This window comes from Molothrus aeneus, chromosome Z (genome assembly GCF_037042795.1).
Source record: "Molothrus aeneus isolate 106 chromosome Z, BPBGC_Maene_1.0, whole genome shotgun sequence".
In the NCBI taxonomy this organism is placed as follows: domain Eukaryota; kingdom Metazoa; phylum Chordata; class Aves; order Passeriformes; family Icteridae; genus Molothrus; species Molothrus aeneus.
The window spans coordinates 29,011,538-29,072,485 of record NC_089680.1 but is presented as its reverse complement, the minus strand read 5'-3'; the positions used below and the strand labels follow the sequence as shown (position 1 = coordinate 29,072,485).

The 60,948-nt window shown below is 42.8% G+C and overlaps 1 protein-coding gene across 1 annotated transcript; it reads left to right on the top strand.

Annotated features, from left to right (window-relative positions):
- Positions 1-15,905: 15,905 nt before the first annotated feature.
- DMRT2 (doublesex and mab-3 related transcription factor 2) lies at positions 15,906-19,041 on the top strand. Its single transcript, XM_066569694.1, has 3 exons — positions 15,906-16,250; positions 16,339-16,441; positions 17,984-19,041. The coding sequence occupies exons 1-3, from the start codon at positions 15,906-15,908 to the stop codon at positions 19,039-19,041; spliced, it is 1,506 nt and encodes a 501-aa protein (XP_066425791.1).
- The last annotated feature ends 41,907 nt before the right edge of the window (positions 19,042-60,948 follow it).

Here is a 60,948-nt window from a genome sequence, read left to right as displayed (position 1 = left end):
GGCACGGAGCAGGCACAGAGCGGGCACAGAGCGGGCACAGAGCGGGCACAGAACAGGCACGGAGCGGGCACGGAGCAGGCACAGAGCGGGCACAGAGCGGGCACAGAGCGGGCACGGCGCTGGGGGCCCGCGGGCGCCACCCGGCCCGAGCCGCGCCGCTTCTGTGTGACGTTGTGGCCGGGTGATGACGTTGTGGCTGGGTGATGACGTTGTGGCCGGGTGATGACGTTGTGGCCGGGTGATGTTATAATGAGGAGGGGCGGGTCTGTCCCTCCCTGATTCCGCGCGGCTCTGGCAGCTTGGCCAGGGCTCGGTTTGCCGTCTGCTCTGGGGCTCAGCTCAGCGGGTGGCAGGGCTGGTGCCTCCAGGACTCCTGCCCCCCCGGACCTGTCTTTTCAAACAGGAGGCAGGCACCACGGCAGGCATCGGCTTCACTGCAGCCTCTGCCGGCTCCTGGGCGGCATGGAGCCCCAGGGCAGAGTGGGAGAGCCGGCAACTTCCCATTTGCCTTGCATGCATGTGCATGCATGCAAACAGCTTCTCTCTGAAGCCCTCTCTCACAAAAAGTCAAAGATGTCAAAGGTATTTCTGATATCCTATTTGACTGTGGAGGTGGGCCCAACAAATAAAGAAGGAATGCTTTAGGAAGCCTGTTGTGGTTTAACCCCAACAGTCAATTAAGAGCATACAGGCACTTGGTCAGCCACCAGACCCCAGATAGAAGGGAGAACAAGACAAAAAAGGAACCTTAAACATTGAGATAAGAACAGCTCAAAAATTCAAACTAAACTAAACTAAACTGAACTAAACTAAACTACTATCACTGCTAACAATGATAAAAACACTAATAACACTTGTAATGGAAAGGATAGGGGGAGAGAGAAATGAAACCAAAGAGAAAAAGTTGCTGAGCACACACTGACCAATACCCAACCTGTCCCCCAGCAGCAGTCAGCTCCTCTTGGACAACTACTCCCCATTTATATATTGAGAGTGAAGTTGCTCTGTGATCCAGAGTATCCCCTTGGCCAATTTTGCGCACCTGTCCTAGCTATGCTTCCTCCCATATTCTTGTGTCCCTGCTCCATGGCAGAGCATAGCAATTTGAAAAGTCCCTCACTTAACACTAAGCACTCCTGAGCAATGACTAAAACATCAGTATGTTATCATTATTCTCCTATTAAATCCAAACCAGAGCACTGTATCAGCTCCTGAGAAGAAAATTAACTCTATCCCAGCTGAAACTAGGACAAAGCCATATGACAAACCTTTGGTTCATCTAGTGTATCAGTGTTTCAAGGTATTTCATATTTCCTTTCTCCTTTATCATTCTAGAGACTTATTCTTTTCCTCACTATGTAAACAAAATTTTACATTTTCCTTGCTTCTTCTAGGCAGTTAAACAATGTCAGTGGGATAAAGCTAATTAGTGTCTGGTCAGTCCAGAGATGTCTGGCAATGTTAATATATATGTGGATGATGTGTATGCCCTTTCAACCGAGGCTGTCTGTTCTGCACCACTAGCTGCTAGCTGCTTTTTGATATGAAGATGTAAACCAGTTACCTTTCTCTTGAGCATCTCAAGTCTCTTTTTTGCTACTTATTATCTTGATCTGTCTTGGTTATAGCTCCTACTAGATTATTTCAGTGTGCTGTATCACAATACGAACTGTAAGTCTGCCTGGAAAGTAGGACTAATTGCCAGATGCAGCAGTTTGTTTCACATTCTCAAATGAAAAACATTTTGTAGTCAAAACAAAGCGCCTGTGGTAATGCCTTGTGTATCTACTGGAAGTAGGATTTACTTAGACTATCTTTCTTTTCATGCCAAACAGTCCCTATTACGTCCCGTCTGTGAAGTAGTCCTCCTGATAGGCTTGAATTTACCTTTAAAATATCCTAACTGCCTTGCTATTTGACAGTGCTAAGGTCTCAATTCAGAATGAGGGACAGGTGGCATGGGTTTGGTTTGCTGTACTTTTAACTGTCTCTGTGTCTGGAATAAATGTAGGGAGGCAGGGAGCTGTGAAAACAGCAGGTCACCAACATTTCTTCTACATCTCTCTGCAGCTAAGCTCTCCACCTCAACAGCATAGGAATTTCCCATTGCCACTACTTTTCTGCTAATTCCTACTGTAATTTCAGATGCTGAGGAAAAAAAAAAGAAACAATCCAGCCAGTTCAGTAGCATTTCTGCAATATGAGAAGAATATGCATTGGGATATTTTCCTTGCATTGACACAATTACTATCATGTACTTTAACAAGTCTTTAGTGTTGGGAGAGATGGGAGTAATGTTGAGTAGTTTTCACCTAATTTGCTCTGGGTCTTGTGCTTTATGCTTAGGAAATAAGAAGTACACAGACACAGTGCCTCACTGCCTTTGTAAATCTCTTTTTGTGTGGATGCTCGGGCCACAAGTGTTTTATGAGACATTTTCTGTGGAAAAGCTGGTTTCCTGTCTCCAATGTGCAAGATTTTGCAAAGTTGCTAGTTGTGTAAATTCTAAACTCACATGTCTCCTTCTCAGCAGAGTCAGCTAGTGGTTTTTTTTTTTTTTTTTTGCATAGAGATATCTTGGTCTGGTTTGTTTTGAGTTTGACTAGGATGTTCATTTTACTTGATGACTGCTTTGCTTTTAGTTTGCATCATTCCAAGGTCTTTGGCTGACCCAAAGACCCATCAAGGGAATATTAATAAAAAAGCATTTCATTACAGTGAAGTGAGTTCACTATGTAACACTTTTCAATGGTGCACATGAAATAAAGACTAAGCCAAGGATAGTAATACCTTGGATGTGGCCTCAAGTGAATTTCCTTATGGACTTCACTGCTGATTGTGGTGTTTTCTGATTTTCCCATTAACAATAACATTTTTGGAACACATCCTCTTTCTTGTTCAGTAGTGATATTGAGCTAATGTACAACACAGAGTAAAGTTTATGTTACCAAAATTCATTCCTTGAGATGAGTGTCAGTAGGCTAATATCATTGTAGGGATTTTGTGAAGAACTCCAGTGTAAATTGTTTTACCACAAGAATCTTTTCTCAAGATTCCCCTTCATGCTGCCTAAAGTATCTGTGTTCACACAAAACAAATCCCCTTACCTGTGAGTAAAATACTTTCTTAATAAAATGTGGCCTGTTCTCTAACTGTCTTTCCTGTGTCCTGATTTCTGACTCTCTGTGATTTGCTTATAATAAAGCTGTTGCTTTATAATGCTCAAGTTATATCTCAAAAGGATAGTGCTGTGTTTATGACTGAGCATGGTTTGTGCTGGTAAAAGTTCTGATTCTTTGTCATGGGCAACTGAAAATAAAACACAGGAAAATGTAATAAACAGATGTTCCTCTTGCCATTCCAAAGTGCTGCAATATTTATATCCCAGAACTGTCCCTTTCTTTGTATGACCAAGGCTCTTGTTTTATTAGAGATGTGCCAAGCCATAAAGCCCATTTCAGCCTCCTTAGCTGTGTCTGTTACCTTTACATGTTAGAAGCAGGAAATGACTGCAGAGCACAACATCCTGCGAAGGATTATGATTGCACTTGCCTGTTTGTGTTTTGGCATTGCTCGGAGGCTGCTGTGAAGTTTTAGGATTACAGTGTGCAAGGTTTGATGCAGAATGCAAGTTACTAAGTTTGCACTCCTAATATTACAGAGCTGAAGGGTCATTGCCCAACTGCAAGAATGGCTTTGCCCGAGAGCAATCTGTGAGAGGTGATCGTCCTACTCCTGATTTTGATCATTCTTATGTACTAAGAGGTGGCAAAGTTATCTCAGTGCTCACGTGCCTTGCCACATGGTGATCGGGCTTCTCTGTAACAATAATGAATTGGTCATTTATACCAGCATATCTGGCTTGTCCTGGGCGTGTTATTTATGGCTCAGATGCTGACACGGTCTGATAGCTGAGTGGTAGACAAGCTGTGATGGCATACTGGATACTGTAGGGTGTGACACAGATCTGAAAAATACCTTTTTAGGTGCTGTTGTTTTTTGTTTATTTGAATTGCCTTATAGCTTTGTTGTTGTTGACAGCAGCACCGCTAACCCTTCTTTCATGCTCAAAAAACCCCCCAAAAACAACAAAAACAACAAAAAAACCCCCAAAAAACAACAACAAAAAATCACAGAAGTCCTTAGAGGATGAGGATGATTGCACCAAAAACAGGTTAAAATAATATATTGAATATGTTTTTGCATCCACCAAGATGCAGAGTGGCCAACTTTAGCTTTCAAGTTTAAAGAAACTTCTCATTTTTGACTGCCAATATGGCAAGATCACCAAGGCCATGACAATTTCACATGATAATTGTAAATGTGCTGGCCTCACTAGGCCACATATTCTGACCTACAGACAATTGAACATAGGAGAAAGTGGCTTTTTCTATAGATAAGAATATGTGTCTGGGAAGACACAAATGCAATTCATGGGTGTGAATATTTAACTTGTCTCTGTCACATTACACAGACACAACTGACTATAAAATCATGGTCTATAGAGTGAAAACAGTTCAATGACAATCTGGAAGTGATTTTGTTGCTCCTTTTCTGATTGAAATGAACCACTTGGGTTAACGCTTCTGGGGTTGCAACACCTGCTTTGACGCACAAAGCTATCTCAGCTCATTACAACTACAATTACTACTACTTGAAGGCTGGGCTGCACAAGTCATTGGTTTCTAGCTACTGTCAGCCATGCTCAAAGACCAATGAGAAATATCAGGTCAGCCTCAGTTCCATTACTCTACCATAGCCCACTCTGCTAATTAGTAATTGCTGTCCACTCTAACAGGGATGATGAAAGATAATCCCATGCATACATTGAGAACACAAAGTTGTTTTAGGACATTTGCCAAAATCAGCACTACAGAATGGCAGAATTGGTGACTATTGACTGATTCACTAAAAGGTAAAGATGTCTTTTTTTTTTGGTTTATGTTGCCATACTTGCAGATTTCTGTGGTGGAGTTTTTAATATTAATGTTAAGAAAACAAATATTAGCCTGCCAGTCCAGGTTAGAGGTGAGGGAGATTGGGATGGGGAATAAAGAGGAAGAAAGACTGCATGACAAGAGATAGAGTGGCTGTTCGCTTTTAGAGGTACCAGTGCTTCTTTGGAAGAATTATGTCAGACAAGTGACCTCCCCCATACTACTGAAGGATAGGAAACTTCACAGAATTTTTCTAGTGAGGCACATCATCAGGGACCAGAGCTGAAGGTTTTATGTTATTTGGTGCATGGAAAGATCATTTTGTTGGATTTGGCTATGGAAAAATTGTATTCAGCATCTCTTGCTACCATTTCTCCTTGGCTCTTTTGAAATTTTGTCCCCTCGATGCTGATTTGCACCTCCAGATTGCAGAGAGGAAATTTCTCTTGCTGACTGGTATACTGGTATGGCAGCATTTCTTGGGGAGAGAGGGCTGCCATTGCCGGGGGAATGCAACAGCCCTGTCTATTCCTCTGATTTCTCTTCTGTGGAGCAATTGCACTGAGAGATGTGTCTTACATACCTCTCACCAAACTCTCAGCTCTTTTCTCCAGGGCTTATCTTCTCTGGCAGATAAGCCGTGGAGAAAAAACTTCTGCTTGTCCAGGCTGGTGTTTCTCCATCTGTCACTCCCTTGGGAGATGTTTCAGAGAAAGTTTTGATGTGGGATTCCCAGGGTGACCCTGGACAGGGCTGGTGCACGGTCCTGCAGAACCTGTATCTTGGGCGGGTGTTCCCCGCAGCCCCTATCAGGAATGAATTAGAGTGTTTCATTCTTGTAAGTGATACTTTTTTAAGTAAACATCCCTGAGTTCCTGTGATGTGTAACTAATGGAGTGCTAAACTCTCAGGGCTGGTTTAAGACTCAGAAAATACATGTGTTGCCAATCCATCATGTTCCTAATACTAATTAACATAGCAGGGACACAATAAAGCCCCAGAACCTGCGCACATTACCCAGCTCACATTACCACTCTATAACAGTCCCTCTATTGACCTAACAAAAGTACACATTGGAAAAATGAGACACGGTCGTTTCTGACTCAGCTAGACCTATTAAGCCAAAGAAGAGAGCTGAGGACTCTCATTTATTATTGTCCATTATTATTCTGGTATATCATGGGACAGAGTTCTCAAATAGTGTACAATGAGTTTGCTGCCTTTGCTAGCATCTGTGTGTGTTACCTGCTGCTAGGCAGGCAGTCCTAACAGAGGCAGAGCAGCCCCTGACTTGTGGAGTGATGTCTGTTGGGGGGACATTCTGCTTCTGCACAAATGAAAGTAAGACCTTATTTGTTAATTTGCATCCTTTCTTTATTTTTTTTTTTTTTAGTTAATTGAAATGAAAAGCTTATTGTAAAGCTTTACTAATAGGATTGTCCCAGGCTCAAAGTAGTTCCTCAGCAGAAAAGGCTGGAAAAAGAGTAATAAAAATTTAATTGTAATTAATTCTTGACTATATGAACATTTGTTTTTTATGTCCTAGGAATTTTTTTTCTTATACTGAAAGACAGTGACATCCCCGCAATTCCCTTTTTAATGTATGGTAATTCCACTGATTTTAAAGATGAATGATGTATAGCCAAAGATAATCTGAAAGGAATCTGGACAGCAAGAGATTATCACATTTATGCGGCAGTTGTCCCTAAGTGGATGGAGTCTGGCTTTGTGGAAGTCATGGGCAAGCTGCCGTTTACTTCCACAGTTTCATGGTTGGGATTTTATGGTTCTGAACTCAGTAGAGTTCACTCACTAGCACTTGAAGCCTAGGTGTATCTCCTGCTGTTGCACATCATTTGGTGTGCTGGTTACAGACAGCATTAGTTTGATCATTATGGCATGAAAATCTGGTATGGTGTTGGAGTGATGCCAAGTTTTGCAGGTAAGTACACCACAACATATTACTTGGGCCTTGGGTATATCCTCATGGGTTCTTACTTCTTGGTAAAAATTTTAGATGATTGATTTTTTTCCTGAACTAGTTATTTGTGAGTACCTTGCTATCATAAATGTATTTGAAAGAGTTTTCTCATCGCTATTTAGAAGAGGGAGCTAGTAATTTATAGCTATATATCATCCTCCAGTTGTGTGTCATCCAGGTCTCTAGTATGTGGTTAAACCAGATGGGTTCAACTGGATGGACATTCTGTCTGACATGCTAGTGTTTCTGTGCTGCAGACTGCTACAGGATGGAAATTGTCCCTACACACTAGGAAAGTGTCCCTAAAGAAAATATCCCTTGGGTGGAAGTCACAGAGGAGATGGAGATGTGCAGAACAAAGACGACAGCAAGGCAGTTTAGCCCCAGCTCTGTGGAACAGCAGCTCCTCCCACCTCCTTTATGAGCTGAATAGCCAAAGAAGACCTGGAAAGAAACTCTCAAAGCCCAGGGTTTTGTGGATCATACTGCCAGTGAAACGGTCATGCAGTACAGGCAAAATTTCTGATCAGCATGTTGTCTTCTCTTTTAAGGCAAAATTAATTAAATATGGACCTTATCCAATTTCCCTGGCAGCTGGCACAGGAGGTTTTCTACTGACTTCAGCAGAGCTGGTTAAAAACCTTTACTCCTAGAACTGGTTCATTTTATGCACTGAGTGGTTTGACACTTTGCATGGTTGATATGATCTTGGATGTGTAGAGACCATGAATTACCTAAGTGTCACAGATATTAAATCATGAAGTAGATGACAGTGTCCTCTCTATGTCATATGATCTTAGTGCACTTTGTGGGATAGTCTCTTTTATTATTGCCAGTAATCATAAGTGTTGAAAAAATACCTTAAGTAAAAGAGCATTTTAGAGTACAATGCATCCAATGTTCTTAATATGTATATACACATCTGCAATATGTTAGACTCATGCCCGTTTAATCTCAATGATTTCAATGTGGTGTCTGTATGGAATGAAGGGAAAAGTTTGATCCCAGAATACTCAATGGCCGCACCTTTCGGGAACACTTTATGCCTTGGATTTTCACCTAGATTTGTGTTTATAATAATAAACATGTAATTTATTAAATATATATTTATAATAAATTCCATGCTATCAATGGTCTGTCTACTGTATGAATAATTTAATGTACTACTTGGTTTCTCTTTCATAATTTCAGAAAACTGTGCATCCAGATTAATCTGACGTGGTTTTGAGCCACAGTGATAAATGCCTGGTAAGGGTGCTCTCTGCCCAGAGATATGATCAGGATCTATTCCAATAATCCAATTAAAGCCTGTCAATGAACAGGTTCCCTTGTGAGAAGAAATGGGTTTGAAGCAGTTACAGGTCCTGTATTCCTCTTCATGGATATAAGTCAGAACAAGAATGGACACTTTGGTTCAGCTCCCTTCTGCCATGGGACAAATTCACAAAATCAGGAATATGTACCTCTGCCAGTGTGTGCAAAACCAATTAGCCACTGCAACCTAGAGTGCACCAATAGCAGGCCAAGAGGAGCAGCAAATGAGATTGTCCTAAATGTCCCTTAGCAGTAGGTGCTGTGTCCAGCTAGCACCAACTTCTCCTCCTGTCACGGCAATACCACCCCTTCAGAAGCTGATGTTGGTGTCAGGCCCCCATTTGTATTGACTCTGGGAAGAGCCAGAGTGTTGTGGATAGGTAAAACTTTACAGAAGGAAGCCTTGTGAAATCATGGCTCACTCCTGTTACTTTGGATAAGTAGAAAAGGCTGCTGGGAGCGACTCAACTGAATTAGAGATAGAAAAAGAAGTTGTATAACCATTGTGTGTTCACATCGTTGTATTTGGTGGTTGGTTGGATAATGTTTGCTGTATTTTAGAAGTATGTAACTGATAAAAACCTAACCACTTAAAAAGACCTGGGTTTTGCAATAAAGGAGTTCTCTTTTGCACCTGCCTGGGGACTCTGCGTCTCTCTGCCTCCTCACACCAGAGGTCCCAGTGATGGCAGCAGAGACAAAGGCTGGAAGGAGTCATATTCATCCCCTCTCTAAATTACTTAGTAGGAATGTTGTAGAGGCCAAGTGTGCCAGTCTGTTTGGGGTACTTAAAACACCTCCAATGAAAGAGTTCTATTTACAGAATTCTAAAGATACACGTTTCTATCACTGTCCTCTGTATGCTTACTGATTCTCTCAGATTCTCCCCTTGCTGAATCTAGCCTCAAATAACTAAGCAGAAGATGTGCAGAAGTACTAGACAAAGAAGAAGAAAATAAAAAGTAATTTTAAAAGGGCTCTGATTTTATTTGTATAGTAGCAGAAATCTCTTCTACCTCAAACATCACCTAAAATCTTGTGGGAGGGGACTCTGCACCCCTAAATGCTTTCTTTTAATTGTGAGAGGAGTTTGAGACACATCAGCATCATGTTTGCTGTACTAGGAGTACATCTCTTGCTGTTTTCCCAACTGATGCCAAAGAATCACAGGAGTGAGAGTTCTCAGTACCTCCCACATATGTGCCACATAGACTGAGCTCCTTGGTTGTGGACTTACAGCACAAGCTTGTCTGATTTTCAGGATTTGTTCTCCAAAAGATAGATGGTAAAATCATTCTGAGAGCTTTGGTGGAAAAGTCACAGGTGGTGATATAGCCCAGTGCGTTTTCTGTCAATTTTCAGAGAGCCCAATTGTCTTGCATTCACTCTGCCATGCTGTGAGTAATGAGATTCAAGTCGTCTCCCCCTACCACCTCAGGCATCTGTGTGCTCCATAGTGTATCCACACTGAGCCAGAGTCTGATACTTGTATTAGTATGGTACAATAGCCCAATCTAAAAATGTTTCTACAAGCTTTCTTGCTAGTTAGAGTGTAATAAGTGTGGCCTAGATACCCACATGGATCATTTGGCCTGAGTCTGGCTGGCTGGCTGGCTTGTTTTAACTGATATATTGCCAGATTTTGATGCTGTTTTTCATGCTGACCTCTACCTCAGGTCATCCTAATAATTTCAGTAAGGCTGTTCAGAGACTGCAATGCTACAATCTGGCTAGTTGCAATTATATGATGGAATTTTTACTGCTAAGCACATCATAGCCTACCCAACTTATTTGATTTAGCAGGTGTCTTATTGGCATTTAAAATATTTTGCATACGATTATATTGCATCCTGAAAAAAGAAAAACAAAACAAAACACCACAAACCAGTTTATTAGTAAGAATTTTTGCTGTTCTGTTAAAATATGGCAATCAAAAAGACAATTTATATTGCAGAGACTTGACCTTTACTTTCCAGGACTGTAAAATAAAACCCCAAGTTCTACATTTTCTGCATCTGGTTGACATTTGAATAAAACTGCCAGAGTGCAAACAAATTTTGTGAAAACATCTCCAGCAAATTTTGCATTGACTCTAAAAATAGTCTTGGCTAAGTTACTTTTTAAGGCCATATGTTGAAAAAAGAAGAAACCCCAAAACTTCACTAGAATTTATTGCAACAAGAGATTTGCCAAACTACTTAAGACATTTGGGAAGATTATAGTGAAGTATATTAGTTGCTGACTTGACAATTTGCTGTGCTCACTGCTTGCATAGTGGATTCTTGATATTCATGCTGAGAGCTGATCCAAATTTGTAGTACATTTTAGCAAGAGACCTGCCAAATGTCTGCTGGCCTGTTAAATGCTAGCAAACCAAACGTCAGCCTTGTTTATGAGCCACAGCAATATACTCCTCGTGCCTTTTTTTTTTTTTTTTAAGGTCAAAATTTTAGCATAGAATTGGATGGGAATGGGTTTGGACTAGTTTTGACTTAAATTCTACCTAGGTCTGCCCTCATAACCCCTGGCCATGAATCTGGAGGCTGCAGAAGAGGCAGCTCTGTTTTACTGAGGTATGTTTCTTCTTGCTTCAACGAATGACTACCAGGACTGTGTGGTCCTGTTTGCAGAGGCCAAATTGTGCCCCCTTGGTACACCCCCAATGAGCGGGCAGAGTCTCCAACCACAGAGGGCTAAACTTCCCTGCTTTTATAGTTTATTCCTCTCCCTTCATGGGAGCTCATCCCTTCAGCTGCTGGGGTGAGAAGGATTGTAAATGGGAAACTCTACTGCACCCTGTGCTGAATCCAAAGCTCTCTGTGTCCGTGTGAATCCTCCCGTTGAAGACTCTGGACTGCCTGTCAGACTTTGACCAGCTGTGTCAGAAGTGGCAGTTCTGCTCTGTTCACCTGTACTGCTTTTGAAATCATTCCAGTTTAGTAGGACAGAAGATTATCCTGGTACATTAAGCAAGTCTTCCTATAAAAAGGCTAACCCTTGCCCACCTTGCCAAAGCAAACATTCTTACAAAGGCAGAGATATTACTGTCACGTTCAATAAAATTTTATTCCATATCTGTCGTAGACATCTTTTTGTGAAAATCCTTTCTTAGGATTTTTTCTCTTCTGAGAAGCTGAGGCCTCAGAAACAAAATGTAAACAATGGATATCTACTGCTGTGGAATGCAACAGGTAGATCTATGATTGGTCTTGTGTAGATGTTTAGATTTAGCGACCACTCATGGCAGAGCTGGCTCTCTCTCTCTCTGTCCGAGCCACAGACCTTTGTTTTTCATTCCTTTCTATTCTTAGCTAGCCTTCTGAGAGGAAACCTTTCCTTCTATTCTTTTTGTACAGTTATAATGTAATATATATATCATAAAATAATAAATCAAGCCTTCTAAACATAGAGTCAACATTTACGTCTCTTCCCTCATCCAAGAACCCGTGTGAACACCGTCATACATAGCATGCTAAAGTGAATAAATTACCTCAACATTTCTTACCTCCTTATAGTATGTGTTTATTATATTTATTTGAATGACATGTCGGAATAACAGGAAATCCCTCCTCTGACTCTGTACCTACACATCTGTTAGACAGAAATTAAACGGTCATTTAAAACAGAACAAAAAACACACAAAGCCCCATAAAACCCAAATCCAAACTGAAAAACTTGCTTATTTAAAACGTTCAATCAGTTAAACTTATTTAAAACGTACAATCAGTTTAGAAAGGTATGTGTCATGAACGAAAATATTAAAATCTAAAAATCTAGGTTTATTTTAGTGATAGGGTTTACTTAAATGCTATTTACAAGAGACAGATTGAGTCTTATATACATATATATAAAACCCACATTTTAATGAAAAAAAAAACCTGAAAAAATTGGCTGTTTGCACTGATTAGATAAAACGGGAAAAGGTGATATCTTTGTGGGTTTGGTTTTTTTAAAAATATTTTTCCCTATGCCATTCCCCTACTTCCCGCATTTGAGATCACCCGCGAAATGTCAGCATCTTCGCTGTAGCAAATACACGGTAACTCGCGGCGGAGAGCGCCTCGGGTCCGGGCCGGTTCTGGGCTGGCTCGGGGCGCGGCCTGCGCAGGCACGGCGGGAGCGCCGCCCGCGCACCGGGACCCGGAGAGGGCGAGGAAGGGGCCGGCGGGCGGGGCGCGGGCAGGGGCAGTTTGTTTCAGATTAAACGGTAACATCTCTGACCTAACAAGCGGCTGGGATCGCCCGCGTTTGTCATTGCAATCTGCCCTCGACGGCGCGGAGAGAGGGCAGGATCAAAGCATTCCTCCGGGGAAATTGCGCCCGGAGTTGCCGTTTGGTTAGCCTGCCCTAACCTCGCTAATAAATTTCCCCGGGGGAAGGGAGGGCTAGGGGGGCCAGGCGCGGGGGACTGCGGCACTTGCACCTGCACCTGCCCGCAGAGCCGTGATGCAAAGCAGGACCGAGCGCTGGGCGCTCCGGGGCCGCGGGCTCGGGCGGGGCGGGTGTGCAGTGCCTCGGGGCTGCTCCTCCGCCCCTCGGGAAAGGGCGCTGCCGCAAGGGGCACAGCCTGAGGACCCATCCCCGGCCCGCGACCCCCGGGGGACCCCCCGGCAAGGCACGGAGCAGCCCTGGCCGCGCGTCTCGGCCCCGGGCCCCGCAGGCACCGGGGCTGGCGCAGCGGCGGGGATTGTGCTGGGAAGGCTGTGCGGGGCAGGTAGATGCACGGCTGCCCATCGCGGGCTTCAAAGGCTCCCGTGGCGCGGAAATCTGCACCTTTCCCAGCACGGCACGGAGCCACGTCTGCCCATGTCAGCTCACACCGGGCACGGCTGACAGCACGGGCCAAATCGGAGGACTGAGTAGGAGAGGCAGTGCCTTAGGTCGCTTTCCGCCTTCTCCCGCGGGTGCGACCCGCCGGAGGACGGCAGAGACGCCTCTTCTTCCAGACGGGAGAGAGAGGAGTGGCTGGAGGGGAGCTCAAAAGCGCTGCGGAGCCGAGCGCAAACAACAGGAGCAGAAGAAAGTTATACAAACACGCTTTAAAATCGTGGCTGGGTTTCACAGCTCCCTGTGGATAAAGTAAACAGGAGGCGAACTGTTTTGTAATTTACTCCAGCGGACCGCAGAATCGTACTTTGTAATTTGGTGTCGGTTTACAGACAAAGGCGACTTCTGTTTCCTAACCTAGCAGGTCCTTTGTCATGCTTGTGCCTTTTAAGAGGGACCCCAAGGGGGAAAGTGGAATTCCTTGGGTATTTGCCTTTTAGTCATGCTTGTAAGTCAAACAGTAGCCGGGCTTTCTTTTGAGATGAATAATACCTGCCGTCGGGGGATGCGCTTCCTTCTCCCCGCTCTCCCGACGGTGCCGCTCGGGGAGGACAAACCTCCACGGGAACAAACCCTGCCTCCTTCCTGGCGGGTGCCCGCAGCCCGCGGGGCGAAGCGGAGGGTTGGTGCCCTGTCCGGGCGGCAGCGGAGCTCCGGGCGCGGCTCACGCAGCTGCCCGCCCGAGCTGCCCGCCTGCGCCACTCGCCCGGTGGCCTTTGTCCCGCCGGCCTGCAAGGGCAGGGTTTGTCCGTGCCGAACCGGTGGCCGGCAGCTGGTCCGTGTGCTTACCGTTAGTAGATGCCCGTGTTTATTATATACGTGAATACTGTCAGTATTTATTACACACACGCGCTTCTCAGGGAAAGAGCAAAATATTTTCCCTTTTTAGGAAACTAGTTTCGGCTATGTGTTCTGCATATAGTTAGATTTCGATCAGTACACACCAGTGGGAAACTAATGTTCTCCCACATACCTTTATTATTTTTCTTCCTTGGCAAAATCCGTTTAATTTTTAAATAAACCAGTATTTCCCCTGCCCGGTGCTGAACGCGACCGAGGTGTATTCTGTCCATTTCTGCCTCTTGGGAATTCCCGTTTTCATTGGCGGAAGCACAGAGCTTCAGCCTCCCCGCTTCGCGACTGAGATTTTGTGGGTCACAATTTCGATCGCTCTCTGATTGGGGAGACAAAGGACATTACCCAGTTCTCAAAGATCAGCCTCCGTTAGGGAGGGGCGAGAATAAAGTTACTTATGGGAAATAAAGATATTTAGGAGAAGAACCTTAGTGATCGGTGGCAAACGTTCCTTCTGAAGGGAGAGAGCGGTAGAAAATAGAGTAATTTTCCTCGCCTTAATTCCCGAAGGGAAAGGATCCTGCCCCATTTTCAGACTTGGAAAAAAGACCATTGCCATGTGTACCTTTCACTAGCGGGTCAAGCAACGGGAACGACCGCAAACGAAAAAAGCGGCGGCTGTTTGAGCCTTTTAAACCCTCGCCCCCGACCCGCTCCTCGGGTAGAGGGACGCCGCTCGCCTGCCGAGCGGGTTTCTTAGCTGTCACCATCACGAGCGCTAGGGTCTTTTCTCCCTTCCTTTCCTCTCGCACTCCTTTTCCACCCCGCAATGAAAGTTCGCCACTCACCGCCCTCATCCCTCCCGCTGCGCTCCGCGCCCGCCCGCACCCACGAGCGGGCGGCGGGCACGGCGGGGGCGGGGCTGCGGCCGCGCGAGCCAATCGGGGCGGCGGCTGCGGGCGGGCGCCCAATGGGCGGCGCGGGCGGCGCGGCGGGCGCTGATATCGGCGCGGGCGCGGCCCGGCGGCCTCAGCTCGGTGCCATCCCCGGAGCGGCGGCCTCAGCTCGGTGCCATCCTCGGCCGACTCAGCTAGGTGCCATCCTCGGGCGCGGCAGGCTCAGCTCGGTGCCATCCCTGGCCCCGGCAGGCTCAGCTCGGTGCCATCCTCGGGCGCGGCAGGCTCAGCTCGGTGCCGTCTCCGGGCCCGGCCCCGGCAGGTTTACCTCGGTGCCATCCCCGGGCCCGGCGCGGCCAGGGCGCACCCACAGCCACGCACCGCACCGCACCCGCAGAGCCGCGCCGCACCGCAGGCATCGCCCCGACGGCGCAACGTCCCTGCTGTCGGGGAGCCTTAAGCCCCAGGTGCTGGGATCGGGAGCTCCTTGTCTCGACTGGTCTGGGGCAGCGGCCCTTGCGAACTGTGAGGAGCTGAGGGACGCGTTCTTCTCGCACCACCTGCCTTTGGTAAGTGCAGGGTGCAGAAGCAAGGACAGGGAGGTCGTGTGGGAGCTGCTGGGGGTCGGAAGATGCAGCTTCCGCAGAGAGCTCTAGGAGTTCATACTACCTTTGCGATGTGTGAAGTCCAGCGGTTCTCTGCCTGTCTCCCAAGTCTGAACGCAGCTGGCAGGAGGGTTCTCGGGATCCTGTAATCAGCAGGACCCTGTCGAGGCCGGACAGAGCCGTAGCGCTGCAGCGCGGGGCATTGCCCTGGGAAGGTTCCTCCCGCATCCTTGGCTGCAGGCGACGCGCTCCTGCCTGCGGCGGGCTATCACAGCTCTCCGCAAGCCGCGCCAGCAGGGAGGGAGGGAGGGACAGAGGGAGGTGTCCGTCGTGGCTAAATTGAGCCCCGCGCGGGTCGTGCGCAGGAGACCGGAGCTGACGGTAAGGGGAAAGATCACATCCCAGGCGGGCTCTGCCGTGACTTCCCGACGGGGGCGCATCTCGGCGGGGCTGCAGGCGGGCACCTCGGAAGCCGGGCGTGCTCCGGCTGCCGTTCCACCGCGGGGCCGGAGGCCTGACCCCTCTCTTGCAGCTGCGCCGCCGAGGAGCTATGGCAGAGGAACGCGCCGACTGGGAGATCGACGTGGAGAGCCTGGAAGGGGAGCCGGACGAGGCACCCGGCGCTCCGCGAGGCAGCACCGGCCCGGAGGAGGGAGAGGAGGAGGAGGAGGAAGGCGAGGAGGCGGCGGCAGGTCCGCGGCGTGGCGAGCCGCGGAAGCTGAGCCGCACGCCCAAGTGCGCCCGGTGCCGCAACCACGGCGTGGTGTCGTGCCTGAAGGGACACAAGCGGTTCTGCCGCTGGCGCGACTGCCAGTGCGCCAATTGCCTGCTGGTGGTGGAGCGGCAGCGCGTCATGGCCGCCCAGGTGGCGCTCCGACGGCAGCAGGCCACCGAGGTGAGGGGACACGGGACGCGGCGGGACGGGACGGGACGGGACGGACGGCCCCGATCTGATGGAGCCATCCGTCCGATTGCTCTCTTAGGACAAGAAGGGGCTGACGGGGAAGCAGGCAAGTCTGGAGCGCAAAGCCGTCTACCAGAGGCACGTCCGAACGCCCAGCCTCTTGGCCAAGAGCATCCTGGAAGGTAAGAGCATCCCCTGTCCCTCCACGGCTTCCCGCAGCACCGCTGGTAGGGGGAATCCCCGCTCTGCCCCAGGAAGACCCGCACGTCCCGTCCAAGGCGTGAAAGGCAGCGTCCTTTCCCAAAACAGGCGTTAAAGCGCGGCCCGCTCCCAGCGCCGGGCGACGGAGGCTCCGGCCCTTCGAGGCTGGAATCGATGCGACAGAATTTCAGATCCTTGTCCCCTCCGCCCAAAATAATGCCTGAAATGCTGGCAACGGTAGTTTGAAATTTGAGAGTTACTGTTACAAGCTGGCAGTCTTTTTACATGGCTACCCAGCAGCGTTTTGCAGTGCAGGGTAATTTATTCACAGGGTAGTTTAGTCGCGGGTGTTTTAATCAGCAAACGAGTAAATAGATTCATTTTTTCGTTTTATCTGAATGCCTACACAGCAGTTCCATTTGAGACATTATCAAAAGTAAGATCTGCCAAATAAGGTGCTTAATTTTTTCACTGTCGAAAATATTAACTGTGGAAGAATTATCTTAAAAGATCGTTATTTTAGTGAAAGGGTGTATTTCTTCCCCCACACCCATTTGGGATTGTGTATGTATTTATTCCTATGTTTGATTTAATTACTTTCCAAACCATATCTCTATAAATCATTGTACTTCCCAATTTTTTTTTTCTGAAATAAAAAGCTCTTTTCTTTGTCTGTTCAAGCTCAATTAATATTTAGTCCCTTTAGAAACCTCTAATTTACATCTACAGTTCATTTTTTGGAAAACTCTTCTATATTCTTTCCTCTAATTTATCGTAACTGTCTTTTTCTTTTCTCCTAGTTCTCCTTGGGATTTTCTACCATCTCTAGCAATGTGTTCATAATGATTCATCTTTAGAAAATAGAAAAGACACCAGCTGTAGATATAGGTATCTTCCTTGGAAAAGGGGAAACGTGTATGAGAGGAATGGGGGTTAAAACAGGTAAAATCCTGTTCTCCTGACTCATGTAAATACATCTATTAACTCAGTGGAATTACTTGTCTGGGTAGAGCAAACAGGATTGTGTCCTATCTGTTCTATTAAATTAAGCCAGGTAGCTTGGTAATTGAATGCACTGGACGCCGAATTTCTACGTTTTATTGAAATTCTAGTTCATAAGAAATAAAATATTTGAATGCTTTCCATATGTGTTAAAAGTGAATGGTTATCTCTCTCCTTAAGCCTCAGGATGGAATACAAGTCATAATACACTGTAGGGCTTTGCCTTTTTTTTTCCTTCTCCCTCCTCAATCTGTTTGTCTGGAACTGCTTTTTAAGAGAACTACTAATCAGCTAGCTTTGGTGGATGCTAAACACGTCAAAAAAGCAGGGCTTGCTTATCTGCACTGAGGAACTCAATGTGCCTAATCACTAAGCCTCTATGTCATGGTGACTTCTGTAGGAGCTGATGGTGACCAGGGTCTGTGGCAAAAGCATGGTGCTTGGTGGGACTGGCTCATGGAGTTATTTTACAAACACAGCTTTAGTGTGGCTTCATTCCTAATGCTGCTTTGTTGTTTTAGGTTACCGTCCAATTCCAACAGACTCTTACCTGGGAGGGAATTCACCCTTGCCACCTCCTGTAAGTGACAGGATGAGAAAGAGACGGGCTTTTGCTGATAAGGAGTTGGAGAACATTATGCTAGAGAGGGAGTATAAAGAGAGAGATATGATGGAAGCTACACAAGCAGCTGCCCTTTTTCTCCCTAACCGTATGGTGCGTGGAGCTGAATACAATTCGTATAAAACAGCCTTCAACACTACTCAAGCTGATAATCCAAACAAGGAATTTTCAAATTTTTTACCAACCTGCCTTGATCTAACGATGCAGTATTCAGGACCTAGCAACATGGAACTAATTTCTTCAAATGTCAGTGTAGCTACTACCTACAGGCAGTATCCCCTGTCTTCTAGGTTCTTAGTGTGGCCAAAATGTGGCCCCATTAGTGATGCTCTCCTCTACCAGCAATGCCTGTTAAATGCTACTGCTGTCCAAGCTCTCAAACCTGGGGCAGATTGGGATGCCAGGGTCTCACAGAGTCAGGACTGTCCAAACACTGAGCATGACATCATGCCTCCAAAACTGGAAAATTCATTTGTTCTGACTCACACGCGAGACATTCAGCAGTCACGTAATGAAATGCTGTGCCTTCATCAGGAAGCTCGTGAGAGGTCAGCTTTCTCTCCTCCAAAAAGGACTTTCTCCCAAATTTCTGATAAGGGTTCTCTGTCTCCTCAGGAACAGGCATTAAGCAAGATCAGCAAAAACAGTACCAAACCCCCTCCACCGCTCAAGTACAGTGCCTTTCAGTCACTGTTCCATCAGACATTTCCTGACACTCCAACAGCAGAGTTAAGAATGTCATTTGTGAAGGAGACCTTTGAAGATGCTTCTAAGAAATACAGGGAGTGTGCCGTTAAAGAGAACCAAAAATACAAGTTTACTGTAGACAAATGTGCAAAAGACTTCTTTGGGGCCAAACAGGCCACAACAAAGCTTTCAACAACTGAGCCACTATCATTTTCAGTTGAATCCATCCTTAAACGACCTTCTTCTGCTGTTACTAATGTCTCTGAATGAATAAACTTTACCTTCAGAGTAGAGAAGCTTCCTAAGCTTTGCTTTCTGCAGAATTGCTCCTGACTGCATTATCTCTTAAAATATTTTTAAAGAGGAATTTCTGCAGTAAATGGTAATGGTTTCTTTTATTTCAAAATGATGTACATAAATATGCATGTTTTCTGAAAAACAAATTTAATTTTTTAAAATTGAAACTGCATGTACAGACTGTAAAGTGTTTTTATTTTAAGCAGCCCTTCAAACCATTCAATAAAATGAGTTTATTTACAAACATACACTGCTCTCTCTTGTGTCTCTAGCATCTTGCAGGCAAATATGCCCTACTTTCAAAATATACTTCTTATTTTATCTGCCATTATAAATGTGCTTACTACTTAAGTTGCTGGGGTAAGCAGTCATTTGTCCTTTGAACCTCCAGCAGCTATGAGAAGAGGTAACAGCAGTTCATGTAGGCTAGTGTGAATTCACAAAAATTTTATTTATGTAAGTGAGGTTTGGATCAGATTCCATATGCCTTTCTTATTCTGAAGGGGGGGTGCAGGCTAACACAAAAGACTGGTCTAATCCACAGTTCTCTGTAAAACTTCTGTTACTAAAGTGAGAGAATTACTAGACTGGTTTTGAGGGGAATGGCTCTGGTGAGCTTTTGGTAAAAAATCAGCATTTTTTGAAGTTCAGTTTTTGAATAAAAGTCTGCTTTTTAGAATCAGTTTTTACATTGTTTTAAATGTTCAATTCACTTTACTTCAAATTTCTACCCCCTTGAGTACTTCCCTTCTGAGAACATTTCACTTTTGATCAGCAAGAGCCTGAGATTCTTGTTTTTTGTAGTTGTAGTTGTGATTTGTAGTTGAAATTACCCTCAGGCTGTAAAAATGATGCGCAGAATCATTACTGCTAATGAGAAATCAAATAATGGCCTCTCAGTTTTTAATTCCATGTCTGTTTGTAGGGATAGAAAATAAAGATAGAAATAAAGGAGACTATCCAACCAAAATTATCTGAGAACTGAAATTGCCTCAGGGTTGTGGGAAAAGGCTTTGCTAGGGCTCATTCTGACAGAGGTTGAAGCTTTCTAAATTGGTGACTTAGTTTTTTCCCTATATGTTGCTGCCAGCACATCTAACTGGTGCTAACAGGCAATCTGGTAGTAACTTTTCCTCCTTAACATTTTAATCCTGCACACAGTGCTCATCCAATTGAGAGGAGTTGATTGTTCTTAATTTTCATGGTTTTTCTAGGGACAATTTCTGCTGGGTATTTGTGAGCAGAACGTAATATTTTCTAATGTTATTACACTCCCTGCACAGGTTAAATGCTTATTTTGCCTGTGAATTCCAGATTCTGTAACTAAGTCATCTCTGTAAGTGTTTAGTGTTGCTGTTGGGAGTGGTGTTGCAGAATACCAGGACCCTTTTTGTGTATGGGAGGAATCATCTGTCCAGAGTGCTTTTCTAAGCCAGTTTGCTAAAGCAACAGGCAGGTTAGAGAAAACACATTTTAAATAATGTGTGAATTTTTGCATAACACATCTTACAAAGCTCGTAAAAACTTTATGTTAGGAATGTAAAAAAAGTTGTAATTGAAAAGAATTTTGGGCACTGGCTAAAGTTTCATTTTTGAAAATAATTCATACCAACATTTTCTTAGTGAAAAATAGGTTTCAAATACAGTGAGATGCTTTTCATTTTTTCCAAGTCTGTCCTTTATCCAGTAGCCGTTAGAGGGAGTTTTAACTTGCTTGATCTGAATTTGCTCGTGAATCTGTTTAACAGTCAGACAAAGTTAAGCAGCTTTTACCTGAAATAAATTGAGTGATATTCCTCATAATTCATATTTGTTTGTTTTCACCACTGTTTCCTTCTTTGGCTTTGTTGAACATTAAATGTTAGAAAGGAGTTTTACTTAAGCAGGACTTCCTTTGTTTTTAAAAATGTGATTTGTTTTGGTTTATGAGCTGCTGGTATAAACTAGGATCACGGATGGAAGAAAGTTCAACAATCTATATACTGAACCAATATCAGATACTGGAATTAGTCCCACGTAAATATTTTTTCTGCCTCACAGTGTGTGCATCTAACATTATTCAGTTTTACATCCGAAGTATTTTTCCAGGCAATCACTTGTCTTTATTCATCTCCTAATAAAAAAGACCAGAAAACCAAAGCCCTTTGACAGACTGGTACCTCCTGACCTTTTTAAGAAAAAGTAGAACAGAAAAAATTCAAATCCTGAACATATACCACGCATTTTTATTTATAAGTATATATTAATATTTTTGTGTACACACATGTCGTGGTTTAATCCCAGCTGGCACCACTGCGTGGTGCATACTCTCACTCTCTCCCCTACTCTCTCCACAGTGGAGAGAAGAATCAGGCAAAAACCTATTACACTCGGGTTGAGATAAGAACAGTTTAATAATTGAAACAAATTAAAATGTAATAACAGTAACAACACCAACAACTATTCTGTAATATCTGTAATGTCGTAGCAATGAAAGGAGAGACAGAAGAATAAAACTGAAGAGGGACAAGTGATGCAGAATGCGATTGCTTACCACCCACTGACTGATACCCAGCCCATGCCCCAGCACAAATCAGCCATGGGCATGACACTCTGTGGTGTGGATGGCCCTCGGGGTCAGTCAGTTTAGGTCAGTCGCCCAGGCCCTCACAGGTGCTGGTGTGTCTGCTCAGTGCCAGAGCAGGAGACACTGAAAAGTCCTTGACTTTGGGGAAGAACTACTGAGCAAAAACTAAAACATCAGTGTGTTATCAGCATTATTCTCATACTAAAATCAAAACAGAGCACTGTACCAGCTACTGAGAAGAAAATTAACTGTATCTCCCCACGCAAACCCAGGACAACACACTGTTATATATAGTATATGTATGTCCCAGATTTTTTACTCAAATCCCCAGTCATCAGGGGATGAGTGACATTTCTACTACTATTTGAAAAAATTGAGATGAGGCTTGGACAAATTGCTTTGATAACAAACAAATGTTACTGGAGTCGGCGTTTCTTACAGTCACTTGTTCATGTCTTGCTACAGTTCCATTACATCACCCTGTACTTTGTTTCCTTCTCCTTCTTAGATCCTGAGCCCTACTACTCTCTCATCTTGAAAGCTTGTTGCATCCCTAAGTGTTTTTCCTTTCCTTTATTAAAGGTGTGTAAAAAGTCTCCTACTCATGGGGAGGATGATTAGTAGTTTATGCAAGATGATTATGACTTAGCATATGATTTTCCTCACACAGTTTTACAGTGGTTGTAGCACTCTTTAAGCCATGAGCTTCTCTAGAGCAGAGTGCCTACATCTGCTGGTGCAGCTGTGCAAACTGATGGAAAAGAGGAGAAGGCATTGCTCTGAAATTGTCTAGTGCTTACTGCAAGCCACTGTCTTACTGGCAGTAAGTCAGCTGGTAAAATATCTTATGGCCACCTATGCTGTCTGCTTCTTCAATACAAATTCTGTGGCATTTTTGGGTGTGTGGATGCCTGTATCTCCTGTACAGTGCAACTGATTTGATACTCAAAGATTCACATTTGTGCTGCAGTTGTGGGTGGCAGGTTGCATTTCTCTTCTTATGCCCTTCTGGCTTCTTCTTCACAGATATTTTCATGTGATGGTAAAACATACCTCTTGAGAACTTCCACTTTTGGGATTTGTACAGGAGGCCAAGAGCCTCTGCTGGCTGTGGAGCACAAAACAGCTGTGGAAAGTAGTATGAAGAGCAATTATTCATTAGGTCTGCAAAATAGCATGCCTGGGAGATGGCATAATCAGAGACAGCCAACTACTTGTTGGCAGTATGGGCCCTCTATACACATGCTGAGACAAAAATTTTTATAGCTTTGTAGAGGTGTATAAATGTAGACAACTAGAGGAATTCAGAATTAATAGCACCCCAGGCAGTACCTGGCTTATTGCCTGGCCTTGCTCCCCTGGCCCAGGGGAAAGCTGCCTTTTTCTGCCCTGGCATCTTGTGTATAAGAGCAATGAACAGACTCTGTTCTGGACCTTGACTCCAAATTTTTGAAGTGAGCTCCTGAAAGTGGATGGCAGTACCCTTCCTCATCAAGGAAGTGCTGGTGGTGCAGATGTTAGGCTGCCCTGGGGAGGTAAACGCAAAGGAACACCTTTCTGTAGTGCTCGGGCGGGAGTGGGTTCACTGCGAGAAGAGGGAGATTACTGACAGCTACTGCAGTGATAGTGCTTGTCCCTCATGAGAACTGAGCATAGGAAAAGCACAACAGGGGTTGCAGAAGGTGTGGGGAGAGTCCCTGCTGGATAGGTTGGGTTGCCAGCCTTGTCTCAGGTACTGGCTTTACAGAGGTGACTGCACAAACGCTGACATCTCAACAAAGTCTGTCTTAAAATTGTCCATTGTTTTAGATGTCTTTGAAGGTGCAAGTTGAGATGCTGGGCTTGAGAAAGATACAGGCAAGATAAGTGGATAACCAGAAACAAGTCACTCAGCTGGTGTCAAGACTCAGAAGCTTGTGAAACCATCAGCTGGAATGTCTTTGCATTCTGGCCTGAGAATAAGATAGCCCTGTGCTGTCTGCTTGTCCTTCTCCTATGACAAAGACCTCTCCAAGTTTTGCAGTCTGAGCTCCTCATCTCCTGGTGGCCATAAGAGCAAGTCACTTTTTAGCCAACTGTGAAGGAGCAAGTCCTGGTGTAGTTAACAGCTCAATTTCTTGACACTGCCTCAATTTCTTTATTTTAGGTGTAAAACAGGGAGGTATATTCTCATTTTAATTTGACAGCTTTTTTGCATGACCAACCCTTTCAGTTTCTGTACCAAACGCTTTCCATGCAGCTGGCCTTGGTGTGAAAGCTGGCAGCAGGAACCATTGCCCATGAGGTATGAGAGCCCCACTGTGTCACCAAGTTTCTCCTCTGAATTTCTGCTAGTTGAACAGAATAAAGTACATGTAATACCCCATTTAACTCAGATAGTAGTGATCAGCTATTTTCTGTTTGCTTGCATTGAAACCTGGACAAACCATGTCTTATGCAAGAAGGGCTGCTGGGGAAGCTTGTGAAAACTAGTGTCGGAAATGTCACTGTGACTGGAGAGATAGGAACCAGTTGGTGTTTTATGGGAGGAAGCATCCTTCTTAAACAGAACTTCCACAGTAACCAACAGAAAAAAAAAGTGGTTCCTCATATTCAGTTATGTTGAGATATGATGTAGGAAGAATTGGAAGAGTGAAAAATTACATTGGAAAAGGGCAATGGCCCTTCTCCCATTTTTATAAATACTAATTTCCACCTAAGGAAAAGCAAAAAACTGCATAGGCAAGCCTACAGATATGTACACCAACAGGAGCCCAGCAAAGCATGAACTTATCCATGAAAGATGGAATCAAGAAATAATTTTAGAAGAGATGTAAAGGTTTTAGGAATGCTACATTTTATGGTCACAGTATCTGCCTGACAGCCTCTGAATCTATACCCTACTGCATTTAGTCAAGTCTGGGTTTAAACTAGTTACTAGATTTTTTACTCATTCTTTGCCAGTTTAGTTGAAAAGGAAACAGGCATGTTGAACTACTACCATGTGTGATGTACTCTCTGTATTCCTGTCTCAAGAGCTAATAGTGGCACCAATTACACCCTTCCTGATTTTTATCTATCCATAGAACCTCCTCCATGAGGTGGCCATTGCCAGTATCCACTTTTGAATGTCACACAAAAGACATGGATATGAACTGTTCACCTTCAGAGATGGTTTGCTACTGGGTTGTGAAAATCACACTGAAGTTTATCTTCTGTGGGAAGATGCTGTCAGTAGTCACAGGATCACTGGGACATGGATTCAGAAAGACTAAAAGTATGTATACACAGAGAAAACCCAAAATCTTTGTGTAAACTACATTTTGGTAAATCCAACCCCTTTTGGGAAATTTTTGACCTGCAGCAGAATGTATGAAGGGAGAGCAGAAAAAAATCTTCAGAAGATCTTAGTGTCTTGGAGATGACAAATATACAGGAGTCTTACACTTCAACCCATGTGCAAAAATATATTTTATTTAATCTTTCATTTAATTTAGAAGTTTTATTTACACTTATAATTTCAACTGTCCTTATCCTGTAAAGCAGTACTGCTTCCTCTAGTATACCCTCAAACACATTTGGTAGTTAGAAGGTAGTGCCGTGTGATGGAACTGCAGGGTTGAATTGTGGTGGCGCTGAGGCTGGACGGCAGCTCCAGAGGCCAGTGCCTCTCCTGCCCACAGCAGGTTGCTCAGGCTCCATTCATATTGGATTAAAGCCACCTTTAAGGATGGAGGCTCCACAGCCCCCCATGGCTGCCTGTTCCAGTGTTTGAGCACCTGCATAGGAAAAAAGATTTTTTTGTTTAGATGGAATTTCCCGTATTCCAGTGTGTATGCATGGTGTCTTTATTCCTGTCCTGGACACCACTATAAGATCTGTCGTCTTTTCTCCCACTAGATATATATACAGTGATAAAGTCCCCTGAATCCTCTGTTCCCCAGGTTAGAAAGGCCCAGTTCTCTCATCCTTTCCTGATATCAGAGACACCCCAGTGCCTTAACAATCTTCAAGGTACCTTTGCTGACCTCACTCCACTATGTTCTTTTGTACTGATGAATTCAGCACTGGACACAGTAATCCAGATGTATCTCACAGGGCTGAGTAGAGAGGAGGGATCAGTTCCTTCCATGAGCTGGCAACCCTGCCAAATACAGTGGACACACTTGCCAGAATATATATGCCACTGCTGCCTTCTGGTCAACTCAGTGTCCACCAGGCCACCCTGACTCAGGGCATGACATGAAGAACTTGTATTTCCCAACACTTCTGTAATTTTCACTGGATTTAAATAAATTCCTCTTAAATGACTGCCTACTATACTATATTCATGATGAGCACTGATTCTTGCAAGAACAAGAAGAAATGACTTCCTGTGACTTTAATACTTCAAGGTCTAAAAAGAAAGTAAGAAAATGAAGAGTTGTGAGATTCTGAAAGCATATCATCAATCATACTGCACACCTAAGCAAACCTGAGTGGTTTAAAGGGATGCTAAAGCTTCATCTCTGGCTCTAGATGGGGGTAGTTGTGTTAGAGCATAACTAAAAGGCTTTATGCTAGGGATTTTCCTCAGCTTCAAACACAAGAGCCACATCATCTCATACTGCACCTTTCCATATTACTCTTTTACAAATGGATGGAGAAAATAGGAGTCATAATTTAAAATCATTTCCATTCTCTCTCTGGCAAACTGGTCTAGGATTTGAATTTGGGGAGGCAAGGCTTCATATTGAAATTGCTTATCCATCAGTCCACCTCTGGGTGTGCACAGGGAGATATGATAGCTTGGTCTCTTTGGAAACTGTCTCTGTGTGATACAAAGTTATAGGAGAAAACAAAATCAAGACTGACAAGAGGGACTATTGGGTGAGCCCTGCTGGACTTCCTCCTTCTTCCTGGCCTTTGAGAAAGTGGGGAATGGCAACAAGGTCCTGCAGGTGGTCCAACGCCCACACACTTCCCATAGGGCCTGCCCCAGCTGGGCGTGGAGAGCCCAGACACAACCTGAGTCCAGCCTGGCTGCAGGGGACAGCCAGCTGCTGCCACAGCCCGTGGGTGCGTGGCAGCCAGTTTTGGAGCCTGCTGATGGAGGTTTTTCTGTCAGAAAGCTTTAGCTTTTTCAGACACTGGATCTGTGTTTTTTCAGGCACCCCTCCATGCAAAATCACTTGCTTAAAAAGCTTCTGTGTCCTGAGCGAGCAGAAAATTTGAACTAACAGCTTGAAGATGTAGCAGTGAGGGAGCATGCTCTGCTGGTTATGAAGGCTTTAGTCAGAGGCTCTGCAACACAAAGAAGTGAGAGGAAAAAGGCTTTTAAGATGAAACTCTTCTTCAGTCCATTAAATTACCTGCTCAGAATTAGAGGAGAGTGGCTCAGGGATTTCGAACTAATAACAATAGGGAGTAAAGCCAGGGGGCAGTGAGCACTATTTGTAATGATTTAACCTCAAAGCCATGATGGTGTAGCTAGCCATAAAGGGGTTTGTGTCTAACAGAGGGTATGAGCCAGAGGTTGTGCTGAGTGCATGATCTTCTGTAATTTATGGCAACTGGTAACAAGTCCAGGCCTTCAGGAAGGAAAGCATACATATGTTAACAAATGGGTCCTTGCAGCAGAGTCTTAATTTGGCTTCTGGTGTTACTCCCAAGCAGTGGGACAGAGCAACTCTGAGTTGTCTCTTTTGTGGGAGCAAGATGGGAAGGGGAAAGTAGTACCTCTGCAGTGCAGTAATAACAGACAGCTAATCTTTGCACTCCACCATCACTCACTGCTCGCTGCACAGCAGCTCACACTTCAGCACTAAAGCACACAATTGGTTGATATGACTTAATACCATTCCAGCAAACACAAAAGAAGGGGAACATTGGCATGTGCTTTCTCAGGTGTGTAGCTTCAATTTTCCCTTGGCACTGACTTTGGCATCTGCAAATGCAAATCAAGCCTTTCTGCAAGACACACCTTGAATCCAGTGTCCCAATAGAAGGTTGGGAGCTGGATTCATCTTTCTTTGAGCTGGATTCTTTGAGCTGGATTCTCTGAGCTGGATTCTCTGTAAGACCACTAAAAAAAGTAGGGCTTTCTCCTACCATTTTTTTCTCCTGGCATGGAGACATCCGTGTGGAGTATCTTCTTTATCCAACATACTATATCAGTGAAACTTGTTGAATTTGCTGTCCTTAAGAACACTACTGTCTGCAAATGGACTGAAATGATTTCCAAAGCAAAGTGAAGTAGATGTGAAACTTTTTGGGAAACCATTTTTGGGAAATGTGTTAAAACCACATTTGTTCTCATGTGCTTTCCTGTCATCCTCTCCCATGCAGTTAATCTTACCTACTTTCCTAAGCTCCTTCCCTTCCTACCACACATGATATTTCCTACTATCTAGGACATTCGAGTGACTCCTCCAACATATATGCTTGGTTCTTTGCTTCTCTTTACAAGTGGCAGCAGCTAAGTATCAGCACTACTTGTTCTTAGGAGTGGGCTCTGATGCTACAAAACAACCTTCCCCAGAGCGACTTGTAAAGGCTTTCTACAAAGCAACCAGATCAGCATGCTTGTGTGGAAGCTGCAAAACAAACAAGGAATAATAACATATCTCCTACAGCTGCAAAATACCACATGTGGATGAGGATAATCCCTTCATTAGTTTCCGAACACAGTTTCACTAGATAGTATCATAAAACCATGTGATGTCCCTGAATGCTGGATTTTTCATTTGGGCATATGAAGAAACTGAAAAATGTGTAAAATGAAAATCACATGTAGTGCAAAGCAGCCCCATAATGCTGGAAGTTGGTAACATCTGAAAGTAAGTAGTAAAACTGACACATAAAGATGTGCTCTGAGCCAATTTACAGCAAAGGGTAAAGATCATACTGCATTTGAGTCAGACCAGGGTAGGTACTACTCCCTAGTGACTGTACATCCAAAGAGTTTCTTGTGTACTGATTATACTAGAAAATGTATGGAATATATTACAATCTTACATGTTTCTCTGACTTGCTATTTCAGAAAACACCATGAGAGTGGGGTAAAACGTAGGGCTCAGTCTTTCATCCTGCAGTCATACCATCCCAATTTCTATTGCTGTCAAAGATGAAGCAGAGATGTTCATCTCCACATAGGCACTTGCTAGGACACATAAGTATTCTGACAGAAGGAAGATTTTCAGCAGAAGCATTTTTAAGCCATCCACAGCATCTTACTGCTAAAAATGTCTATGAAAACAAGATACAGTGAATAAAGAGACTGATGATTTGACCAAAAGAAAGGCCAAAAATCCTGTGTTCAGCAAATCCAGGTGACAGTACCTGCATGTAAAACAAAGTCATCTTGACTTCTGCCAAGTCATCGTTAGAGAACATTGATATTGGAAATACCCACTTGTTAAATTCTTCTAGATTTTAAATTGCTGAAAAGATGTGTCACTGATACGGAAACTATCATAATTTCCAGCTCTGTTTGGCAACTCCTCACTTTGACAGGGAGACTGGTGACTAGTTTGACTTACTGAGAAGTAAATACAGGCCATCTGCTCCTAAGAAAAGGGCAGAGCTGGCACTGCACTCCTTTGGTCTCTGCCAGCTGAAGAGTTCAAATTCATGGTCCCGGAAGACAGAGAGGATCTAGTGTGCTAATGCATGAGAGCATCAAGATGTGCTGCATTTTCTCAAGAAAAACTTTCATCAAGAGAATGGTTGCATCCTCGAGAGCCACCCAGGGTCAACACCTGGTGATCTATTGCTAGTCATTCCAGATCTGGGTAGATTGTGAAAAACCTGGCTTAGACAACAAGGACATGGCTTCCATATTTCAGCCTAGTTTTCATAGACTGCAGGACAATATGCCATACAAGCAGAATTCCTGTCTCTGCTTCCGACAACTCCATGGTGAGTTTGTGGGCTGGTCCTTTGGCTTTTTGCTGTGGGGAGCTTGGAAAAAAAGGCAAGAGTTTCCAGAGGGTCTGAAGTGACCTGAACACTTAGTTCGGTTCCCACCAAAGCTGCTGTGAAACTGTTCTTTCCAACCTCACCTGAAAGATGGGAAAGAGCAAACAAGGAGAGTTTGATGGGGTAATGCTCTGGTATCAGGAGCTTTGGTGCCATGAAACCTTTATCCAAGGCCTAGTAAATGCACTGACTTCTGTGTGTGGAGAGGAAAGGGTGAACCAGCAGCTCTTCTGCCGGACAGCAGCCTGATGACTTCTTCTTCCTGCTGGGAAGGAGCACATGCAGACTAATATATTCTTAAAAATGAGCATCCTCACATCTATCTGCAGATCACTGTACTGACAAAGTGATGCAAACCCTCACAGTTCACCCAGCACATACAGAGATTTGCAGAGCGCTGGTATTTGCAGAGGCAGAGGCAGTGTGGTGCACTGTGTCCTGCCTTACTGGAGACACCTCCCTGTGGGATGTGCTTCAGGAAAGCATGTTCACCTCTTTGGTCTCTCCTCTACAGCCTCTTGCTGAGGGTAGAGACACCTTGTTAAGATTGATGGACTTCACTGAAAAACACTGTATGTCCTTTTTTGTTCTGATAACTCAAAGAACTTCATAAGGACAGTAGGAACTTGCATTCCATGAGGAGATTTTTCAGCAGTTTGAGGGGATATCAGGGACTTTGGGTGGCTTGCTGGGACAACAGGGTGAAGCAGACTGTAGTAGGGTCTATAACAGATCCCTTACCATAAGTTGTTCTCAAGTAGCATCAGGAATGCTTCCCCAGAGTCTTCAGTGGTCTCACAGTCTGCACAGCACCACACCTGGGGGTAGAGCCACATCCAGACACCCAACATTTTAACTCTCTCATTTCACTGCTAACCCACACCCTCTGTGGCAAAGTAAGCTTAACCACATGTAATAAAACCAAGCTTCCACAGGCTGTAATCACTAGACATGTTCCCTCTCAAAAGGGACATGTACATGAAAAAAGTGAAGGACAAGCCAGGGATAAGAAAAGAGTCATGTAAAATGAAAAGAGCATGTGGCTGCTAACACCAAAATCCTCAACATTTATTGCATGATGCTTCATGCCTTCAAATGTTCTGCAGAGTTAGCAGAGTCCAGCCAGGCCCCAATAAGAAGTGTGGTTTGGAGCTGACTGGAGTGTGTACAGTGCTCGGTGAAATTTCTCCACGACTCACCTTGAAAGCAATAAGCTGAATAGTGAACCCCTAATGAACTTTGACTGAAGTGTTTACTTCAGTGCAATCAAGTGACTGGAATAATAATAATAATGATAATAATCATCTTTACTGTTGCAATATAATAGCAATGAAAGCTAGCTAGATACTCTCAAAGCTTCTTGGAAGGACTTCCTTATAATTTAGACCCCATAGCTGAAATGCAGATCCTGGTACACTCATACCATACATCTGTTCTCCTGACTTTTTAACCATAGAGTGCTAGTTTATTACTGAGCTTAAGGATAAAAGAAGCAAGAAATGAAAGTAAAAAAAGGTTTCCTCTCCACTAAGTACATTCAGATGTCAGCCTCCAAGAGCCCTAGACAATGTTTCATTCCTGGATTGTTTTACCTTCCCACTTCTGAGGCAATGTTATTATCAAATAGGTTTAATAACAAAAGGCTTGGCTTTTAAAATGGTTAAATATTATTTGAAGATATTATCAATAAATTAAATTAAAATTAGCTGCAGTGTGTCAGCACATCAAAACTTTCAAAAGGACAGATTCATGGAACAACTGTTATGAGTCTTCCATCAATCCTTGCTTTGGTGAAAGTTTTCAAGGATGTCCAGGCTGGAGCTGGGAAGTCCAGCAGCAATTCATGATACGTATGAATATACACCTGCTCTAAAGAAATATTACTAGGGTCAGTTTTTGTCAAGAGGGAAATATAGCTGACCACTGGACAGCATTTAGAGTTTGTACCATCTCACAGACTGAAAGAGATTAAACTTTTCAAGAGGTCCCAAAAAACAATTTATGTTTCCATATCTAGCTTTAGCAAGGATCCTTGCTAGCCATGTGCAGGGGCTTCCCACTGTTCACATTCCTGCCCTAGAGAGTGTTCAAATACAGCATTTGCCTGTACCCACAAAAGATACACACTACACAAGCACGTGAATATATATATCTTTTTGGATAACTCTTCAGTGGAAGTGATGATGTTAACCTTCCTCCAATGGCTTAATTTAGCCAAAAAAACATTTCAGCTAAATCCAACCTCCTTCTACCAGTTTCAGAGATAGGCAGGATTTTAATGACTTTTGCATTTTTACACCACCTTGCAGTTCCTTCTATTTCTGTAGGCAGTCTGGAACCACAGCATTTGACTGATTCTGTGGAGAACTTGCACATCTCAGCAGAAGTCTTATGGTCTCATGGAAGACTTAGTGTGATAACATGAAGGGTGTATAGATGCTTAAGTTTAAAACATATTTGGAAAGCCTAGATACTGATTTGTGGACTCCTTTTCAATATACAGAGCATATTCTTTTTGCTCTCAGCTCCCTACTCACTTTCCTGAATGTCTTTTCTCCTAGGATAAAAGAATTGCTGAAGCCACTTTTTTTTCTACAACCTCCTACACTTCTTGGAAGAGTCTGACAAGACAAATACCTCTTCCATGCTCTTTGTGCAGCTGAAGTAGCCTTAAAAGAAAAGGATAAACTTTGAAGGCTCTTTATTACAGAGCTATATTCAGAAGCAGGTTGGTTGCTCAAAACATGATAACAACCAAAGTATAGAGATGGGCCTAGAGACTGCTAAACTGTCTTGTGCCCAAAAATATCTTTTAGAGGGTGCAACAGATCACCCTCTGGGTGAAAGACTGGGAGGTTTTAAAAGCAGTTCTATGAAAGCTGTATGCCCACATACTCTATCAAGGTGTGAAGGGTACCCTCATTCTTCCCTGTGTGAGCTGGCCAGCAGTAAAAGAGTAGCAAATAATCTGTCTAGAAAGATTAGAGAGTCACAAATGAAGAGTCTGTGCTAGGAATTTAACTTTTTGATGCCTGTTATCACAGGCAGTATCAGGCTGTGGGCTGTGATTACTTGCTTCATTTCTCCCATGGTACATGCAAACTGTGCTTTAAGGGTGCCACAGCATGTGACTAGATAGCTATAGGGAGAGAAAGTTAAATAGGTCTGAAGTGTAGCAAAATTTTAAGTTAAGCTGAAAGGATAGCTAGGAGAGCATCCCTGCTGTTCACAGCCTATTACTGCCTAGATAAGGAGTTATATGTAAACTTCTCATGGTCACTCTTGACATGTTCCTGGTCCTGAAAGTCACTTCTGTATGCTGACAGAGACTATCTAAGCCTCCTGCTTCCCTCTCCAATCTGAAATATTCACAGGTTCCTTGCCAGGGGCACACACCTTTGCACGTTCCTCTACTTGAAGCAAAAAAATTTAGTGGTTCTCTTTAGAGTAATCACCAGCAAACTAGACAAAGAAACTGACATATAAACTGTAGTAATTTGGGTTGGTAGTTGGCATCTGTGGATATGGCCCTGGCAGCAAATAAATCCCAGCTGGGCTGATGAGTCTCTGGCTTTTCTATGTTCTGCAGGCAGTCAGCAGCAGAGCAGGATCTGTCTCTCAGACATCTATACACCCTCCTCCTGCCCAGGGCTCACGCTGCCTTGGCTGACAGAGCAGGCAAGTGCAAAGCTGCCTGAGACGTGATGTGTAATTCTGACCTCTTAGGCAAACTTGAAACCTGTGTGTTCTGTACAACACAAGGCTAATGCTGCTGGTAGTGAGAGAGAGGAAGGAGCACAACCACCTTCCCAAGAGCTGTCTTTCCTGTCACCCTAGATATGCTGGGGGAATTGCTGTGACAGCAGTTGAGGAGCAGGAATTTCTCGCTGATGAGCACTTTCTTTGCTAGCGCAGGATTGAGGTACCATATATTCCCTTCATTGCTACTGCCCCAAAATTTCTATCCCCTTTCCACTCCTGCAGCTACTCATTCCTCAGATGTGCCCACCCTCCAACACTGCCTTCCAGTTATCCTCAGGCACAATTTTGTCACATCCATATATTTCACGCATCAAGTGTCTTTATCACAGACATCTTAAAACCATCTTTTCCAAGGGTTCCTAGTGATGCCTTTTCCTGGTCTTAAAAATTGAGAGCCAGACACAATTAAGGGACAAGGGGTTTTACCTCGGTATTTAGTAAGGATCCTTGTGGTGCACCACTTCACCAAGGTGGGATGTGCCGCAATGCACCCCCACGACAGATGGTGTATACAATTTATAGACCTTAAAAATCAGCATATCTAACAGGGGTGCCCCCAATGGGAGGCCTGGATGAATGGTGTGATATTCCCCCATCTGTGGAATTCCCCCTGCATGGGCCAAATCTCTAGTTTACAGGATGTGTTCTAGAGAGGACCTTGGTTTCCCAAGACAGTGTAGGGTTTTCTGGCCTCCTACCACCACCACAAGGCCTTTAGGATGTTTGGTCTCCTGGCCTAACAAAATACTAGGGCTATGCTAAGTTATCAGACTTAAGGAATTACAAGCATGCTTTCTAAGAATACTGAGGATATATAGAAGTTGTATAAAAGATATATAAAAGAAAAGGCAAAAATCCATTTTGGCATCACTAGTGCTTCTGTGCTGGACCAAAAGGTGCTCCTCTACATCCACCTGTACGCTGTCTATAGGTTGCTTGACTAATACCCTCCCTTAGCAAGGGTATTATTTTTATTTTGTCCTGTGATGTATGCACTCAGCATCCTTTAGATGCAAACCCTTTTTGAAATCTGAGACTAAGACTAGCAATACCTATGTTCCATCAGCAGTTTAGAATATAAGGGGTCCACTCTGAATTTCATGGCTCAGTGGAAGGGTCTTCATAACCCTTTTGTGTCTCTGGTGTAAACAATTCTAAATTTATTCTAATTCAATGTGCCCTTCTATGTTTCATCCATGTAGTGAGCAATAGAATGGATCTTGACATCAAACTTAGGGAAGTTGAAGTTTGTATTAAACCGTATTTGCTAATACCTCTCTAAGTGACCTAACCTACTCCTTTGCAACACTCTGGGTAAGGTATTTACCCACTCAAAGGCTGCTTCTACCTCTTCTCAACTCAGCAAGTTGTGCTTAGCTGAGCTGCAACTGAGACTTAAGCCCTCTAAAAGGCTGTCTTATTCCCTGATATAACTTTCTTCTATTTGGCAGTATTACTCTAGTTCAAGTTTGATGATGTATGTCTCTTATAACTAAGGCCATAGGACTTGAGTTGATTTTACTGTCATCCTACTGTGAGCTTTTCGTGCTAGGTGTGAGTGAGCCCCCTGTACATCACAAGTAATCTGACTTCAGCAAGTAGAGTACTTCCATGTGAATGGCCATGGGTCATGAGAATACATGAAAGCACGATTTGCAGGCTGGCACTGCTAACTCTGCATCTGTTTCTTGTGTTCTTGCCCAGTGAATTTGCCCTTACCCTTTACAGCTGCTGAATGGCTGAATGGCCTGGCCTGTGTGAGCACTGCAGACACATTCCCAGTCTGATGGCATCCACAGGCTGCTTAAAACTCATGTTTTATGCAGGGCCACAGTAATTACACAGAAAGCCAGCTTACAGCCCACATCCCCTTCTCTACAGAGGCATTTTCTCATGGTGATTAAGACCACAATCAGCTTTGCTTGCTGCTTTAATAAAGCTCAGATTTGGGAACAGACGGGCTGCTTCCCTCTGCCTATAACTGAGAGCTGAAAGCACAGCCGTCTGAATCCTATGATGATCTTTGGCCAGTTTTACAATATTTTCTGCATTTGCCATCCGATATAACTGCATTTTGAGTAATGATGTTGTGCAGCTTGAGGGGACACAGATTGGAAAGACAAGATATAACTGCAAATGAAGTCACTGTTGACTATACACAACTATAAACACTGAAAAAATGGATTACTTTTCTTTCAAATATAAGTAGTTTGTTTAGGCGATGATTCACCCTGAGGAGCGCTGCTTTCTCTGCATCCGCTCACCATTTGTGCATTCATAAAACAACAAACCACTAATTCTCAGCAACCGTGGAGAGGCAGAATAATGGTTTCCTCTCTTACATTCTTTTTGAAGACACCATCCAAATCTTTTTTCCCCCGAGTTCATGTGTTCTCAGCCTTACATCGACTGTGAATTAGGGCTGACTCCTTACCACCCTCGCAGCTCAAATCAGAGAATCGGGTCGGTTTTGCGGCAGGTCGCGGGTGTTTGGGATGGATGTGACCAGGCTGCAGCGCAGCTCCCGGACTCTCTGGCCTCGCTGCTCTCCTCCGCTGGCCGCAGAGCGGTACTGCCTGCATCCCTGCCCCGACCCCCTGCTCACGCCTTCCTGAAGCAGCCACCAGCGGCCTGCCGCATCCCTCTTTCTCCCAATGCCCACTAGATGACGCCTCTGATTTTAACAGGAGATCGTTAACCATAGGAGTGGAAGATTTCATAGCTTCACTCTTAATACTCCACATTCTACGTCTGTGCGTGTGTGCGTGCGCGAGTGGGTAAGTGAGCGTGTGTGTGTGATGCAAAGAAGGCTCGAGATCAAGTAAGACCGGAAAACATCTTCACTATTGTGTTTTCAAAGACTCTAAGGGGGCAGAGACACATTTTGTACTTTCTCACACTGTTGTTTCCTGGATTGTGGAATATCAGTGGCAAAGAGACACTGTCAAATAACTTGTTGCAAATACAATCCTGTGAACAACCTGAGACCAAACCTAAAAAGAACATAAAAAAGGCAGCAAAAACATCAGTAAACAGGTACATTTCAGGCACTCTGTCTTGTAGTGCATACCTTGTTTACATATGCAGCAATAAAGAAAAGGTCTTGGTCTCGGTCACCAAAGTCCTTTAACTGCTTATACGCCTCAGAAATGCCTGCAGCAGAGCTAAGTCAGTGCCCTAGTTAAAGAATAGCAAGGGACACTCCTTTTCACCTACCTGCCTTTTAGCATAAATGTAGTTGAGTCTATAAAATCAAGACAGAATTTTATTTTAAAGTTACACAAAGCAGTTAAGACTAATGTTAAATACAGACTATAAAACAGATTGACTAGTCATTGTTACAAGTTACAACAGGTTTATTTATTTAAATTATCTTGATTGGTTTATAACAGGCAATTACAACTTCTTCCTCTAGGAGCAGGTGCTCCTGCTTCCTTTTGTTATTCCTTTTCTGCAAGTGACATTGTAAATGTGGGTGGGGGAAATTAAAAGTTTTATACAGCAACATATTCCTGTGCTTGGACAATACAGCCTTCAGTTTACCAAGGGCTGAGGGTGAAATCCTGTCATTAGAAACTCAACAGTGTGTGCTAGCTATGGGAGGACTCTGAAGTGAGAAACAGCACAAATGGAGTGTGGCTGTTTTCTCTGACAGACCTGGGCCTGTCCCTGCAGTGCTTCAAAAAGAACAGAGAGGAAAGGTAGGTTCTAATCACATGGAAGTAAGTGATCATTATACTAGAAATAACGAGCAGCCACATATACCATCATGTCAAAGACATTTTCTGAAAGCTATTTCTTTCTAATATATTGGGAGGAACTGAAGCTCCTGAACTGAAACAAGTTAACCTTCCATGGCTTTTCTTTTTTAACCCTGGGATTCTTGAGACTGCCAAGTGATTCCTGCCCTGATTTCATTGTCAGTCCTCCTGAGAACTTGAGAAATGTCAGTTAGAACCACTGTTGGCCAGTAGTTGAAGGAGCAACTGTGCTGTTTCATTACCTAGACGTCTTTTCTTTTTCCTATATGTGAACCATACTAAAAATGCCTAGAGAGTTTTATATTAACCCAGTTTCACCCTCTGTGCTACCAATTATTGCTGCTAATCAGCACTTCTGTTACTGTTTACAGCCTCTTCTGTAATTCACAAAACTGTTTCTTAATGTGAAAAGAACAACAAGCAGGAAAATTGCCCTACATTGCTTCAAATGGCAAAAGTGTTCAGGACTTCCTTATGCAATAGGAAGAAGTAAGAATGGGCATATGTCCAGCATTTTTTCCCATCCAAAAATGCATCCAAGCAGCTCAGGTCACTGCATCCCTTCATACCTTTTGAGTACTGTAAAACATCACAATACCCTGACATTCACAGTGTAGGCAGGCTCTGACTTGCGACTCTTCAGATCTGTCTGAAAAACTTCACTTCTAAACAGTGCTATATACCTTCCTCTGCAGAAAGGCCTCAGTGATTCCAGGGATTCATAAAGGGAGGGAGATGTCTAGACTATGGCCCAAATTGCTTTTCTTTCCCTTCAGTTGGGTAGAAAATGGATAGAAATGAATGTGATGTATTAACATCCACTCCTTTTGCTCACGGTCCTGGAACATGACATGGGCAAGGTAACATTCCAGTCTGCAGTTGTTAAAACATGCTGTCTAGTACATGGCTTGACACAGCTTGCTTTCTTTGGTTAAACGAGACCTACAAGCAAGCCTGCTAGACATGATTTTCCCCATAATTAATTTTTTTTACATTCTTCTGCAATAGCATTTGAAGTATTTCTGCCTCTGGCTAAAGAGACAAGTTGAATTTCTTGGTGTCAAGGTGGTGTCTAAAATACAGCTGGATAGTAATAAACCTGTTTTAAAAGTTTGAATTCAGTCATGCAACACAGGAAGCAAGCTGCACAGACTTTCTTTAGCTTCCAGTTCAGGGCCTGAGCACCCTGTGGCTAGGTGCAGGCCACAGGTGATGTGGAGAAGCACTCTTTTTGCTTGCCAGGCATGAGAAATTTGGGTGCTGGGTTGGGTTTGAGGAGAATGAATAGAACAGGAGATGAATAGTAGCTCTGCTTTGGGCCAGTTATTTTTCTTCTCATTACCAAGGATGAGCACAAACCTGAGCACAAAAACCTGGTAAGGTTGATGCACATAGGCCCAGGACAGTGCATAAATTCTCTGCCAGAAAGCAGTGGGGGTGTGGTGTGAGTCCAGAGTTGCTTTGCTGCAGAGAATGGTGTTTTGTGAAACAAGATTTCTCTGAAAAAAGAATCAGGTCCAAGATGAAAGGACAGTGAGTTATCATCATTTTTGTGGCAAGTTGTTAAGGAAAAAATTTCTGCTGTGGAGTGACATGAAAGATTCTTTGTCTTCCTCCTTTCTGGGACAGAAACTCACACTTTTACTGACATGCTTGGTGGTTTAAATTTCCACAAGTAACATGCTGTTGCTCTTCAGCAGGCCTGTTCATAGCACACAAGCCTGGTAAATCCCAAATGTGCAACACTAATCAGTAAATTTGAGAGCCCATCCTGGAAGCACTGATTAGGAGACCGTGTACTTCCTCAGACCATCTTCCAGATCATACCCACGAAACCTCTCCCAGAAGCTTGATGCTCTTTTTCCAATTTCACTGTATTCATGTCCATTCTCTCATTGAACTTAGAAAGAAAAATAGGAGGAATGCTCTTGATTCATATTGGATATGTCCTTATATGCTTAAGCTCTTTGAAATCAACAGAAGCATTTATATGTAAAAGTGTTGCTCAGCACAGATAAAGAGCACAGAATAAGGGAAATGAGTTGCCCATCTGCTGCTTTCTGCAGTGCCATTCAATCAGAAAGCATTTAAAGAGGCTCTAAAAACATTAGTTTGGTCAGAAATGTCAAACATGCCCCCTATAATACTTTTAAACAAATGCTATTGATAAGAGAAGTATAAAATCTACCCTCTAATGCATGGCTACCTGGATGGGGCAGAACCCTCTCTCATCTGTTGCAAAGAACTTCTCTGTCCCTTTTTTTGCTCATTATCAAGCCACAAGACTCTACCTGTGCTTCACAAAGAGCAACTTTTGTGGTGTTTACACAGGTGGGCTAGGCAAGGGGGTGTGAAGGCTTTTGGCAGCTTTGCAGTAGGCTGATGTGAAACTATGAGAACACGAACATTTCTAGGGTTGAGTTATTTAAAACACACATTTCTGAAAGTGAATTGAATTCCATGCTTGCAAAAGATAAATATAATGCTAACACAACAGATCAGAGACTGCAGTCTGGTATTCATTGCCTGAGCACAAGTCAGAGTGGCTCTTTAAACCTTCCCACAGCATTTGCAGCCATCGAACCTCCACCATGGTCTGGAAGGATTACTTGGGGAGGGTGAGAGCTTAGCTCATTTCCTCTGCCCTTGCAGGCCTTGGTCTTTCTGTTGAGGCTGCTGCTTATGTGATAGCCTGAACAGCTGGTGTGTAATGGGGATATTCTTGAGGAATTCAAATTGGGGACTTAGATACGGAGGGGCTTCCTCCCCTGCAGGAATTATTAGAGTTGCAGTGGTAAGAAGGGGATTTTGGGGGTTCTCTCTGAAAAGAGAAAGGAGAAGTGCAATGTGGAGGCAGGGAGGGAAGTGTGGCACCTGATGGCTGCCTTGAATCTCCTGGGCTGCAGTACTGGTGGGTCGAGGTGAGCAGCAGCAGAGCCCCTGTTATGGTGGCTCAGTGGAGCAGAAGTGAAGGCAAGCTGCATGCAAAGCTGGGCAAAAGGCTGTGCCTGGTGAGCCTTCCTATCCTCCAGGATCAGGGGTGGGCACAGAAAGGTTATAATCACCATCACTCCCACTCAGGGCATTTTTGAGTCTATTGTGTATTCCCCTATTCATGCATAAAGCAAAAACACAGGGAAGAAGGCAAACAGAGAAAAAATTGATGAGGGAGAAGGTGGCTGAAATGGTGATTTTTTTCTCAGAATGCAGAGCTAAATTCATGGACTGTATTCCTAGAGTTGCAGGTCCAGGGTGGCATTTCATGGTTGTTCTACTTATATGCTTCTTTGGCACAGGTGGACATTCAGTGAGCAGTAGCTGTCCTGGTGAGACCCAGGAGTGATGCCCTCTGTGCTTTGTACAGTAAGAGTTTCTCTGAGGTAACTCAGGCTATTTTCATGAAAACATTGGCATCTAATGCAACACAGATTACTCTACATAACTACGTACGGACTGGGTGCAGCTCCACCAAAGCTGGCAAGGGCTCTGGAGAGAGATGTTTTTCTTGTCTGCCCTAGTTTTGGGTCCCTGTTGATTTCAGTGCCTCAGGATCAGTCCCAGGGATGGAGGGGAGGGCATCCCTTCTCCCTGTGGTGAGTCACAATGCCATTTGTCAGCCTCAGCTGCCCAGCCATGGGTTGGACATGTTCTTTCTCTGCAAGATACGATCATCACTGAGCTCCCTGGTTGAAGCAAACATGCTGAGAAAGAAAGTCTAATTGAGCCAGCCAAAGCCACAAGACTGATCCATCTCAGGGTCCCGGTGTAGGACTGAGGATTTCCTGTCCCTCTGGAGCTCTGTGCTCCAGAAACAAAGATGCATTTCTCACATGGTTAGTTATTGAATATCACTAACATCACTTCAAGATGAAAATGTGAAATGGCAGCAATTAGACTTCATCATGCCTTCCCCCACACCCCTTACCTTTGTTTCTCCTTTTCTGTACATGGTTACCCTAAGATTCACAAAAGACTTCCAAATCTCCTCTTCCTGCATTTCTCCAAGCTGTTGTAGTGCAACACATACTTCTGGGGGAGGATGCTGAAGTGTTTTACCTCATGATTAGCATGAAAAAATTTACTTACCCATGCAGAGTTTCCTGAGACAAGAACCCAGTTTTTGGCCAGTCCCTCCCAGCATTGTTTGGCCCCTGAGACGGGTGGGCAGGGGAGTGGGAATCTCCTGTGGCAGCCTGGCACCCCGGCCAGCAGGGAAGCTCAGGCTGGGGAGCAGGGCTGGGCTCAGCTGTCCCCTCGGCAGTGTGTGCCACAGGCACTCGTTAACCATGTTTGGGCTGCTTAGTGTCAGGGCCTTTATTGTGCCAGTTCTGCTACCTTTACGGGCTGTGCTACTTAAGCTAACAAAAAGTTTGTAAAGGAATAGGATATGAAACACATAAATAAAAGTATCAGGTATCCCTAAAACATGTGTGGATTAAGCTGGTGAAAAGGTGAAATTTCTCTTCCCTGTGAGTTAATGTCTGTTTTTCTTGGAAACTGTACTTTGAGGGCTGCCCCCCCTTTTACTAAAGTGATAAAAGATACGTTTTCTTATCTGAATGCAATGACATTTTAAAAGGCTCCTTTTGTTGTTTCTAAACCTCCATGTCAACAGTTATACCTCTTATACAATTTTCTTCATATTTACTTAATATAACTCTACATTGTGTTGATATAAAACTAGACAGCATACTTTTAACTTCTCAGTACTTTTGTTGGATGAAAATCTTTACAACGCCAGACTAATCTTTCAGAACTGACAGCATATTGGCATGGCATGACAATTTAAATCCACGTTGGAATATGTTTATCCATCACCTGGCATTATGATACTTTTTTTTTTTTACTTCTGGCTTCTAGACGCTGTTACTTTTGTTTCAAGCTGAATGTTCTTAAAGGTCAGGTGTTTCACTTCTAACTCTTCGTTACAAAAAGGTTTTGAAACTGTTTATTCATAGATATCAGGAAGGTATTTCTCAAAAGAAATAAGAAAACCCTTTGGACATAACTTTTATTTTTCTAGCCTTTGTTAGTTAATTCCTCTGTTAATAATTTACTTGTGAATTTGAACAGAAAAATTTATTCTATAACCATAAGGATGAAAAATTCAATTGCTACTTTCTAGTAAATATAAAAAGAACTACTTTTTCTGGAAAAGAATCATTAGGATTAAGTACAGTTTGGGTGAAAGGGATGGAGACATCCTGATATGGGAAGAGAGACTAAATTAAAATTAAAATTCCTCCAACACCCTTTCCCCCCCCCCCCCCAGCAGTAACTATCAGCAGAAATAGTCTGCAATTCTGCCAAACTATACCCGAGAATCTCCACCCTGATAGTGAGGCACTTCCTGCATTTATTGGAAGACAAAAAACACATGACCTGCTTTGTTTCATTTAAAACTTGTTTAGAAAATGCCACACTTCCTGCTCTTCTGAAGCCACGTGAATATACAATTTGCTAGTTGGATCTACCCTTCAGTTTAAAGCTCCTTGTTAGAATGGTAATAATGACCCACTGCTTGGCACCCCTTGTCACCAGCAGCAGAATGAATAAGCTGTGGTCAGAAAAGGACAGTAGGTTTAGCCTGTGACTAAATGGAACAGAGGGAGCAGTCATGAGTGGTAATATGGAACGTTATATGGAAGAAGAAGAAGGAAAAATCTGTGGGTGCCAAACTTCATTGAAGAGTTTAACTCACATTTGCTCTCTACTTCTCCTATGCTCTCATTCAGCTCCTGGAAAAAAAGCAAACATACTGAGACTCTGTTTCTTTAGCTTGTGAGAGAGCAAAGCCAGGAATTTGCTTTTTCCTCTTCCTTCCCTATGAAGATTCAAGGTGCTGGGAAATAACTTGGATACTAGTTTTGAAGAAGCAACCAAGCTAAAAATCATCACCAAGCAGAATTTTCCTCAGAAACTACAGGTTCATGATCATACAGAGAAAAATATGTGCTGAAAAATTCTTAAAATGGAAAACATTGTGTAGCTATCAACAAGAGTGGATACTGAAAGAAAAATTAAAAGGAGAATACAATTCTTCCTTTACAATAATATAAAGGGGGAAAACACAGCTATCCAGGAACAGATTTATTAGGTAAATTCCCATGCTATGAGCTGCCTAAAGATGAAGTCAGTGTTATTAGGATTAGTTTTGACAATAGACAGTATGAACTTTACTCATGAATATAATAACAGAAAACAATTTGTGTGTGTCACTTTTGCTTACACATTTTCAGGGATAAGTTCTTGCTGGATTACTCTGCAGTATGACTTCTGCTATCACTGTTGACTGAAAACAAACTAAAACAAAGCTAAAATCCTGCTATTTTCAACCAGCCAGGAAAAACACTATCAAAATGAGCTAATCCTGGGTTTGAGTGTTCAGTAAAAACCTACATGTGAATGGAACCACAGATAGAAAACCTGATCTGCACCCACCCCATACTTCCGAGTGGTAGTCCTCGACCTTGAGCTCTTTTATGGGAGATGAACTTGGTAGAGTTCAATGTCTTTAATGCCTCAACCAGCGACATCCTTGCTTCTGGCTTAAGATATTCTAAGCACTAATCTTAGAAGTAGCCCCGGGAACTCAATTATAGAGGTTTACATGAGCTATGATTGTTTGATGAATGATACTTCAGAGGAAAATAAATTCTAGCTATGTGAACAGAAAAAAGGGGCAAATGTTGCTGTTTTCTCACTGTCAATGCTTCTTGAAAAGAACAGGAATGGGTGTGTATACTCCGAGGAGGAAAACACCCAGAGATGACTTAATGTGATTTCAGGTCTTATTAAAAACGTCCTCTGGAAATAAACTGTTCCAAAACAGTGATGTGCAAGCGTGGCAGCTTGAGAGTGGAAGGACCTCTCCGGTCACAGAGCCCACCTCCCCAAAAAGTCACAGCCACGATTTAGGATGTATCAGACGTGCAGCCAGAGGTTAATTAGCAGTGAATAGCTCTCTGCAGCCATACTAAGAAACCACTGCAGCCAATGTCTGTTGAACTTAGCAGTGCTCACTGTTGCAAAAGCGACCTGAACAACCTCAGCCTTCCTGGCTTGTCAGCTTTGAAGAGTATTTAACAGGTCATTCATTGCAGCAGTGGATTAGTGGCGGATGAAAAATGTATCATTTCAGTTCTTCTCTCCCAGCAGCAAGCAGCTGATGCCATGGCATGTTAAACATGTTTATTCAAGCAAACTGTGCTCCTTTTACTTTTGCTGAATAAGTGCAAGTTCCGCAATATATAAATGTTGCTGTCACGCTGACTGCTGTGAAAGAAATGTGTATTGTTGTCTGGGATTGAATAGCTGTTTAACACAGTGGTGAAAACAGAGAGCTGTGGAAAAGTTCTTAGAGGTAATGGATTTTCAGTAGCCATTCTTTAGTTCTCCTTTCTAGCTGCTCATGTTACACAGGGAGTGACATTTACATTAGTGATCAGCAAAGTGACCACCCATCTAAAACCTTATTCAGCTGGGATCCTTTGCACCCAGGTATGCTGTGATGGTTCAGTGGGAGCCTTGACTTGCTGTGAAGCTTTTAATCACTCATTACCAAGGGGTTTTGAAGGTAGGAGGTTCTGTGACTTCTCTGCATACTGCACAAAGCAGGCTGTGGCTAATTCAGTCTTCTGGGTGCAAGGGGGAAGCAAACTCACTCCACCACTTGGACTCAGTAAAGGACAGGATATTCCAGGTCTGGCAAAGACAGCTTTTTTGCTGTTCTCCTCTTTCTTTTGCCTGGTTTGGGCTATGGTTGTGGTTTCAGAGTGGTATAATGATGATTTTGATTCAAGGCCTTTGATTCATATCTTCCACAAAATTTGCTCCAAAGTACATCTCAGAAAGAAAACGTGTTTTCTGCAAGCTGTTTTAATATATTACAGGCTATTTAAAAACTGTTAATCTCAAAATCTCAAGGAATTTGCAAATGATTTTTTACAACCACCTTTATTCATTCATCCACTTCCAGGTCAGTCTGTAATTATCATCAGTGACTTTGCAAAAGGTTGCAGTTAACTCCATCTGTGGTGCCCATCATGTGTAAGGCCACTGGAAATACACAATTTACAGTTCCTTCTTGGTGTCTGCTGTCTATGCCAAGTCCATGGGGATCTCCTGGAAATTATCCTCAGATACATTGCATCTGTATAAAGAACCTGAATGACCAGGAAAATGGAAACGCTAATGGAAAATACAATAATTATTTTTGCAGTTTGGAAAATCTCCCTTGAGATATGTATTTTAGCAATAGTTTTAATTGCATTTTATAGAAAGGAGCAACTATAGTGGCAGGAAATTTGGAGATAGCTCCTGTGGTGGTGTAGACATTTTAGTCTTTGCTGCATCAATGGTGTTGATGAAATATTGAGATGATGGTGATGAGACAGAGAGCTATGCTCTTTACAGTCTGGTTTCACTGGGATTTCATGGCTTGCCCTTTCATTTTAAAATAAGAAGAGAGATCCCCACCAAGGCTACAATTTTTCTGCTGATACTTGCTTATAAGAAGAAAAACCCCTGGTATTGAGGGAACTTTATGTTCATGTGAAAATTTGGATTCTCATGTCTCCAATAAAAATGATGAGCACCCAGAAACTGCAGACCTGTACCCAGTATCAAATGAATTACATTTGTGGTAAAATCACAACCTTTAGTGGCATGATAGGGAAGATCTTGTACACCAATATTTTCAGGCATCACTGCATTAATGAGCTGCAATAATATATGCCTTGGAGCTTTTGCCAGGTATCTTGATTCCAGCCAGGAGAAGGTCAATTTTTGCAGGAGCCAGGAAGAGCATGGTTAGGATCCAGAGATTTTTCTATACTACATCACATCTTTGCCAGGGACAGTGGGAAGGGAGTCTCTTCCAAGGAGAAAGGTTTCTTTTCAGTCAAGTAAACATGATGGAAGGAGAGGTGATATGGTTCAATGGTTCCAAGCTGGAAGAAGAAATTGGATAACGCTGGTTCCAATCCAGAGGGAGAGGTTGAAGAATGCCATTTCCAAGCTGTATGGAACCGTTGAAGTGGTGTGGCTTTGGTCAGGTCAAGCTCTGCAATGAACATTTTGCAAGTGAATCACTCTCTCTTTTGTACACTTTGTTATGAATATTGTTGCTGTCAGTGTTTGTTTTCTCGTCTCATGCTGTTTCAGTAAATTGTTCTTATCTAAACCCATGGCCTTTACGTACTGTACCTCCAGTTCTCCTCCCATGGCCTTTACCTATTGTGCCTCAAGTTTTCCTCTATCCCACTTGAGGAAGAGGTGGAGCAAGCAGCAGCATGCTTTGGAGAGCATCAAACTAGGGAGTACCCTTTCTAAACCATGACACCAAGCTTTGCCTGAGCTGTGCTTATGGTGCTGAAAGCCTCCTGACAGAAGGTGTGCAGGATGGCTGAGGCCCTGGACTGACCCCAGAGCAAAGAAGAGGGAAAGGAAGGAAGAACAAGGAACTGTGTGGCTTTGACAGCAGGAGCTGTGACAGCTTGCCAGACGTGCTCCAGAAAGGTCATCCTTTCAGCTCCAAAACATGGGCAAAAATTGGACAGTATCCAGTAGCAGCAGCGAGGAGCTGTGCTTCTTGTCAGACAGTTTCCTGACCAGAAAGAAAAGCAAATGGCCCCTTCAATTGCTTTCCTAACTTGTCACCTCTTCAGATTCCCAGATTCTTCCATATAACATCTCTGGAAGCAGAACAAGTGGCAACACAGATTATGCTAATGAAAGCCAATTACTGTCCCTAAGCAGAGATTTTGGTTCCTGAAGGGAGAAGTCCCAGCATCTTCAGGGAGTCCACAGTAAAACCTCACAGTGCATACTGGCTCTGGTGGCACACAGGTCTAACAATAAAGGGCATTTGAGGTAAAATTCTGCTTAAGTGGGTTGCCTCTTTAAAGAATTATTATCTTAATTTGGTTGATTTCTAATTTCTCCATAGCTTGAAATGACCCAGGTTTATTTTCTTTATTTTTTTTAAGTTAGATGCTCTTTTGTTTTCCCCAAACACTTCATTTTGCAAGAAAAAGAAGGCCTGATCAAACTTGCCTCAGTAGATGTCTGACTCACTTCTGTTGGGCTCTTTCCACTTTGGCAAAAGGCACACTGTAGACAGGAAAAGAGCTGGTGAGGTGTTTAATGTGAGAGACAGTTCCCTTGCAGAGCAACAAGGTGGTGAGAAGGAATCTGTGTGTTTAAGGAAGACCAGAGTGGTAGAACTGACACACTGAAAGTGATACTTTTGTGCTGAATTTCTTTGAAAATTAAACAGTTGGGTAACACTTTTTGTTCTAACTGTTTAAATATTTGAAGTCTTCAAGGCTTTTTGGTGTTCAGACATGGAGTAGGAACAATAGAGAAGAGGAAATAACATTAGCAAATGTTTTTCTCAGACTTCGATGCTGTGACAGAAAAGCTCATAAATGATCCATGGTCCATTGAACCTTTTCCAATACTACTTGTAACTTTTAATGACTATGAAGTGTACTCCATTGGCTTCAAAATGAAAATTGCTGAATAGAAAACTCTTTGATTTGGAAGGGAAAGATAGTAATAATTCCACAGGGGGTCTCAATAAACTGAAGAGAGACAATAGAGAGGGAAGATTGTACAACTGTTTGTATAGATTAATGTATATTATTTTTCTCAGAATGTATTTACTTTATTTCCAGTCTGGAATAGCTTACCTTTTAGAACACTAGTTTAACAAATGTACAAATTTATATCTTCACTAAATATGTCTTTCCATATAAAGTGCTTCAAAAAAAAAAGAAAGGAGTATTTAGTATTTTATTATTCTATATTAATACTTGACAGTTATTGTTTAGAAGTAGCATTCAGATAAATCACTACTATATATTATATATAGAGTCTCCATGGAAGAGAAAATGGTTAAAGTCCATACTGAAAAAGACTTTTCTGATGACAAGTGATTAAGTCATTCTATCTAAAAGACTTGCCCTTGGCTCTGGACATGACACTGTAAAAAACCAGTCCATATCTTGAGAGCTTCTTCTCCCACTCTACTCTTGCACTGAAGCAGAACCTTGTCAACATAGGAGTTTGCATCATTAGCACGAGTGTTTGATTTCCTGAAACGTAACAGAAGGGAGTGGTGTCAATGGGAGAGCAAGAGATGAGTGGTGAAGGCAAGGCATGGCTTCTATGGGATTTGCTGAAACAGATGTAAGCAAGAAAGAGACAGCTTGCTTACTCAGTGTGGCAGAACCATGTGTTTTTGTTCCTGCCCAGTCACCTGGTGATCATGTATCTTTATTAATACTTTGAGACCAAATTGTATTTAGCATATCACTGAGAGTGTATGGATGCATGTTCTACTCGATGGTGAGTTTTCTGCCCTTGTTTTGTTTGCTTTTCAGAACAAGAAAGAAGAATGTCTGTACTCTCAAAAGACACTTTCCACTATCCAGTATAGTATGTGCTAGTGAAAAACTATACTAATGCTCAAAATATCTTACTGTAGTGTCTCTCTCAAGGCTGATAATTTTTGCTTGCATAAATTCCCATCATTCTTTAGAACTGGCCTTTAAAACAGCTCCTCAGCCATTGTTAGTGCTGCTCTATTTTTCTGCTCGGTCTGTTCTTAATTTTCAATACTTCGCTTGCAAGTGACTATTCAAGGGTATGAACCAAAACTCCAAGAAGTTACCAACCATCAGGTGAGACACTGCAGTGTCCATGGACATGTTCCCAGTTTGCCCCTGTTGCAATCTAATTGGACATAACCTGCACTGTCTCCATTGCTTCTTACTTGTGACATGATGTTCCACCACAGGCAGTATCTCCCTGATATCCTTCAGCTCCTTTGATCTCATCTAGTAATATGTCAGGGTGATCCAGAAAGCAAGCACTTTTCAGTTCTCATTGATTTCTCCCCTTTTCCATTTGGGTATACACAGCTACAGCTTCAAACCATAGATGCCAATGTGCTCTTGTGAAACAGGTAGGCACAACCATGTGTCATATGCACCAGCTAGGTAAGTAAATGACGGACCTGTCACAGTGATAAAGGTTGTAGCTGGGAAAACAGTGTGAAAAATCCCCTCTATGATGAGGTATTTCACTGCTAAATTCTTTGGCTTTATCCATGCCAAATTTGTTTCTTTCTATATTATTTTTTTCCTCCTATGGATATTCTACTCATCAAATTTTATTGGCATGCATGTAGGTGTGGAGAAAACTGTACATGTAAGTATGCACTGAGACTGAATTTTCAATGAGTAGAAGTACTTATGTGAGTTGTAGGTGCTGGATCATTCAGCACCTGAGTGTCAGATCCTCAGGAGTGTTAGCCTGGTGCCTTGTATGTTTCAAGGGAAGGCAATGTTTATGAAAGCAGCTCAGAGCCTGTCTTTTAGCTCCTTGGTACTTTGACTAATGCATGTCAATATGATTCTGAAGAACAAAAAGATTGTCAGGCTACTATACCTGCAAGTCATCTTATATCTCAAATTGTGTCTACTCTAGTCAAATCAAAAGGGTAAGAAAAGGCATGGGAGAACTCCTCAAACTTGTGGTAAGTCCTGCTAGTATCCAGCTGTGCCACTTGAAAGTGTTTATTTAGTGGTATGTGCTTTTGTCCCTGGAAACTTTTCAAGTGGCAAAGTAGGGTCTGTGCTTTCTAGTACAAGTATTTTTTGGGTGATAAAATTAAACCCTGTCACTCACTTCTCTTCCAGAACATTATTATAATAAAGAGTTTTTGCAAGTCAGAATTTTGATGGTAAGCTACTTTATCCATCAGCCAAAAAAACCAAAACGCTTAGGTTTAAAAGCTTGTAATTTTGCTTAAAAAAATGTGTAAGAGTGAGAGACTTCCAAAAATATTAAAGTAAAACTGAATGCACTAAAGCAACTGTATGTTGTTTTATTTGAAAAATTATTTACTCTTTTTTTACCTTTAAACCACAGCCTAGTCCTTTTCCACAACCCATTTTTTGTGATGTAAAGATGCCATATTGCTTCATGCATGAAAGTCCCTGATACTGTAGCTAACATCTAGGGTATTGTCTTGGACTTGCTCTGCCATAATTGATTTACTGCCTTGGGTGAGAAACCACATGGAACAGCCTCTAAACATAATTATGACCAATTGCACCTGCACTCCTCAGAGCAAATGCTACCAAAATCTCAACTCAGCATAATTCTGCTCTCTGTGGTACCTGAAAAGAGTAAATCTCTGAACGACTCCATGGAAAAAAATTTATTTCTTACAGGAAATCAACATTATTCATAAACGGCTCCACAGTTCAGGGAAATAAGGGAGCCAAGAAATTAAAGATCCCGTGTGAGGCAGTGGGCTTGAGCTATGCTATCTGATTTGTCTCACTGTGGTGACACCTCAGTTGCTCAGAGGAGCCTTTGGAAGTGTAACAGGACCCTTCATTGTGGTGTAAAATCTATCATGTTCAAACAGAGAAGATATATCAAAAGGTAATTTTTCTTCTATTCTTAAAAAAACTATTTTAAGATATGTTTTGAATTGCAAGGCAACTAATTTTGTTTCCTAACCTAAATCTGTATCCTTATGTGCCTTTTCGGACAGTGGTAGTTACATTTGCTAAGAATGCTTTTCTAGATTCAAAATGTAGCTTAGATTTCCTTACATTTAATTGCAAAATTCACTGTGCTGTTTGCTTAAATTTGTTTGAAAGAAAGTAAGGATCACACTTTGCAGTTAAATACTATTTGTTAAACATGTCATTAAAAAGTTTTGTTGATATATGTCCTGGAGAAAACAGGACATATTTTTCTAGTGAAACACAAATCTTCCTCAAAACACTTGCTGTCTTGGAGAAATAAAGCATCATCTCCTCCCAAAATACATTTTTTTTTTCTGAAATTTTGACACCTGGAGAAACATATTTTTGAAAAAGATGAAAACATTGAAAAAATACAGGTAGATGTAATTTTTTTTGGTGAGGGGAGGGGATTGGGGTGGGCAGGTATAAGGAAAAATGGAGTTTTATGAACACCTGTGTTTCTTACAGACCTACCATAATAAATAAGCATTTGTCAGTAATCAAAAGAGAAAAAAAGAGGAAAAAAAGAGAAAAAAAAATCAGGTATCAGACATATTCTAATTTCAAGCTTTCATGGGATTATTATAAGCAACAGCAAGAAAAATATAGCTGAAATGTATTAAAATACCTGAGGACCTTTCTTAAGGGAAAAATAAACCCTAACCTTCTCTTTGCGTTTTGCTTTTCACTCTTGGCAAAGACAACTCAGAAAAATGTTGTTTGGCTGTTCTGGCTGCATCTTCAGGTAGTGTGCGTGAGCCCAGGGCTCCTCAGGCCAGGGAGAGCACTCGGAATGTTTTAGTGGAGATCCAGGGAGAAGCACGGAACTGAGGATGGGCTGGGCTGGTCGGGGCTTCCCCGAGCTTGGCACAGCCCATGTGCAATGCTGTGCCCGCCCAGCCCAGCCCAGGAGGGCTGCACTGGAGCACTCTGCATCCTCCTTTTCCCTGCCTCTCCAGAGACCTGCAACAGCTTTGGCCTGCCCCTACAAATTGCAAGCCAGCTTCATCTTCTACAGTGTTTCGCCTGTGTTTTGCTGCTGACAATTTTCTATGTGCCAGTAAAGATGCCTGAATATGTTGTTCCAAATTTTCAGCTGGATGTTGCCATATGGTTCAATTTTCACTCAGAAAATTGTACTTTTGCTTTAGAGTTCTTCTGACATCTTACAGCATTTTCCTACATTTCTGCTGACACCTTCAGCACACAGATGTAACACAAGGACTTTATACTGGCTGCACATAATAAAAATATGTTTAAATTGGGGACAGCTTTTCAAGCAGAAAATGTGGTAAAAAAAAAAAACCAACCCAGCCTAAATAATGCAATTGCACTTTCTCAGGTAGACACAAAAAGAGGGAATGTATTTAACCTGAGATTAATTTTAAGTATATCAGTTAACAGAAAAAAAAGATTTTTCTTCTGAAATCTATCTTAATCGCTTCCAATTGGCAGGTGGTGTCCTGTTGTTGTTGTGGGTTTTTGTTTGTTTGTGTGTTTGTTTGTTTGTGGTTTTGGGGTTTTTTTTTGTTTTCATTTTGTTTTGTGTAAGGTTTGGAAATAAGGTGAATAGAAAATCAGTGATTCCAAGATTCAGTTTTGTGAATGGAGTCCCTCCATTCCTAGTTCCAATGGGGTGCCCTCCATTGACATTGAAAGCTGGGCAATGTCTGACAGGGCTTGACATAGTGAAGTCCATGTTTTGTTGTATGTTTATGTTTTATTCTATGTTTTGTTCTGTGTTTTGTTGTACTGGCTGCATGAGGCTGAGTTTATCTGCTACAGTGAAGAAATTGGGTTTGCTTCATAACAGTACTTTCAAGCATGTACCTGACAATCTGCTGATTCTAATCCAAGGTCCCAGAAGTTGTTTTGCTGGAGCGTTTACATAGTGTAGAAAGGAATGTGACTAAAGTTATTACATTTTTGGGTCCGAGTAGCAATTCATATGCCATATGTATTGTCTTCCCAATGATATATTGTCCTCCCTCTTGTTCCTCAATGTGTATATGACTTAATGAGCCAAGACTTACTCTCTTGTGATAATCACAGAATCATAGAATGGTGTGGATTGCAAGGGATCTTAAAGAGATCCACCCCCTCTGCCTCCCTAAGGCAAGAATATCTTTCACTTGACCGTGTTTTTCAGAACCCCATCCAGAAAAAGAAAGTTGTCAAGAATTGCTGCAGGAAAACCATTCAGCAGCCCAGCACTGTGCTTTTCTTCCTCAAGTAATCCTTGTCAGATTGCCATCCTTGTGAGGCAACCACTGCAAGGCCCAGTTGCCAGTGGCCTGCAAGGCCCAGTTGCCAGTGGCCACACAGCCCAGGAGAAAAAACACCAGAATAATTTCCCATGAACTCTAGCTGAACCTAGTAAAATATGGGCGACTCTGCATGCTGCAGTAAATGAATGTGACCTCCATTTATCTTTCATAATATCAATATTTTCTGTGGTTTAAGGCATTCATTGTTTCCTTTTGCTGTCAAGGAAATGAAGGAAATACATTTCAGTAGCACTTTACAGAATGTACTTACCTTCAGTCATTGCTGTAAATATGCAGTGATCATATTTTCCCTGTGAAAAATAAATCAGAATGTTTTGCCAGTTAGCTCACTCAAGTCTCAGCTGAAGTTATGACTAGTGTCAGTTTTTCCCTTGTTAGTAAACTTCTTTGCTACATCACATTTTAATGCATTTGACTATTTCACAGTTATAGTTAATGATGTGTTGGAATAAAATCAAGGTCTGCTGAGTATCATTTTTCATGTTTTGTTTAGAATAGCATGGCTCCCATAAATAATAGTGAGATTTGAAGGGTGCCCCACCTTTACAGTATCTAAAGTCCTGAACAGAGGAATGAGTGAAGGATTAGAGGTGTCAGTCATTGGCCTACAATGACAAAATAAAAAATGAAACATGATTGGCACCTAGGGAGAACCAGAAGAAAGATAATAAAGAAAGACCACAGAACCAGCATGTGGAAAATAGCTTAAAAGTCAAGCGCATCTAGAAGGACAGTTTTAAAAAGTGGAAAGGAGTGAAAGAAGGCTAAAGAAAAGTATGAGGATGCCAAGAAGTCTGTTTCAGTAGAAGCAAGACCAGCTGCAGGTCTCAAGCACTGCAGAGGTAGGTAGGCAAGAGCATACTCAGTCACGTGTTCTGGAGATTACTTCAGACCTTTGGTCTCTTAATTTTCTGGGACGATGCAGAGAAACAAGTCAAAGTATCAAAGCCTCATTAGGGCTACTTAGGAAATGTATTGCCTTTAGTGGTCCCTGTGACTTTCAAAGCTGAAGCTGATGCCAAAGGCAAGCATTAACACCCCTGGCTAGCTGGCCTTGAGGTTGCATGCCTGCTGTTGACCCTTCACAAGCCCCAGAGATTCAGAGGTTTCTTCCAAACTTGAGTCTTGGGAAGATCTCTGGCTTATGTCTCTGGCTGATGTGGATGATGCCAATGCACAGCCTTGCTGAAACTCCTGGCTTAGCAGTTTTTGGTGCACTGGGTCCATGCAAAAAATGTACAGGAGCTCTCTCAGGGGCTGCTGGCTCAACACTCACTAGTAAATAAAACAGATCAAAACAGGAGGCAGTGTATAGGAGCTCTGGTGCATGTGGGTGGCCTGACAGTTGTCATGTGAGTAGATTGTGCTGGGATGGGACTTGGAATGTGGAAAGAAATGAATACTACAGATGTTTGTGTACTTGAGCCACTTAAATGTGCTTATATAAATGAGGAGAGGTGTAAGAAGAATTGTGGAAAGGAAGTATCCTGCTGCCTCTTCTCACTCACTCTCCTCCTTCTCGTGTGTTCTACATCTCCACTGAGGGCTTTGCCATGTCAGCCAGGCAAATGTGACCATATGGTAGTCTGCATAAGGCCTTTTTTTGTTTTGTTTTATTTTTGGTTCCTACTCCTCCCTCTTTTGAGTCTGTCACAATCCCTTTCTCTTTCTGAGAACAGCATTTCATCTTCTTTTCTTTCTCTTCTGCCTTCTTTCAGTATGCTACTGCCACAAATCCTTTTCTCAGTCTTTGCTTTCATTTCTCAACCACCAAAAAATGTCAGCCATGCAATGGCTTGATGCTTCCCCAGCTTATCTGGCTCTGGGGGAGAGCCACATCAACTTCTCAGATGTACAGAGCTTTCCTTGTGCTGTTGCTCCCTCCATTATCCTTACAGGAATCAGCTCTCCCTCTGCTCATTCTGCTAGTCATTCTGCAGGAAGCCTGGGCAGGAGTCCCTAACCTGTTCTACTTTCTTGGCTCCTGTGCCATGGTGAGCACTGCTGCGTGGAAGTACAAAGCACATGGTGACAGTGACAGCTGTAGTGAGGGAGTGGCTGGAGAAAAAGCACCCAGGTGAAAACGGCTCCTTTGTCACATTGCTGCAGTGAAGCCTTGAACCAGAAAATACACGGTGAACTGGCTAATTTGAATGCAACTGGTTTAAGTGGGTTTAGATTTCAACTAAAAATACCTGCTCAGCCTTGGCCACAATCCTTCATATTGTGTCTGTAGAGTTTATGGGAACACAAAGTTAATTGCTTGTGTGTTTCCAGAACTTCTACGGTATTTAATTTAAGATAACATGAGGGAGTGTGTTTGCAGTTGAACTTAAGTTCTTTTTTACCTTCTCAGTTTACAGTACACAAGTGTTATTTTTACAACAAATTCTTCCTGGTCACTACACAGTAACTGACAGATCTGATGCAGACTGAACACAGAGGTTGCTCCTCTTGACGTCAGTCACTCTCCTAGCTGGCACACTGCTCTGATATCCTTGCAGTATAACTGTTCTAAGGGAAAGGAGGAGGCTGTGTTCCCAGGGCGACTGATTTGACATCTTCATCAGTAACACACAGTTGCATATTAAAGAAAAGCATAGCCATAAGCAATCAAAACAGAGACTTATGTCCTAGTGAATTTTGGAAAAACTGTGCAGAATGCTCTTTGATTTAAATGCAATGAGTCTACTAAAGTGACAGCCCTGCTTCACTTCTCTGAACTAATAACTTCAGTGTTGCTAAGACCATGTTATGATTTTGGTTGTTTTAAAAAGCTACCATATCAATGATGAAAGTGAATAGTCTGACAGTATAGCTAACTTGCACAGTGAAAATAACCCTCACCAACATCTCAAACTTGGAAACAGTGAAGAAAGAGAAGCAATATTTGTGGCCGTTCTTGAAAAAAGGAGATAAAACGAGATGAGTTTATCTTATCTGATTATTTGCTGAAATCTGGTCCAAGACTGTTAGGCTGTAAGACTGCCTAGGAAGAGTGAAAGGACCACCTTAGAGGTGGGGTATCCCAGAAAAGTTACTGCAAACCTTCTAATATGACCTAAGAATTACTTGTTTACACTTCTGTATGAGTAACACCTAAGATGTCAGGCAGCATGCATTAGCTGTGCCTTTACCTGTGTTCTTGTCAAGAAGGTTTGGGTTTTTTTAATCCATAGGTTGCCCCGAGAGATGATGAAATCTCTGTCACTGGAGATACAAGAAACTTGGTAGGGCCAAGCAGTCTTCACTTCACTTTGAAACTGGCCCTGCTTCGAGCACAGAATTGGATCACAAGCATCCAGGGTCCCATCCAATCTATATCATTCCATGTCTCTATATATTTGGCCCTATCTATTTTCTGATGTAGGGTTTCAAGAATAAAGTCAACCAATCAGCCAAATAAACACACAAAAAAATGAACAATTCCACATTAAAAATGGCATTGGGCTTTTCTTAGAATTATTCTTTAATGTGTTGAATTATTTATTTGTTTTAACTGTGGAAAATTTCAGTGCACAGTTATGTCTGGCTTTTATCACATTGAAATTTTGTATTTAAAAATATAAACTATGAATTAGCAGGTTTGAAAATTATGTAAGGCTTCATAACAGAGATGAAATACATATTGTTTATTAATTGTTGGTATTGGTTATCTGTTTTAAAACAAATTCATGGTAATATAAAATGCTTGGTTCTTCCCTTTTCCACTGGTGTATGAAGCAGAACAGCAGCAGCTGAATTTACTGAGTCAGTACCTCTGTCCATGCAGTACCTTCAAAATCTGGGAGGAGTGTCTTCAGCCAGGAGAGGAAAAGGAGGCATTAGTTTTTTCATTGGTACAACCCCTAGAGCATACCTTGACAATCACTTTCTTGCCCATTGGACAGAAGATATTGAAGGCCAAGGAGCCTTCTCACAGCGATCTGTAACAATGCTTAACGAGCTAATTAATAGTGACTTAACTAGTTTATTAATAGTGATTGAAGTTGACTCTTGCTTTTTCAATCTCTGCTGTGAGTCTTCAAAAGGTAATATTCTTTCATTTTCCTCCTGTATGTTTGATAAAGGAACCCATATGTCTCAGGTCCTGTGTTTTCCAATGTTCCTTAAACATAGCCCTTGAGGAATAAGTATCTGTTGTGTGAGAAAAAATTTAAAATGTCTTGAAACTTTTGAGGTAGCTGTTTGAATATTTCTTTTAATCTGTTCATCTGCAGTTGCCTACTCTCCTTTGATATGCCTGTCCAACAATAGTTTTCAGTAGTGCTGGTTAATCACTCTTTAAACACCAAGCTCCTCAAAATGGAAACAGTTTAGCTTTGAAAATATCCTATGCAAACCTTCAGTTCTGTCTTTATCTCTTCTGTTTTGTCCATCACCCCCTTCTACAAGTTGGATCTAAATGATGTTGCTTGGGATGGGTGTAGTTCTCATTACAGACTTTTCATTCCTGTTTTCTCCATTTCCATGTCAAGCTTATGAACGTGTGTATTTGCAGCCTGGGGGTGTTATAAATCCCCCACCCCTAGCAGAACCAGGAGGTGGCTCAACTCTATTGTTTCATAGGGAATTAGAAAGCTCACATTAAGAGCGTGTACTTATCTTAAAGAGGTCAACTGCAAGTTGTGACTGCTGATGGTACTGGAAACAGCAGATAAAATGCATTTCATGTTATGAAGAAGACAAACAGCTAGCATAATGCAAGTGAAGACAGATAGCCTTTTCTCCGCTGAAGTATCTATTACCTCTGGACAGACTACTTAAGAAAACTTTAAATCTAACCTATGGTCTCATATTACCTCTAAAAGGAAAAATAAACTCTGGAAAGTAACATAAAACAGTCTCTAATCAAAACTATTTTATCACAGTCAAACAACTCAAAGTGGTTAACAAAAGCTTTTCATTTCACTTAATGATGACAAGCAGAAAGTACAGGTTTGTTCTTCGAAGGGTAGAAGGTAACTAACAAAACCCACAGGTGACAAAGGAAGTTTGTCAGACACAAACTGGGAATTGTTTTATGAACTGTTCCAAGCAGAACTTTAATCATCTGACTCATTGGTTAGCCCTGAGGACTCTGTTTTGCCCAAGCATATTTTCCATACATGTTTAAAGTCAGAATTTTGTTTAACTTTTAACCTCAACAAAAGCAATCTGTACTACAATTGTTCCATCAAGTGCCTGGAGAAATGTCAGGAGATTGGCTGGCCTCAGTGGGAACAACATTCTACATTTTCTGCAATGTATAATAAAGAGAAGAAGCCAAGAAAATGCAACATTCAGTCTTTAGTCTGTGTCCCACATAGTCTATCTTGTTAAGCATTTCCTCTGAAGAGAGTTTTCATGTTACCACATGTATTATCCTCTGCCTCCTCTTTCAGGAAGCTGTCCATCATAACAACCTTTTGCCACATTTATTTGAGATAACAAAATTTACTACAATATCCATGGTCTTCTAACTTTGTTAGCATTTTATTTGTGCTCCTTACATCGGATATCATCAGTCAAATAATGCAAAATGTTCCAAAGACATATTTCTTACTGCACACTCACTACTCCCTCACCTTATTTATTTGTGAGTTAATTTATTTTCCCTGTATTTCTACATTCTGTGCAGGAGGCATGGGTGATGTAATGGGTGCTAGTCTTGTGATGAAAGCAGGTTGTCATCATAAAGTGTTTTTTCTCCACCTGTGGTTTCATGACAGCCTATCCTGATAGATTTTGGTTTCTATCAGCTGGAGTTCTGCTGAGTGTGTTTCACAGTGGTACTCATCTCTCCATCCTATATGTTGATGCTAGGATTTAGCACTGGGGACAGGGAATTCATTTGTAATGTCACATTTAGACACAGTGATCCATCATTGCAATGCTGTCATTCATGTATTTGCAGAGATAGCCCTGCAAAACTTGTTCATAAAACGACTTACAAGATTTACTTCTGGGAAGACTTCAGCTCATTTTCATAACCTTCTTTCACACAGAATCACACAGAACCACTAGTGTGGAAGAGACCTCAAGATCATTGAGTCCAACACATGCCCTAACACCTCAACTGAACCATGGCATTGAGTGCCACATCCAGTCTTTTTTTAAACACATCCGGGAATGGTGACTCCACCACCTCCATGGGCAGGCCATTCCAGTACTTTATCACCTTTTCAGTGAAAAACTTTTTCCTAATATCCAACCTTGGTACTTGAGACTGTGACCTCTGGTTCTGTCAGTTGTTCCCTGGAGAAAGAGACCAACCCCACCTGACTACAGCCACCTTTCAGGGAATTGCAGAGAGTGATGAGGTCACCCCTGAGTCTCCTTTTCTCCAGGCTAAACACCCCCGGCTCCCTCAGTCGTTCCTCACAGGGTTGGGGTTCCCAGTCCCTCTCCAGCCTCGTTGCCTCCTCTGGACGCGCTCCAGCGTCTCAAGGTCCTTCCCAAACTGAGGGGCCAGAACTGGACACAGCACTCGAGGTGTGGCCTCACCAGAGCTGAGTACAGGGGAGAATGACCTCCCTGCTCCTGCTGGCCACACTGTTCCTGACACAGGCCAGGATGCCTTTGGCCTTCTTGGACACCGGGGCACACTGCTGGCTCATGTCCACTCAGTTGTCACCGGTACCCCCAGGTCCCTTTCCAGCCACACCGTCCCCTGCCTGTAACACTGCAGGGGGTTATTGTGGCCAAAATGGCACTCGGACTTGTTAAACATCATCTTATTGGACTCTGCCCATCCATCCAACATTTCCAGGTCTCTCTGCAGAGCCCTCCTACCTTCTAACAGATTGACACATGATCCCAGCTTAGTGTCATCTGCAAATTTACTAATGAAACAATCTCCTCATCCATTGCCTGGCTCTAGATATTTGTTTGTCTCTGTCTGTGTCCTCGTTTTGGCCAGAACAGAGTTAATTTTTCCACATTAGCTGTGAGGGGGTGGATCCTGGAGCTGCGTAGGTCTGTCTACATCATTATTCTATAACATGCACATCACTGGTGCGGGGACAAGGGTTGGATGTGTGTGTGGGTGTGTGTGGAACTGAGGAATTCTCACTTTGGAGAAGAAGATGTGTGTGGTTTCTGGTTGTGAGGAAATGTGGTGGGCATAGGGTCCATCCACCCTTATCCATTGTCTCAGGTTGGTGATGCAAATCACTTTTTCCATTGTACACTGTTATTATTACTGTTGTTGCTGTTACTGTTTGGGTTTTCATCTCATTGCTGTTTCCAGTAAATTGTTCTTATCTCAACCCATAATCAAATCATTCACTTTTTGTATCTCCCACTGGAGCAGTGAGAGTAATGGTTTTTGGTGTTCTTTTCAATGGAAGTACTAAATTGGGGAGCACTGTTACTAAACTGTGACAGTCTGATATTTCTTCTGAAATATCTTGGCCTTTAAATGTCTGCAGTGGGGTAAAGATGGAATGTGGATAGAGCCCTTCTCTGCTGCACTGCACAAGCTGTCCTCAGGTAAAAGGCATCTTCCCTTGCCTTGGTTCCTGCACTGCTGAGTGGTTCCATCCTTTCTGTCTGTGACCAGCAAAGGCTATTGCCACTGGCCAGCAGTCTGAATAACTGTTCTGTGAAAAAGAGGCAGTTTGTGATTGTAGAGATCTTTCCAATGTCAGACAATACCTGTCATTGCTGCTCTATATTCTCACTGTCTCCATCTATAGCTTAACTTATCTGTCTCCACATTTTCCTTCACAGGTCCATTTTTTGTTCATGTGGAGAACCTATGGTTTTCCAGTTTGATGTATTCTTGTGGAAGTCTGAATATCATGAGTTAAGGGTTTTTATACAGAATGTTATGCTTATTTATCTTCTATGTAGGGACACTAACCTATATGCTCTTTTCCCCCTGCTGGTATGATATACTTGTGAATCAGACAAGGAAGCCTCTAGTATCTGCTTATTCCAATAAAATGTAAAATTATAGAATTGTATACTTGCAAATCCTTGCCTCATGCAAGTTTGTCCACAGATTCTTGCTAGCCCATCATTACACCCTT

Bases quoted from the DNA above. Each gene is read 5' to 3' on its own strand.
- DMRT2 (XM_066569694.1), top strand. From the start codon at position 15,906: ATGGCAGAGGAACGCGCCGACTGGGAGATCGACGTGGAGAGCCTGGAA. The intron at 16,251-16,338 runs GTGAGGGGACAC...TTGCTCTCTTAG, and splicing joins GACGGCAGCAGGCCACCGAG to GACAAGAAGGGGCTGACGGG. The intron at 16,442-17,983 runs GTAAGAGCATCC...TTGTTGTTTTAG, and splicing joins GGCCAAGAGCATCCTGGAAG to GTTACCGTCCAATTCCAACA.